General features: G+C 42.9%; 1 protein-coding gene across 1 annotated transcript; it reads right to left on the bottom strand.

The window, feature by feature from the left end:
* Positions 1-20328: 20328 nt before the first annotated feature.
* Positions 20329-65964, bottom strand: oacyl (O-acyltransferase like). Its single transcript, XM_067989922.1, is given in 15 exon segments — positions 20329-20749; positions 21978-22120; positions 31840-32026; positions 34012-34141; positions 41741-41854; positions 43737-43816; positions 46429-46594; positions 49432-49533; positions 52673-52775; positions 54484-54747; positions 59000-59244; positions 59338-59479; positions 61132-61210; positions 61295-61434; positions 65820-65964. Coding segments are annotated over 15 exon segments (2142 nt in total). The 3' UTR covers positions 20329-20647.
* Positions 65965-72089: the final 6125 nt, after the last annotated feature.

Here is a 72089-nt window from a genome sequence, read left to right as displayed (position 1 = left end):
CGAGCTTAAGGTTTCAGTTTCTTTTTTCAGAAACCAATATGAAAGATCATGGCAAATGTAGCAGATCATCACACCAAGTTTTAAAAGAGTAAAAAGGATTAGGTAAATTAGGAAGTGTTGGTCAGATGATGCCAAGCTTAGGCTTCAAAAGCCTGAAGATTGTACGAGGTAGGGAGACTGAGGTTTAGCTTTGCCCTTCCAGTTTGTCAGAAGCCTTCAATTTGATTACTCCACAAAATTATACATGAAGATTCTGCAGATACAAGACAAATGCAAACAATTTGACAAGTACACGGTTTTATTAATGATTTATCCATGCTCTGCAAGATTCACAGAAAATATAACAAAGGAAATATAAATAAAATAACTGTGGAGTACATTAGAACATTCAACTTTACTTAGCAGTAATAATACCATTAGTGAACCATGAATAAAGGCAGCAGAGTCACAGTGCATCAATTCTCGATTATATTGAATATAGGAAATAGTTTTATAGCTTCATTTTCTCACATTGTTCTAACCTTTAGCCTGCTGTCTGCAAGAAAGACAGTGAGTGGAAGATAGAAAAACTCAGGTGGTGTGTAACTTCAAGGTGTTCTCATGCACCTCCAACAGCTTCTCAAGATTGACAATGGCAGGCCAACTTGCCAATCCTGTCTCTGAGTCAATATTACCCTTTTTCAAGCACAATAAATTTTTAGGTGCAGGAAAAACCATTAGACCTAAGTAGCAGGTCCCTTGTTATAGATCACACCACCATTGGAGATCTCTTCTACTGGTCACTTCCTATTTTTATTGAGACTACCATCATCAATACTGCTCAGAACTTCCCTTTCTTATTCTCCTAATCTCCAAATATGTGTTCTTTCTCTTCCCTATACTCTCACTGAGTTGAAATCAAGATCACACCTTCGCCGAATATAACTGATTCTTGTGCAGGATCTCAAAACTGTGAAACTCCTCAACTCAGACAGTCCTCCCTGCCTCCTGCAATCTACAAGCTTTTAAAACTTAAGCTTAACTTCACCTAATCACTACCTCTTGATTTACCTCGACTTCTCTCCTATTATTTTCAGTCTTGGTATTTCTCTGAACTATAGGCCTTTATCCTTCACCTAGTTTCTCAATCTGTATATTACTAAAAATCTTGCATGCGGCACACTTTGTGTCCACAAACCTTACTTCCTGTTGTCATAATTTTTGGTCATGATTTTCTATCAAAATTTACCATTGCAAATTGCTATGTCGATTTTTCCCATTAACTTTTGCTGTATCAGTTGTCACAGTGCAGTTACAGGTTCTGGCCACTAGCTGGGCCATGGAGCGAGATTCCAAAATCTCACCCCCAACTTCATTAATTTCTTGCATAGAAAAACCTTATATTCATCAACTGACCTTGGACAACTCCATGGGCAATTTAATAGTTATAAAAAAAAACTTACATCAAAACATAATTACTCTTTAATCAAGTGATTTTCAATTAGTGTAGTTGATTATCTGCTATTTCAGGTTCTTAGTGAATTTTGAATTCATATAGAATAATTTTTCCCTATTTGGCTGCTTTGCAACTCTTATTGATCAAAAAAATATATTCCATCAAATCTGCAAGCACCAGATTGCAGAATCCTCCCTATAGTGTACAGGAGGTCAATTAATATGCAAAGATGTGATGGAATTTGACTTCTCGATTTTATCACTGTTTATTAATCATCACATCTCTCAAATATCTCACACCTCAAAGACATTATGGGGGTGAAATTCAACTTCAGTGGAAGCGCAAAAGGGGTGGTAGCAGATCGGCTGCCTGTTATACACCCCAGCCCATTTTCCTTTCCTTCAATAGGACTCCGATTTTCCTTTACATTGACTTCAATCGGATGAGCTGTATAACGGACGGCCGATCTGCAACCGCCCATTTTGCAACTGCGCCGAAGTTGAATTTAACCCTATGTGACTCTTTTGAGTTCCATGTACATGTGAATGGTGAAAATGTATGTTTCCGTGTGGGGAATGCATGGGTCTCCCCTGACTCGGCCCAGCATTTGGTGGGAGACTAATAAAGGGAATTCATTTTTCTTTTGAATTAATGAGCCCAGTACTGCAAAACTAGAGTTTATCAACTACAATGACAAAGCATGACTAGTATCTGCTAAGTTTAACCATGCTCAAATATCCAATTGACTAAATGCAAACCATTCACTAGTCAGGAAGGAAAAGTCACTCCAAGTTACAATTGATTCTTGATCAAAAGATAATATACCATAAGCATAATACAACAGAATGATACTAATACCAATATTGGGATGATTTATCCCAAAATAACTGCGTCATGGTACTAACACAGCTACTGTAATGCTGAAAATGATAAACTCTAGTTTTGCAGTACTGGGCTCATTAATTCAAAAGAAAAATGAATTCCCTTTATTAGTCTCCCACCAAATGCTGGGCCTAGTCAGGGGAAACCCATGCGTTCCCCACACGGAAACATACATTTTCACCATTCACATGTACATGGAACTCAAAAGAATTTGGGGAATTTTTGGACAGCTTTAAGAAAATTGCCTCACTCTATATAAAAAATGCTGAGTTCAGTTAGCAAATGCTGACATGCTGACAAAGTTGGGAAAATCCCGCCACTGTTGGCATGGATGTATGTAAAGCTTTCCTTTGCAGTGTCTTCTCTCTCTTCCAATTTTTCTTTATGGTCCTCACCATGTTCCTCCCTACATTGCAACAGTGACTAAACTTCAAAAAGTACTTCATTGTAAAGAAGTTTGGGATGACCTGAGGTCAAGAAAGGCGCTATATAAATGCAAGTTCTTTCCTTCTTTTACTTACCTGCTCATTTTTTTAATCTTATCTTTTTAATGCCGAGGATACGCGGCAAAATGATAATTAACTTGTACCATTTTGGAGATCTGCACTGTGGATCAGGGAGGGTCGGGCTGTACCGACAGCTCTGTGTGGAATCAGTTTACTGTAGATATTTTGATACTAACATTGGGATAGATTTTTGCCTGGTCGGCCAGACAGAAGGTAGATCCGGGAAGGATCTGCTCTTGGGAGGGAAGAGGGACCTGGGTGTGGCAGCAGCCCTGGTTGTTTCTTTGGAGCCCGGAGGAGAACTCTTGTATCACCTGGCTCCACAAAAAGAAATTAAAATTTATCGGGGTTGGGGGGGTCCTCTTTGGTTGGACCACCAGCGAACCCACCTGTGAGTATTCATGGGGGTTGGTGCCTGGGTGACTTGGCATCTGAATCTAGGCCTTTGCATCGAGAAACTATCTGGAACCATTCAATAAGTGTGGATGGAAGAGGGTGGAATGTAACATCTGTTAATATTTCACAAGTCCGCACTGTTTCCCGACCAAAGCCGACGGGATTGAAGTGAGAGTCAGCGGGCGGGAGGGGGAAATTGGGTGGGAAGCCGCTTCTGCCGGGGACCCAAGGGAACGGTCCCCGGCATAAAGTTAGTGCTGGGGGTGGGGGGGGGGGTTCTCTAAAGAGTTGTCAGTGGTGGGAGACAGAGGGAAAGCCGGGGCTGGAGATGCCCAAGGATTCTTTGTGGAGCCCAGAGCACTCTTGCTCTTCCTGGTCCACAAGACATCCTCAATAAATTTTAAAAGAACTTAGTTTGGCCTCGTCTGACCCACCAGGTTTTGCTGTCGGATTTGGCATCATGAGGGCTTCCAGCGATTTCAAGTTAAAATCGCATTTCGGTACCAATGACATCATTGGGTAGTGACTTTCACACTTTAATTAGGCCCCCACCTGCTTCTGGCGGGCGACCTCCACGTTGCCGGAATCTCAGCAGTTCCAATGATGGGGACGGGAACACAATGACTTCCGCCCGGCTGCCATTTTAACACCCACCCATACAGGCTGGGCTAAAATCGGGATTTAGGTTTGTGCCTACCTGAAGAGTCTAGCCGACTCTTTCATGTGTGAACTCTAAGTCATGAGGCATGAAGCCTGAAGCCCAATAACATGATTGCTATGGAAACCAAACTACAGAATGCACTACAGAACTTAAAAAGCATTGATTGTCTCCTGTCAGCCCTGGTCAGGCAATTGATAGTCATGGTAACAAAGGTTCCAAAACCTGCACACTCCCTTGTGTCTGACCACTGCTAAAACATTGGTAACAGCCGGCAGAAAAAAAATTATTGAGCAATACAATAGAGGGTAAATTTTGTTGGGTTCCGTTCCTCACTTGAAAACTCCCTCGATGGGAGCACGGCTAAGAGAATTGAGTGCAGAGGTCAGTGCGCAGATTAATAGTAATCCCAATTTTCTGGTGATTAAAATTAATCAGTGGAAAATTAGGACCTCTGTAAATAATGTGAGCTGACCTCCATGTCCAGTTCTCCGTTCCATGCTTCCATCAAGCAAGGCAGGAAAAGAGCTTCACAAAATTTGTCACAGAAATTGAACTTACTGCTGTAAATGAATCAGCCATACTACAGCAATAGTTACTCCACTGCAGCTTTTAAAATAATTATTTCTCCCTATTTTAGTCTCTTTTTATATGTATATATGGGAAAAGAATATTATTGTTATATATGATTGTATAACAGTAGGGTGCAACTGCAAGGAAAACAGATGTCTCATAAATATGACCCTGGTGGTTTCTGGAGCATGGAAAGTCAGGGAGAAAATGTGCTTGAGTAACAATGGGAAAGATATAGATTTTGCATGGTATAACACGTATTGATTCAGCCAGTGCTGTTTAAGCCTGAACTTGTAATTTTGCATGTATTCCTCCTCTCAATTACAGTTTTTGAAAGTCACAGAAACAAAATAAATGAGAGCAACTTGTACAAAGAGGTTCTTTATATGACTTTTCTATTAAGGGTTCCATAAAAAATGTGTTTATTAAATATGAAAGGCTAAAATCACATACTGCCCTTTTAAAATTATTTGTTCTCAAAACATTGGCAAAGCTCCCATTTATTTCCCATCCTTACTTGGCCTGAGAAAAAGCCTTCTCCTTGAACTACTGTAGTCCTTGTGGTACTCCAACAATGGTGTTAGGTAGGGAGTCAGTTTGGGTATCTCCTGTGCTCAATGTGTGAGCAACAAAGCTCAATGGTCATTTATCTCTCTGGTTCATAATGGGAAGGAAATAATATAAGTGACACAGCCAGCACTTAGTACATGATTCTGGTAACCACGTAGAGTCAGATTGCATTTCCAGGGGATCTGGATATAGCTTTAGTCAGTTCCTTGTGATTACATATTCATAACTGTGTAGCCTATTATATTGAGGCTACACCAGTCATATAGGCCACATTTTTTATGTATTAAACTAGAAAAATCATCTGAAATGAGAACATTTTTACAATCAACCTTTCATTTGACTACTGTAATAAAGTTTGCAACAGTTTTTGCTTTTCAGTGTTTCCTTTTTTTGATGGGGTAGACATCAATTTTGGGTTTTCCCTTTTTCAACTTGTTTTTTCCTCCAGGGCCATTTTTCATTTCCACACAAAAATGATTTGTCTTGTTTAAGACCATTTTAAAAGGGGTGTTGCCGTTACATGGGCTGTTGCCAGGACTTTAAACTAGTAAGACAGGGGGAGGGATCTGGTGAAGATAACATCAGTCTGAAGAAAAAAGAAATAAGAAATAATATTTAAGGTCAGACCAAGATAAGGAATAAAGCCAGGGAGCAAATACAGTTATAGGACATAAGTACAAAATGACTGTTAAAAATAAAGTGAGGTGAACAATTACTAAAAACAAATTAAATTGCCTGTACAGCAATGTGCACAGCATCCAAAACAAAACGGGGGAATTGGAAGCAATAATTCATAGTGAGGAGCCCGATGTGGTAGGGATAACTGAAACATGGCTACATAAGGAACAGGATTGGCAGTTAAATATTGCAGGATATAACCTATTCAGAAAGGATAGGGAAGGAAGAAGGTGGGGGGTGGGGTGGAGTAGCTGTACTAATTAGAGACAACATAATGGCAATAGAAAAAATGAACATAAGTAACATTAAGATAGAAACAGAATCCATATGGATAGAGACATTGAATAAGAAGGGATCAATCACATTAATAGGTTAATTCTATAGACCACCTAATAGTGGAAGGGAAGTGGAGGATAAAATATGTAGACAAATCTATGAAATGAGTAAAGTGCATTGAATAATAATCATTTCAACTAACCCTAAATAAATTGGCAAGAAGAGGTAGGGAAAGGGGTAAAGGGAATGGAGTTTTTACAGTGTGCACAGGATTCCTTTGTTACCCAGTATGTGAGAAGCCCAGCAAGAGAGGAATCACTGCTGGATCTAGTAATGGGAATTAAACCAGAGCAGATAAGAGAAGTAAGTGTAGGGGAACATCGAAGCAATAGCAATCATAACTTAATAAGGTTTAAAATAATGATTGCGAAAGATATAAGTAATACAAAGGCCAAAGTAATAGATTGGAAAAAAGATTTTGAGGGGATCAGAATGGAACTAGGGCAGGTAAACTGGAAAAAAAAATTGACAGACAAAGAGATAGAACAGCAGTGGGAAATATCTAAAACAGTGATCAATAGAGTTCAGGAGAAATATATTCCTCTAAAAGCAAAAATAAACTAGCCAATAATGAAATACCATAGATGAATAAAGAGATAAGGGCACAATTGAAACTAAAGAAAAAGGCATACTCTAAGTGCATAGACAATAAAAGAGAGGATGACAAAAGGGAATACGAAGAGGTTAGGAAAGAAGTTAAAAAACAATTAGGAAAGCAAAGAGGAACAATGAAATTAAATATCAAGGAATATAAAAAGAAATAGTAAAGTATTCTACAGACATATAAATAACAAAATAAAAATCAGAATAAGGATAGGGCCACAAAGGGATGCACAAAATAAACTAATGGCAGAAATATTGAATAGTTACTTTACCTCCGTATTTACCCAGGAGCCTAACAAGGTGGGCATGACATTAGAAGAAGAGATCAAGAAAGACATAAAAACATTAAAGATTGAAAGGGGGGGAGATAATTGATAAACTAATCATGGGAATCAGGGGGAAAACTCTCCAGTGGCTGGAGTCATACCAGCACAAAGGAAGCTGGTAGTGGTTGTTGGAGGCCAATCATCTCAGCCCCAGGACATTGCTGCAGGAGTTCCTCAGGGCAGTGTCCTAGGCCCAACCCATCTTCAGCTGCTTCATCAATAACCTTCCCTCCAACATAAGGTCAGAAATGGGGATGTTCACTGATGATTGCACAGTGTTCAGTTCCATTCGCAACCCCTCAGATAATGAAGCAGTCCGTGCCCTCATGCAGCAAGACCTGGACAACATCCAGGCTTGGGCTGATAAGCGGCAAGTAACATTCGCGCCCGGCAATGACCACCTCCAACAAGAGAGAGTCTAACCACCTCCCTTTGACATTCAACGGCATTACCATCGCCGAATCCCCCCCCATCAACATCCCGGGGATCACCATTGACCAGAAACTTAACTGGATCAGCCACATAAATACTGTGGCTACAAGAGCAGGTCTGAGTATTCTGTGGCGAGTGACTCACCTCCTGACTCCCCAAAGCCTTTCCACCATCTACAAGGCACAAGTCAGGAGTGTACTCTCCACTTGCCTGGATGAGTGCAGCTCCAACAACACTCAAGAAGCTCGACACCATCCAGGACAAAGCAGCCTGCTTGATTGGCACTCCATCCACCACCCTAAACATTCACTCCCTTCACCACCAGAGCACTGTGGCTGCAGTGTGTACCATCTACAGGGTGCACTGCAGTAACTCGCCATGGCTTCTTCGACAGCACCTCCCAAACCCGCAACCTCTACCACCTAAAAGGACAAGGGCAGCAGGCACATGGAAACAACACCACTTGCATGTTCCCCTCCAAGTTACACACCATCCCGACTTGGAAATATATCGCCGTTCCTTCATCGTCACTGGGTCAAAATCCTGGAACTCCCTACATAACAGCACTGTGGGAGAACCTTCACCACACGGACTGCAGTGGTTCAAGAAGGTGGCTCACCACCACCTTCTCAAGGGCAATTAGGGATGGACAATAAATGCTGGCCTTGCCAGCGACGCCCACATCCCATGAACAAATAAAAAAAACTTAGAGAGGATAAAACACCTGGTCTGGATGGATTGTATCCATGAATATTAAAAGAAGTTAGGGAAGAGATAGCAGAAGCACTATTACACATATATATATATATATATATAAATTAATTAGAAACAGGAGTAGTGCCAGAGGACTGGTGGACAACTAATGTTATTCCTATATTTAAAAAAGGAGATAGAACAAGTTCAGGGAACTATGCACCAATTAGCTCAGCATCGGTGGTAAGAAAGATAATGGAATCTTTACTCAAAGACGTAATAGAAAAACATCTAGAGAACAAAAATGTAATAAAGAATAGTCAACATAGATTTCAGAAGGGAAAGTCATGCTTTGACCAACCTTATTAAATTCTTTGAAGAAGTCACAAAAAGAGTAGACAAGGGTAATTTCGTAGATGTAATATATTTGGATTTTCAAAAGGCCTTCGTTAAGGTACCACATTGTAAACTGATGACTAATGTCAGAGCATGCGGCGTCAGTGGACCCATAGTAGAATGGATAGCAAGTTGGCTACAAAACAGAGTAGGGGTTGAGGGTACCTACTGAGACTGGCAAAAGGTGGGATCAGTGTTGGGACCACTGTTGTTCATAATTTACATTAACGATTTGGATTCGGGAATTTGAAGTACAATTTCAAAATTTGCGGACAACACCAAATTGGCGGTATATTTAATATAAAGGAAGAATGCGTCAAAATGCATTAATAAACTTGCAATATAGTCGAGAAATTGGCAAATAAATTTCAATAAAATGTGAGGTGGTGCATTTTGGTCGGAAGAATAAGGAGACTACATACTGCTTGGATAATAAGAGTCTAAATGAGATCGAGGAGCAAAGGAATCTAGGGGTACAGGTACATAAATCACTAAAAGTAGCGATGCAGGTTAATAAGGCCATAAAAAGGCAAATTAAGCACTGGGGTTCATTTCTAAAGAATTGAATAGCAAAGCAGTTATAATAATCTTGTATAGAACTTTGGTTAGATCACACTTGGAGTACTGTGCACAGTTCTGTTCTCCATATTATAGAAAGGGTATAGATGCATTGGAGACGGTGCAAAAAAAATTCACAAGGATGATACCAGAACTGAGAGGATTGGGAAAGGCTGAAGAGGCTGGTGCTCTTCTCTCTGGAAAAGAGAAGACTGAGGGGTGACCTGATAGAGGTCTTTAAGATAATGAAAGGGTTTGATAGGGTAGACATAGAGAAAATGTTTCCACTTGTGGGGGAGTCCAAAACTAGAGGTCATACATATACAAAAGTCATTAGTAAATCCAATAGGGAATTCAGAAGAAACTTCTTTACCCATAGAGTGGTAAGAATGTGGAACACACGACCACAAAGAGTAGTTGTGGCAAATAGCATAGATGCATTTAAGGGAAAGCTAGATAAGCACGAGAGAGAAAGGAATAGAAGGATACGCTCATAGGGTTAGATGAAGCAGGGAGGAAGGAGGCTCGTGTGGAGCATAAACACCAGCATAGACCAGTTGAGCCGAATGCCCTGTTTTTGTGCTGTAGTTTCAATGTAACATTAAGCTGTTTCCTTCTGTATCTTTTTATGACTTATTAATATTAAAAATACCAATGATTTTTGTTACCCCTTTGTCACAGAATGACAGGCTGCCTACAGAGAGATATAAACAAGTGCGAATAGAATATTTCTAACAAAACATTTTTTATATGTGGAACAGAATGTATTAGACTAAGAAGACTTGTCTTACCAGAAAGTAGGAACATATATTGAATTTAAATGAAAAATCTTTGCTTTGCCTGTCAATAGACAAGTAATAACATTGAAAAGGGATGTTGGACAGGGGCTGCAGAAAACTACTGAGCTTAATTCGAATTGCTAACAAAGACACTGACCTTTGAACTGAGGTGACCTGGAGTTCAGTCACTGGTCTGAACTGGCCAGAACCGGTTTGAATTCGTTCCGCTTCTTAGAGGGACAAAGGAGCTGTGATGAGACACCAGGCCTTATTTAGGAAAGGAGTAATGAGGTGATGCTACCTAGCCCCTTGGAACAGAGCCAATCAGGGGATGACACTGACCACTCAAGGAATTTTAAGCCAACCGGAGAAGACAGCATCATTCGAAAAGACAGACTTGGAGTTAAAACTGAAGAATTGCAGGCTTGGTGCCAGAGAGTGAGTGTGTTTTGAGGGAGACTCCGGAGACTAACCATCGTGGAAGTAGGGACCCTACGTCAGGGACATAGAGACGACGTCAGGGACGTAGAGACGACATAGAGAGAGAGAGAGAGAGAAAGAGAATCGCCTGGCCAGCGTTATCTCTCCTTTCCGGGTAATATAATATCCTGTCTATTCTGTGACCACTCAGGGAGTGTTAGTCAGAGAAACCTAGTGGGTGTGCGTTTAAATCCTAATACTCAGGGAGTGTTAGTCAGAGAAACCTAGTGGGTGTGCTTTTAAATCCTAGTTTGAGTATAAAACTGTATAACCTGCTGTAAACTGCATGCCTATATCTAACCAGACATATAAGCGGTATGTACATGATCTAATAACGTTAATAAAGCGAATTGAGAATTGAGAGAGAATTGACTCTTCTCTGTATACTAAGCCAAAACCGTTAACCGGTGACTTCCGGTCAACAGGGATAATGGCTGAACAGTACAATTTTACTGCTTTCATTTGAATAATTAAAATGCATTGCAAAATAACTTATTTTGCATAACATAAATGACACTGGATTTCTGTATTACTTTTTCTCCAATATTTTCTGGAGTATTAATAAGTGCTTATAGTTTCACTGTCCCAGAAATAAATGAAATATACTGGTCATGATTAAAAACATTGGGCAAAACTGATGCAGTTCTGGCATAGGCAACCAGAATTTGGGGCATGTCATGTATGTCAGAGTTATACTCCCTGGGGTAGATACTGACTTTGTGCACTAGTAAAACAGGTTGAATGCCCGTTTTACATCTCTCCTGGTTTTTATTTCAATTGTAGATCTACCCTCTTCTAAAACACATGCTAAATTTCAGTGGAATTGGCTTCTGGCAGAAGATGCACCTACCCTCAAATGGTGCATGTGTGCAAAGAACAGGATAATGAAAGGAAAAGTTGCTGCCCCAGAACTTCCACCATTTACATCAGAATTCTACCTGACTTAAGTCAGTAGAAAAGTGGGGTAAGTTACCTGCATGACTTGTCAAACCAGGAAGTGGTTGAGTTCACAGGCTTTGAATGTCCACAAATGTTATCTAAAATATCAGCTTTAACTGAAGCAATTAGAAAAATCTTTTCTCCTCTGTGCTGCGAAGAAAAGATTCTTCACGCTGCCTTTCAGGCTGTGAAATCTTTCTCTTCCCACACTTCTGTCATGGATCCCTTACCATATTCCTATATATGTCCTAATAATGGAAGCAGAACAGGAGCAGGAGGAAGAGGAAATGACAGAGGCACGCGGCATAAGGCTACACCAAAGGTGAAGAAGACCAACCAGGGGTTAACCTTTTCACCAGAATCTACACATCATGCTGCTCCCTCGATGATGTCTCAGAAGTGGGCTGCATAAGGGGGCAGTGGTTCAGGAAGGAAGCATCAAAGTAATTCTGTCTCCCCTTTCAAACTGACCTCCAAACATCCTCTCATACACAAAACATCTAAGAATTGGCTAACTTCATAACACTGGACTTCATATCACAAAGTACAATGTGCTTATACATTTACAGCAAGTGCTTCTTATCACCACTGTGTCTATCCTAGTGTCTCTCCATGTTATTCTTCAACTTATCCTGGTGGTCTGCTGAGGCGATACCTGAGGACAAGTGCTGCCAGTGGAGCCTGCCAGTGGTATCATGAGCCTCTTAGGACCAAAGTGGCCCTCATCTAAGGAAGTCTCTTCAGCAAGTCCGTGGATCTTGACAACTACATGAGCAGGGATCTGAAGTGGATGGCTAGTAAGGTCATATAAACTGTCACCAGGAGAGAAGATGGCAGATAAAGGCAGATTCTAGCCATGCCATTTGTGCTGGATCCTGGACCTGAGTTCCCACTGATTAATGGAAGGCCGGACCTGATGGCAATAGTTGGATCCCACAGACCCTGAGAGATGTTGTCCCAAAGCTGTCGGAAGCCATTTCCCATCATCCTCTGTAAACAGTCCCCCCAAGTCCTGAAGGCCAGTGGTCAATGCATCCACCTTGTATGCACTAACTGGTCTGGATGTCTCTCTGTCAAGGGGAAAACAGATACAGATGTTTGTGATGTCACCACCCACTCCAGGTAGTGATGTATTGTGTGGACTCCTTCTTGAATATTGGCACTGAAGTTGACATTGGACTCTGCAATGATCCCTGTTCGTCTGCCTCAGTTCCTGTGAGATGGTCCTCAGTGCCTCCACGTGAGTATGATGCTCATCCAATTTCCTTCTTTTTAGAACAGGACCCGAGCGATCTGAATCTGCAAGTTTGAAAGCCAGGGGCTGACTTCTGCGGAGACTTGTTCCAGCTCTCAACAGGCAAGAGTTCTGCTAAGGCCTGCCAAGGGGATACTGGGCAGAAATCCCCAAAACAAGCCCTCTTGATGTGGAGGGGGCGGGGGGGGGGGGGGTGGCGGTTGCAGCTATAGGAGAATGTCCCTCTCTCACTGCACTGGACTTTATCATTGCAGTGAAAACAAGGTTGAATCCCAGCGGAACCAGGTTCCACCCCATTTTCCGGTCCGCCCAAGAGTCCAAACTTGTTAGGATCATAGGACTGACAAAGGATCAGAGTTGAATATAATATTAAATGATATAAGGGAGTTTTCATAGGAACATAGGAATATAGGAACAGGAGTAGGGCATTCAGCCCCTCATGCCTGCTCCGCCATTTGATAAGATCATGGCTGATCTATGATCTAACTCCATATACCTGCCTTTGGCCCATATCCTTTAATACCTTTGGTTGCCAAAAAGCTATCTATCTCACATTTAAATTTAGCAATTGAGCTAGTATCAATTTCCGTTTGCGGAAGAGAGTTCCAAACTTCTACCACCCTTTGTGTGTAGGAATGTTTTCTAATCTTACTCCTGAAAGGTCTGGCTCTAATTTTTAGACTGTGCCCCCTACTCCTAGAATCCCCAACCAGCGGAAATAGTTTCTCTCTATCCACCCTATCTGTTCCCCTTAATATCTTATAAACTTCGATCAGATCACCCCTTAACCTTCCAAAAACTTTAGAGAATGCAACTGCAATTTGTGTAATCCCTCCTCGTGACTTAACCCTTGAAGTCCGGGTATCATTCTAGTAAACCTACGCTGTACTCCCTCCAAGGCCATTATGTCCTTCTGAAGGTGCGGTGCCCAGAACTGCTCACAGTACTCCAGGTGCGGTCTAACCAGGGTTTTGTATAGCTGCAGCATAACTTCTGCTCCCTTGTACTCTAGTCCTCTAGATATAAAGGCCAGCATTCCATTAGCCTTCTTGATTATTTTCTGCACCTGTTCATGACACTTCAATGATCTATGTACCTGAACCCCTAAGTCCCTTTGGACATCCACTGTTTTTAACTTTTTACCATTTAGAAAGTACCCTGTTCTATCCTTTTTTGATCCAAAGTGGATGACCTCACATTTGTCTACATTGAATTCCATTTGCCACAGTTTTGCCCATTCACCTAATCTATCAATATCGCTTTGTAATTTTATGTTTTCATCTACACTGCTTACAATGCCACCAATCTGACCTGAGGAAGGAGGAAGCCTCCAAAAGCTTGTAGATTTCAAATAAAAATCGTTGGACTATAACTTGGTGTTGTAAAATTGTTTACAACCAATCTTTGTGTCATCGGCAAACTTAGATATGAGACTTTCTATGCCTTCATCTAAGTCGTTAATAAATATTGTGAATAATTGAGGCCCCAAGACAGATCCCTGCGGGACTCCACTAGTCACATCCTGCCAATGTGAGTACCACCCATTATCCCTACTCTCTGTTGCCTTTCGCTCAGCCAATTTCCTAACCAAGTCCGTATTTTTCCCTCGATTCCATGAGCTTCTATCTTAGCCAACAGTCTCTTATGTGGGACTTTATCAAATGCCTTCTGGAAGTCCATATAAATAACATCCATTGACATTCCCCTGTCCACTACTTTAGTCACCTCTTCAAAATATTCAATCAGGTTTGTCAGGCACGACCTACCTTTCACAAATCCATGCTGGCTCTCCCTGATTAACTGAAAATTCTCGAGCTGTTCAGTCACCCTATCCTTAATTATAGATTCCAGCATTTTCCCCACAACAGATGTTAGGCTAACTGGTCTATAATTCCCTTGTTTCCCTCTCTCTCCTTTCTTAAAAAGCAGAGTGACATGTGCAATTTTCCAATCTAGAGGGACAGTTCCTGAATCTAGAGAACTTTGAAAGATTATAGTTGGGGCATCTGCAATATGCTCACCTACTTCCTTTAAAACCCTGGGATGGAAACCATCTGATCCTGGGGATTTGTCACTCTTTTCTTCATTACTGTTGTTTTACTTATGTTAATTTTAGTGCCTCCCTGTCCCTGATTCAATATTAGCTTTCTTGGGATTTCTGGCATGCTATCCTCTTTTTCTACTGTAAATACTGACGCAAAGTAATTGTTCAACATGTCCGCCATTTCCCCATTGTCAATGGCAATATCCCCACTTTCAGTTTTTAAGGGGCCAACACTGCTCCTGACCACCCTCTTTTTCCTAATATAACTATAAAAGTTCTTCATTTTGGTTTTGATATCCCTTCCAAGTTTCTTTTCATACTCTCTTTTTGTAGCTCTTACTATCTGTTTTGTGACCCTTTGTTGATCTTTGTATCTTTCCCATTCACCAGGATCTGTGCCATTTTTTGCCTTTTTGTATGCCCTTTCCTTATGTCTTATACTGTCCCTTACCTCTTTAGTTGTCCATGGCTGTTTTTTTGGCAAGTAGAGTTCCTGCCCCTCAGGGGTATAAACCGATTCTATATCACGTTAAATGATCATCAGTCATTTTACCCATTAACAGATTTGCCCAGTTTACTGTGGACAGTCTCTGTCTCATCCCATTGAAGTTGGCCTTACCCAAGTCTAGAATCATAGCAGCTGTTCACTTTTTTCCCTTTCAAACATTACATTGAACTCGATCATGTTATGATCACTATTGGATAGATGTTCACGCAGTTAAGCTGTTAATTAAATCTGGTTCATTACTCATTACTAAATCTAGTATGGCTTGCCCCCTTGTTGCCTCTAGGACATACTGCTGTCGAAAACTATCCTGGACACACTCAAGAAATTCACTACCTTTCTGACAGTTGCTCGTCTGCTTTTCCCAATCTATGTGAAGGTAAAGTCCCCCATTAAGACCACGCTTGTCTAATCTCCGCATTTATACAATCTAGCACTTCAGAGCTGCTGCCAGGGGTCCTATACACAACTCCCACTATAGTCTTAGATCCTTTCCTATTTCTCAATTCAACCCATAACGTCTCTGTTGGCTGCTTACCCCTCATTATTTCCTCCTTTATCATTGAAGTGATTTCATCTCTAATCACGAAGGCTACTCCTCCTCCTCTTCCATTTTCCCTATCTCTCCTGTAGACCTTATAACCTGGTATATTTAGTTCCCAATCTTGACCATCCTGCAGCCATGTCTCAGTAATAGCTATCATGTCATACCCTCCAATTTGAATTTGAACCTGTAGTTCATTTAATTTATTCCTTATGTGCATTTGTCTATAGAACTCTTAGTTGGGCCACACACCCTAGCCTGACCTTCAGCTTTGATGCTGGGTTAATCGCTTTACGCTTTCTAGTTTTCACTTTATCTGTAGTGCCTAAAGTACACTTTCTTTCTGGTGCTCCAAGCTTTGCCCTTTCACTTGTTCTTGAACAACTGTTTGTACTATTTGTATTGTAAATTTCCCCTGGGTCTTCCCCTCTCTTGCTGCTCTCAACTTTACTCCGTTCTGACTCCCTGCTCAGGTCCCCATCCCCCTTCGCTACTTAAGGGGTTCAAGGAGAATGTCACATGACGTTTCTCTTCTTGGAAGTTTCACCTTTAAGAACTTTGATATCACTTCCATAGAACTCCTAGACAGGCTTATGGGGCTCAAAACCAATAAATTCCCAGGGTCGTATGCTACATGCTCAAAGATGCTAACTGAGGCAAGGGACAAAATCTACAAAATGTTGACGGTTATCACGAGGGAGCCATTGAATACAAAGGGGGTCCCGCTAAATTAAAAAAGCGCAATGTGGCACTTACGTAGGAAGAACATAAGAACAGGAGTAGGCCATTCAGCCCCTCAAGCCTGTTCCATCATTTAATTAGATCATGGCTAACCATAAGACTATAAGAGATAGGAGCAGGAGTAGGCCACTTGGCCCTTGGAGCCTGCTCCACCATTTAATGAGGTCATGGCTGATGTGATTTTTACCTCAACTCCACTTTCTCGCCTTTTCCTCATATCCTTTGACTCCCTTGCTGATCAAAAATTTGTCTAACTCAGCCTTGAATTTATTCAATGACTCAGCCTCCACAGCTTTTGGGGGTAAAGAATTCCAAAGATCCACCACCCTCTGGGAGAAGAAATTCCTCCTCATTTCCATCATAAACGGGTGACCCCTTATTCTGAGACTATGCCCTCTCATTTTAGATTCCCCCATGAGGGTTAACATCCTCTCAACATCTACCCTATCGAGTCCCCTCAGAATCTTATATGTTTCAATAAGATCTCCTCTCATTCTTCTAAACTCCAAAGATTATAGGCCCAACCTGTTCAATCTTTCCTCATAAGACAACCCTTCTCTGAACTGCCTCCAATGCAATCTGATCTGTATCATAACTCCATCTACCCACCTTGGTTCCATAACTCTTAATACACTTGCCTAAAAAAAAACTATCAATCTCAGTTTTGAAATTTTCAATTGACATAGTCTTAACAGCTTTTTGGGGGAGATTTGCACTATTGCTTTCTGCTTTCTAACATCACCCCTGAACAGTTTAGCTCTAATTTTAAGATTATGCCCCCTTGTTCTGGACTCTCCCACCAGAGGAAATAATTTCTTTCTATCTACCCTATCAAATCCTTTAATCATCTTAAACACCTCAATTAGATCACCCCATAATCTTTTATATTCAAGGGAATACAAGCCTAGTCTATGCAACCTGTCCTCATAATTTAACCCTTTTAGCCCCGGTATCATTCTGGTGAATCTGCACTGCACCCCCTCCAAGACCAATATATCCCTCCTGAGATGCGGTGATCAGAACTGAATGCAGTACTTCAGATAGGGTCGGTCTAACTGGAGCTCTGTACAGCTGTAACATAACTTCCACCCCTTTGTATTCTAGCCCCCTTGAGATAAAGGCCAACATTCCATTAGTCTTTTTAATTATTTTTTGTACCTGTCCATTGGCTTTTGGTAATATCTGTACTTGGCCCCCTAAATCTCTCTGTTCATCCACAGTTCCTAGCTTCTTATTTTCAAGAAAGGTGATAAAATAAACTCAGAAAACCACAGCCCATGATACATCAGTAACTGATTAAATAACAGAATCAATCATTGGAAACAAAGTTGAGGATCATCTATATAAGATTAACCTGGTAGGTAGCAGCCAACAGAAGGGACACATCTGGTCTGACCAACTTGCTTGCCTTTTTTGAGGATGTGACACCCCAAGTGGATGTTGGAAAGTCCTATGAGGTAATATACCAATGCTTCCAGAAAGTGATTCGGAGTGAGACCCCTGGCCAAATAGTTTCCTTCCCTAGCCCAAGGCAGGTAATTATAGTGCCGTCATAGCAGAGCCAACAGAGGTCAGCCAACTCATCACAGAGAGGGGTTTGAATCTACAGCTCTGATTTTAGGGCAGCAGCAGACAGCAGTCCCGCATGGGAGTCTTCGTTGAAGGGCTAGCAGATTTAACTGCCGGGCCTCAGTTGGAATTCTGCTGGTCAGCTGCTCGCCTGTCTTGGGTGGAAAGCGGTAATCGGTTGGCGGGGTGGGGGGGTGGGGGGACGAAAGTCAGCTGGCATAGAGGCAGCCCGCTGGCACCAAGAGAAGGCTGCCGGCAAGGTAAATCTGAGAGGGTGAGTGTTGCGAGGGTCTCATGGCTGGGGGGGGAGGGGGGTAACCCAGGGCAGCAGTGACCTAGACCTTCCTTATGGAACATTCTTGCTACTCCTAACCCTGCTAAGGAAAATTCATTTTACTTACCGTGGAGATCCTCACTGGCTTCCCGAGAACTTTATCTGGTGGGGCAGCCACGATGGGTTAAAATGCCTTTGGGATCCTATTTACATCATGGGACCTCAATTTGCATTTATTTATAAGGCTCCCACCAGAGTGCTGCAGCAGCCTCATCCGCTGCCAAAACCAGTGGCGTTAAAATGGGGAGCTGGCGGGAGATGGAAGCACTCCATTTTAATTGTGCCCCTGCTCCTTTCCTGTCAGTCGGAGAGAGTTAAAATTCCCCCTCATGACTTTCCTGGCCTGTATGGGTTAGTTCCACACCAGGCAGTTAATTTCCCAACTGAGTTCTCAGTGAAACTCAAACAAATCAGGTAGAGGAATATTTTTCCAAATAAATGTACGCATTGTTAAAATTGTTGAAATGACTGAAATCAGCAATAGGATTGTTCTAAGCCTATGTAACCGTTATCAGAGGTTTCAGTGATTGAGGTGAGACCAAATAGTTGCTTCTGATGCTATATAATTGTATATGCAGAGACTGATGCTGAAAATGTCACCCTGAGGAAAAATTTTATTGCATCAAATGCCATTTCTGATGCAAAAGGTAGCAATACAGTTCTAAAATGGTATACAGGTTCTGTTAGAATTTCTGTGAATTGTCTTCACCATCTGTTGGCAATGATCACTTGACAACTACTGGCATAGAGAGAGGTAAAGAGATTTTCTTCTAGACCTACTCAATAATGTTCCATTCCAGCAAGACTTTCAGTTAAGTAGAAACAGATGTCAAATTTGTAAGGAAACCCTGAACTAGATACAGCAAATCTCATTTATAAGGACATCTATTATGAGAACATTCCGTGTTTGTTTTCCATTTGCCAGTATGTTAGTTTGCCTTGTTATGAGGATGTATATTTATAACTAAATCACTCCAGAGGAAATACCATTGCCTCTCGTGCTTGCAGAGAACTCTGGCTAGGATGACACCATCCTGACCGGATTGTGCTCTGTTGTATAACTTTCTAGATACATTTTCATTCCTAAATGGAACTAAAGTGCATTCTAAAAAGAGTTTTTAGTGCACTAATAGTTATACATAACCATTGAGTTTGTGTTTTGTTCCTGTCTTCACTGATTTGTGGAACATTTCTAAACAATACATCAACCCAATTCATTAATTCCCTATGCATTAAAAACTAGAGATACATAGCAAATATCTGCTGCAATGATGTTACAATGTCTAGAGTACACCGCAGGAAGGATGAGCAACACATGCCTCTCCAGGCAGGATTCAAAGCACTAGACATAGGAATATCATTTAGTTTGTAAAATGGAATAAAGCTTGCCTTTAGTATACTAAGGTTCTCTCATTCTTCTGATCTCACACTAATAATTATATGTGTGTATATATACATATATATAAAAATCAAAAGCAAAGTACTGCAGATGCTGGAAACCTGACATAATGAAAAAAATGCTGAACCATCCTATTACCACCCTCCTTGCCTTGCATGATCATCCCTTTTGTCATTTAATCACTCCTACCTCCACCCTATCACAGACCTTCCCTTTTGTTCTTTCCTCCCCCCCTCCCCGCACCCCCCCCCCCACTTCCCCGGCTCTGTACTTGCTTAAAAACTGTTAAATCTTTAATTTCTTCCAGTTCTGCCAAAAGGTCTTCGACCTGAAACGTTAACTCTGTTTCTTCCTCCACAGATGCTGTCTGACCTGCTGAGTATTTCCAGCATTTTCTGAGTATATAATTTATATATGTTACAGTAAGTTTGACATGATGTGGAATGTTGGCATTTGCTTTGAGTATCAAATCCCCAAAGAACAGCAATCACTTTTTCATTGTCAAAGCTTTCACACCTAAATAATTAAAGTTACATCTTTATTTACTTGTGCTCTCCAAAAAGATGGATTTTAACAGCTTTTGTAATAAGTTTTCATGCAGCAAACTTTAATGAAAAATACCACACAACTATTCATGTAATTAAAAGTTAATCCTGAATATTGTTTAGCATTGCATTATTAAAGGGGTTTAAATGAGTGGCATGCTCCTTAAGAAGAACGGCAGTAGGATAGTATGACTAGAATAGATCAAATACAAACTGTGATTTTAACCTTGTACAGAATGGATTTTGTACACCATATTTTCTTAAACAGTCTCAAATAGCACAGTGGTGTTAAGAACCCCCCTCACTAATGCCACCAAAGAATGAGATGTTCTTTGAACCAGAAGGCCATATTCTTGAGTCTTAAAGATTCAAAATTTCAGTCCACTATGTTCATGAAGACCAAATCAAAATGTTGGATCCTCAGGGGAGGATATATTGAAGGTGTTACTTGAGCTCTCAAGAATTAGATCATCAGAAGTATTTTCTTAATGCTTGAATAGGATTTTCAATGAGCACACATAATGCAAATCCTATAATGTGTGCCAAAACTGTGTGACCTATGAAGAGATAAAACTAGGAAGAGGAACAAAGAGAAAATTAGGATGGTTCATAAATCTCAAATAATAAACACAACTTTTGATATGAAAAGACTTTCTCAGGAAGTTAGTGGCCATGTTATACGATGAACTATCCTTTTTCTTCTTCCAATTGTTTCCCTACTCTCCCAAAGGTGCTAACTCAAGCTGGGGTACTGTTCCATGGGGATCAGCTAGTCTCCAGAACCTTGCCCAAGTGACCAGTCTTCATTTGTGGGGCAAGAGAGTAAGTGTCGGTAAGCTATTTTACTATGAGAGGGTGGATCACAGATAAATCCAATACTGCCCTCACCCAATGTCCACACACCTGTGCACTTTGCAACAGGAGTCATTGGACAGAAAGAAAGAACTTACATTTATATAGCGCTTCTCACAACCTCAGGATGCTCCAAAGTGCTTTACAGCCAATGAAATACTTTTGAAGTGTAGTCACTATTGTAGGAATCATAGCAACACATTTGCGCACCGCAAGGTCCCACAAATAGCAATTAAATAAATGGCCAGATCATCTGTTTTAGGTATTGGTTGAGGGATAAATGTTGGCCAGGACACCAGGAAAACTCCCCTGCTCTTCTTCAAATAGTTTAATAGGATCTTTTACGTCCACCTGGGCCTCGGTTTTAACAGAGTCAGCATCTCCAACAGTGCCGCACTCCCTCAGTACTGCACTGAAGTGTCAGTCTAGATTATGTACTCAAGTCTCTGGAATGGGGCTTGGACCAATGCCCTTCTGACTCAGAGGTCAAAGTGCTACCATTGAGCCTCGGCTGATAGGGATTAAGAATGTGAACCCTGAATAATTTTCCCCTGTGCAGCCCAGGAGTGCTGAGGCCAGTTGCAGCAGCCCTTCCACTAGCTGACTTTGCAAACACTAGGGGAATAAAACCTGGAAGCTTCTTGGTCTTTATGGTTCATTGAGCAGTACACGTGTTTGAACATCGGATGAAGACAGGATCATGGTCAGCTGTGATACCACCAATACTCATTGTTTAGGCTTGCACATAAAGATTGAACACTTGGATGAGGAACTAGAGAGCAGCTAGAACCCAAAAAATTGTAATCCTGCATGAGTCAGTGTTTTGAGGAGAGAAGACAAGAGGACAATTTAAAAAGTAGTGCTCAGAATACTCCAGATGTTTCCCAAGCCCTTGAAAATGCATCAATATTCCCAGAATTAAATAATGGGAAATTGTGGGTTAACTCACCATGTTAATGTCTGTGTAATGAAGGAGTGTCTCCTGTAGCCCATTGTACACATCTATTATAGCAGGATGTATCAGATAACAGGCATAGCTGAGATTGGCTAGTGGGATCCATAACTTGCTGGACAGCAAACTGCTAACAAACCCTAAGGGGAAAATTAATAGAAAATGAAATAAACATTGACTTTGGATTTCAGCCCAGGGTTTCAGTGGATATTAGACCAACAAACACACATACTTTAAAAAAGAATCAAAATGATTTTCATTACTCGTGGGAATACTCATGTACTGTCTTCCAAATTGAAGATAAACTGAATGATGGAAGATGAGACCCAAGTTGAGTCGTTCAGCATATCAACAACAACAACAACCACTTGTATTTATAAAGCACCTTTAACATAGTAAAATGTCCCAAGGCGCTTCACAGGAACATTATCAAACAAAATTTGACACCGAGCCACATAAGAAGATATTAGGACAGGTGACCAAAAGCTTGGTCAATGAGGTAGCTTTTAAGGAGCGTCTTAAAGGAGGAGATCGAGGTAGAGAGGGGGAGAGGTTTAGGGTGGGAATTACAGAGTTTAGGGCCTCGGCAGCTGAAGACATGGCCGCCAATGGTGGAGCGATTAAAATCGGGGATGCGCAAGAGGTCAGAATTGGAGGAGTGCAGAGATTTCGGATGTTTGTAGGGCTGGAAGAGGTTACAGAGATAGGGAGGGGTGAGGCCATGGAGAGATTTGAAAACAAGAGAATTTTAAAATCGAGGCATTGTCAAACCGGGAGCCAATGTAGGTCAGCGAGCACAAGGGCGATGGGTGAATGAGGCTTAGTGCGAGTTAGGATACGGGCAGCAGAGTTTTGGATGAACTCAAGTTTATGGAGCATGGAAGATGGGAGGCCGGCCAGGAGAGCATTGGAATAGGCAAGTCTAGAGGTCCTCCATTTGGCAAGATGAGAGTCCCAAGTTTTTTTTATCACCTCAGATTTTCTTCCTTCCTCTTCTATTGCACTGACACTTACATACACTTTCACAGTGCCAGTAGCCCTCTGCTACCTCACTCAAATAGCTGAGGTAGTGACTGTTGGCATGGGGACAGCACAGCTGAGCCTTACCCTGCCCATATCCAATGTCTACACACACACGTACATTTTTCAGCAGAAGTCACTGGATGGCAGTCAGAAGCAGGAACACTCGCTGATATTTTTTCCCTTCCCATAGTGGAGCCCAGGTTCCTGGCTGACGTCTGTCTTTAACACCGCTGTCTTGGCCAGCCCCAGGGTTCCCCAGGAGAAAGATTGTGGTAGGCCCTAAGAAATCCACTGGCCCCCTGCCCCAGTTCGGCTGACTGCACTTTCAAATTGCAGGGACAATGAGTACCCGCCCAAAGCCGGCAGAATCCTTCTTTAAATAATCAGATCCAATGATGTAATTTATGGACGACTGAAATCTTAAACCCAGATTTGCTCAGGGAAGCAGGATTGCTCCTCTGGGCACCACAGGGAACATTGGGCCTCCTTTGCCCTGGGCTTCCCTACCCCTCCCCCGACCGTGATCCCCTCCTGACTACTTACTTTAGTGCTGGGAAACAGTTCATTCTGGTCACCGCTGTGACCTCCAGCTACCCAATTTTTAACAGCCAGGCAACCACTTTCCACTGATTTCCTACCCGTTTTGGTCAGGAAGTCAGTCAGCTGCATATCAGTGAGGCCTGACCGTTAAAATTGTCTGGGCCTCCCGTTGCCGCTCCCGGAGAGGCTGGCCACTCGCTAGGCTGCGTCCCTACCCGGTAAATAAAATCAACCGTTAAATGTCACACCTAACTGCTTTCTCTTTAATGTAATGAATATCCACCGACTTCCAACTTGTTCCCAAATGGTTCTGTGGCCTATCTCAGGCCTCCTTTCAACTTTTCCAAATATTAAAATCACCAAATTGCCAAATTGGCACATCCAATTATAATTTAAATATTCACTCAGCTTCACATAATTCCATGTTCTGTGGAAGTGCATGAAGGGATGCTTGACCATATTAACTCTTATTAACTCACATAATAGGTTAGCTACAGCACACAGAGAAGCACAATTGTGTAATTACGTTTAAGCCTTGGTATGTTGATAATTAAGTTAGCTGAACAGGTGCTTAGTACAGTCTGGTCTCTCTAGCAGATAAGGGTATTACTGACTACAAGAATATAATGAGAATACAGTTTCTTGAACGGCCATGTGGCCTTGAGACTGACTTCAGTCCTACTGATGACCAGGAAAGAAATGTGGGGAGGAAGGGAATGCTCAGGCCTACGTGCGAAAGTAATAGCAGCTATGGACGTTCGGGGGGCAGGCTCACTACTTGATTGACCACCTACCTGAGCCAATAAAGAATGTATGTGTGTGCCCATATTCTGTAGCAGATGGGCATTCTTATTGAACTGTATAAACATGAGCTGTTTCACTGACTCGAAGAAGATGTATCCTCAATCATTGTCTTGAGGTGCTCTTCCACTTGTATACAAGTCGGAGGTTCAATAAAGTTTCTCCTTGTACTGCTTCTTTGGGTGTTAATGCATTGTATAGTAATAAGTAATATTAAGTTTCTACAGTTCCATCATCAAATGTAACATGACATAGAATCATAGAATTGTTACAGCACAGAAGAAGACCATTCAGGCCATTCAGTCCATCAAGCCTGTGCCGGCTCTTTGTAAGAACGATCTAGTTAGTCCCATTCCCCCACTCTTTCCCCATTGCCCTGCAACCTTTTTCTCTTCAAATATTTATCCAATTCCTTTTTAAAAGCCACAATGGAATCTGCCACCCTTTCAGGCAGTGCATTCCAGATCCTAACTACTCGCTGCATAGAAAAGATTTTCCTCATGTCGCCTTTAGTTCTTTTGCCAATCACCTTAAATCTGTGTCCTCTGGTTCTCGACCCTTCTGCTAATGGGAACTTTATTTACTTTATCTAACCCCGTCATGAACTTAAACACTTCTATCAAATCTCCTCTCAACCTTCTCTGCTCTAAGGAGAATAACCCCAGCTTCTCCAGTCTATCCATTTAACTGAAGTCCCTTATTCCTGGAACCATTCTAGTAAATCTTTTCTGCATCCTCTCTAAGGCCTTCACATCCTTCCTAAAATGTGGTGCCCAAAATTGGACACAATACTCCAGTTGTGCTGAACCAGTATTTTATAAAGGTTCAGCATAACTTCCATATTTTTGTACTCCATGCCTCTATTTATAAAGCCCAGGATCCCGTATGCTTTTTTAACCACTTTCTCAACCTGTCCTGCCACCTTCAAAGAGACCCCCGGGTCTCTCTGTTCCTGCATCCCTTTTAGACTTGTGCCCTTTAGTTTATATTGCCTCTCCTCATTCTTCCTGTCAAAATGTATCACTTCGCACTTCTCGACATAAAATTTCATCTGCCATGTGACCGCCCATTCCACCAGCCTGTCTATATCCTCTTGAAGTCTATTACTATCCTCCTCACTGTTTACTACACTTCCAAGTTTTGTGTCACCTGCAAATTTGGAAATTTTGGCCTGTACACCCAAGTTCAAGTCATTAATATATATCAAAAAAAGCAGTGGTCCTAGTACCGACCCCTGGGGAACACCACTGTATACTTTTCTCCAGTCTGAAAAACAACCATTCACCACTACTCTCTGTTTCCTGTCACTTAGCCAACTTCGTATCCATGCTGCCACTGCCCCTTTTATTCCATGGGCTTCAATTTTGCTGACAAGCCTATTATGTGGCACTTCATCAAATGCCTTTTGGAAGTCCATATACACAACATCAACCGCATTGCCCTCATCAACCCTCTCTGTTTATGTTATGTCACTATGGATTTCTATTAGTACAATTGCCAACCCAATCTCATTTTCCCATGCTTTAGAATATGTATTATATTCAAATCCTGAACCATGGGCCCAATAATAACACACAGGCGGGTTCTGAGCAGGGGGACAAGGGGGGGCGGGGGGAGGAGGAGTGCGGGGGTGGTTTAAGCGGACGCGGAACCTGGAAGAAGTTTTAACGTGTCGGAATATCCGATGTTAACATGGATACCTAATTATCACTTTACTTCCGGGTTTCGGTTCTCCAATGCGTGACAATGGGCACAATGCGCAGCCGCATGGTGCGACCTCAACTCGATTATTTAAAGGGTTAATTTAAAGATGGAATTTGGAGAGCTGGGAGCCGTTGCAGAGACGGCAAACTTATAACATGAACTCAGGACATTCAAGGCTGCACCCCGCTTAACGACCCCTCACTTTATGTACTGCTGGGTGCAGTAAGGAGCAGGAAGGAGGCACTGTTTCCAAGCAACGGCAAAAAAAAACTTGCTGCTGTCACCAAGAAGGTGTGGTTAGAAGTGACTGAGGAGGTCAGCAGCAGGAGTATAGTGTCCTGTATCTGGATCCAGTGCAGGAAGCGGTTTAATGACCTAATCAGATCAGGAAAGGTGAGTACAGTTGCAGATTCACCTACATCCTGTGGTGCACAACAGCCCCCTCACTCTGACTTGTCAAGTGTACTCCATCACTTCACTCCTCACAGCCACTCAAGTTTCAAGAGAACCCATCGTTCACTTCCTATGCACTTCCTCAGGTGCCCATTTATCCATCCACCACCGCCACTCACCCCAATCCTTATGCAATATGATGCTTCTGCCTGACAGACACCCTTGCCGAATGCACTCCATCCATCAGGTGAACACCTGCCTTACAGACACTAATAGGTCTGTTGTTACCCCAGGGCCATCGATTAAAATGGAGAATCATAGTGAGACAGCAGCAAATTTGCAAGGTACTGGCAGACGTGCCACACACATTATCCACAATAGCAGAGAGGATGGCGGAGTCAAGCTCCAACATTTGTGGATGATATCGCAGGCCATTGCGAGGATGTCTTCCATGGATAGAGTGATCTCCTCTGTGGAACTTCAATCGCGGCAATCTGATCGGTCTGTGCAGCTCCTGACCACGGCCGTGCAGGCTTTGGATGCCAACATGTCTGCCTCCTTAAACAGGATGACTGATACCTTAGTTGTGGCCTTACAAAGCATTGCTGATCTGCACTAAGCTGCTCTCCCACAGAGGTGTAGGAGTGATGTGCCGCTGGCCCAGGAGAGGGATGATGGCAAAAGGAGACATGGAAGTGGGAAATCCACTCAAAGCACTCCCCGCCTCACCCGTTTCCCACCCCCCCCTCACCATCAACCAGTGCCCAACATACTGCCTCCTCTCCCAATGGCCGGGTCTGCCCCCACACAGGTGCAGGTGGAACAGTCTTTGGCGGGGAACTCACGGGCTCCAACACCCAGAGGTCATCGGCCAAGAGCATCTCAGCAGTCAGGACAGGGACCTGAGCCTTCCTCTACTGAAGCCACAGGGGTTGCACCACGTAGGACTGGTAGGCAAAAGAAAAGAAAAACATTGTAGTTCACCAAGGGTATGCACATGGGTGTTTATGAAAATGTTATGTTATTAAGTTTCCTTTTGTTATGACCTGACATAAAATATATTAATTTTCACCACTTCTCCATGTTGCCCATTGTTCTGTGCCGAGTGGCAACTCATCTTTTCAGTTGCTTGGTGATGAATGTGAAAATATGAATTGACGGGGACCAATTGGTGCATGTGCAATGGGTGGATGGTTGGTTACACGACTGCTTTGTTTCAGTGGGGGTGGGAGAAAAGGGGGTGGAAGGGGCCGGGGGATGTGATAGTTACTGTGGTCCAGTGTGAGTGACTGGCTGAACCTTCGAGCTATTAGGCATCCCTAGCATAACGAGCAGCAATGTATGCGGCTAGTCTGGCATTGGGTGCCCCATCTTTACCTTCCGCTTACTTGTCCTCCTCATCCTCCCTCTCTTCTCCATTGGAATCCTCATCAGATGACGAGTGATGAGCAGCTTGTTCCTGCTCCACCTTTAGTCCTCGCTGCTGCGTTGTATTGTGCAGAACGCAGCACACAATGATCATCCTAGAGACCGTCACTGGCGAGTACCGAAGGGCACCTCCAGACCTGTCCAGGCACCTGAAGCGCGACTTAAACATGTCGATGGTTTGCTCGATGACACATCTGGTTGTCATGTGGCTGTCGTTGTAGCGATCTTGGGGTTCATTGGTGGGGTTCCTCAGAGGTGTCATCAGCCAGGTTTGAAGGGGGTATCGTTTGTCGCCTAGCAACCACCCCTTAAACGTGGTTCCAGGTACGAACAAGTAAGGGATGTTGGACTGCCGCAGTATGAAAGCATCATGGCAGCTTTCAGGGAGTCTGGCGCAGACCTACATGAACCTTTTCTTGTGGTTGCACACCAGCTGAACATTGATAGAATGAAATCCCATATGGTTGATGAATACTCCTGGTTGATCTGGTGATCCTCGGATTGCCATGTGTGTGCAATCAATAGCACCTTGTACCTGTGGAAAGCCAGCCGGAAGCGCTAATCCAAGTGCCTGCTCATTCTGGCTATTGTCATTGCAGAGGAAGCTTACATACCTCCCAGCTCTGGAAACAATTCATCCATCACCAGCCTTATGCATTTATGTGCAGCCGACTGGGAGACCCTCGATATGTCTCTGTTAGCACCCTGGATGGAGAAAGAGGCAAACAAATTGAGGCCAGTGGTGACTTTCACAGCGACTGGTAACCCATGGTCACCAGGCCCAGCAGCCACCCTTCTAGGAGGCTGCAGATGTCTGCAATCACCTGACTTGACAATCTCAGCCTCTGGAAGCACTGCTCTTCCGAGAGGTCAAGGAAGCTGAGCCTCTGTCTGTCCACCCTGTTAGGTGGGAGTGCCTCCTGCAAACTCAACCCCTCTGTTGTCCACCTGCAGCTCCCATCACAGCACAACCGTGCTGCTGTGGATGGTGATTGTCTTCCTCGCCCGAAGTCCAATCTAAAGCAGCCATAGCACCACCCATTCTGATCTTCTCTGTGTGAACACTCCTAACTTTACCAATACATCTGTCACAACAAGAAAGTGTTTCCTGAGAAAGCAGCTGTGAGCACTCAGCCCTTATTCATATCGGGACACCTGACCTTTAACCATTCCCATGAAGTGCCGCGCAATCTCGCCTCCATTTTACTGCCGAGTTTCCCTGAGTCCTGGAAACCCGTGCTGCAGACGTTAATTTCAAATCGCTGCCAATATCTCATGAGAGGACACTTATTAACATATTTTAACCACAGACCCGCCTCTCAAGAGCGGGTTATGCGGCCGCACCCAAACCCGCCTCCATTAAAACCAGAAGTTGGAGGTCAGGTTTCAAATTTGTGAAATTTTAACCTCCCCTCACCCCCACCACTGTCCCGCCCATCGTGGGGGTTTAAAATTCCCCCCAGTATGTCCTAACTCTAACCGTTTAACATTCCTCCTTCAATGATTTCTTATATGTACAATGCATAAAAAAAGAGATGTGACAATCTCTACAAAGCCTAAGTCTGTCCAAGGCTTGAATACTGCATTTGTATCTGGGGAGACTTTTGTGCCACTTCTCTTGGACAGGATACATGAAAAAGTTTGCCATTTGATAAACAATCCTTCTGTCACCTCCCTCTCTCCCTTGTTCACCTCTACTTTATTTATACTACTATGGCTATTGCTCATCTGAGCTTTCTTTTCTTCTTGGTCCTCAATGTCAAATGTGCCAACTACACATTCTTCCTCCTCCTTCTATCCTCACTGAAGTCTTTGAATTTCCCAGGATCTCAGAGCTGTTGAACTTACTTCCTTCAGTTTTCTCCTTCATTAAAACATTACAGGCTTTTAAAACTTTGGCATCATCATTTCTTAGCTTGCCACATCTTCCCACCTAATCTTTTCAACCTTGGTGTTGTCCCATACTAGGGGCCTTGTCTCTTTGCTTTGATCACATGAAAAAAGTGGCTTGTCCTTTATTTAGTTACAGAGTTACAATTAATTATAGTCCGAGCTCTAATAATCCAGGTAAAGAATTAAGGGCTTGCTGCATATAATTGTTTCTGCGGTACTTGTGTTTGTACATGTGACTAACTACTGGAATGCCCCACCCAGACTATGTAAAGCCAAGTGTGTGCACACCCTGGCGAAGGAGATAAAAAGTTACTAGATGTTTCACGCACAATGATGTACTCACCCTGCAATATAGAGCTATTCTTTGAGTTCACCCGGTTTCTTTTCTTTAACAACTCTAAGGGGCCTAAACAGGATTTGACATTAATAGCTGCAAACATGCTGCAGACATTCGGTAAGATGTTCACAGATACATGGAGTGCTTCAGTCATCACATAGTTTACAGGAGAAATCTGATCATGATAGATACCACATAGGTAGTCATAGCTTAGCATCCATTTAAACAATGGATGTAAAACAGTCTGTTTTTAAAGGTCAGTTGACGAGAACATTTCCTACTGATTCAGATTTTTTTTTACAGAGCATTAAGATCACATTGAGAAAACTATGACTATAACAGCTATAAATAAAATTAATTTGCTTCAAAAATGTTCTTTAACCTTTCCTTGCCCTGCTGATGGCTGTGATTGCACAGCAAATGACTGATAGCCAGAGCTCCCTTGCAGCGAAGAAGAGCATAACTGTCACAGTTCCAACCTCGGTTACTAAATTTTCTGCCCAGTACAAAAATAATCCACATAGACCAAAAAGACCAGGTTTGATCCTTGGCATTAGCTGATCTCAGCCGAGGAGGCAGTAAGATTGATAAGATAGGCCTCAGCACCTCTGGCCTAGGGAAAGGGAAATTCCCCAGGGTTCCCACTTTTGATTTCTATCCAGTAATCCCTGGAAAGCGTGCATATGTGGACATCAGGATCAGCTGCGATACACCCTATGGATGAATAGAATCCTGATACTGTCTACAATCAATTGGGTGAGCACAATGGTCAGGGGGCATAGTCTCAAGATAAGGGGTCTGCCATTTAAGACTGAGCTGAGGAGGAATTTCTTCACTCAGAGGGTTGAGTTTACTCAAGGCTGAGATAGATAGATTTTTGGATTCTAGGGGAGTCAGGGAATATGGGGATCGGGCGGGAAAGTGGCGTTGAGGTTGAAGATCAGCCATGATCTTATTGAATGCGGAGCAGGCTCGAGGGGCCATATGGCCTATTCCTGCTCCTATTTCTTATGTTTCTTATGTTCTTATGTCAGACAGAACCCATGGAGCTAGCTGCAACCTGGAATGGCTTTGGTCTTCCCAGTTTTTAACTGGAGGAAATTGTTGCTCATCCAAGACTGGATGTCAGACAAGCAGCCTTATTTTTAAATCCCTTCATGACCTTGCCCCTTCTTAGTTCTGTAACTTTCCCTCCCCGAACTCTCTGCTCCTCTGACTCTGGCCCCATATTCTGGGATTCCCTCCCTAAATCCCTCTGCTTTTCCAACTCGCACCTTAAAACCCATCTGTTTGATCAAGTTTTTGATCATTCCTTCTAATATGTCCTTCTTTGGCTCAGCATCCATTTTTTTTGGATTACACCTTTTTGAAGCTCCTTGAGACATTTTTCTACGTTAACAACACCATGTAAATGCAAATTGTGGGATGCAGTTTGGAACATTCTCTACACCTGACTACTGTTTGAAAACATTTTCTGTGCCTGAGCCAAACTGTTCCCAACTTTGCCAATCCTACTCTTGAAGCAGTTGTCAGGAGTTGCAACAGAGTAGTTCAGTTTGACTCACTCTTACTCTTCTGGAGTTAAGGCCTTGGCCAGATATCCTGGCTGGGAGCTGGAGTTTGCAGTCCAGGGAATCACAAGAGAAAACCTGAATGCACTTAGTGACTAATCTAGTTTAGGTTTAACAAGTGAAAAATTGCAAGGGCTGTCTGCATTTCACAAATATGAGAGTACTGTACCTGCATATCCTTCTTCACATACAAGTATGATCCAGCCAACTGCAGCAGCCCATGCAGTTCTGTGCAATGCCTGATACAGCACAGGAACAACAGAGTAGGACTCAATGGAATCATCCAAAACATAGCCCAGAGCTATTACTACAGCCATTGTGGTCAGAGAGCACAGCCATCCAGTAAGAACAGAAGTCTAGAAAAGAAAGCATTTTGATGTTATTATTAGGCAGCAACAACAATTTGCATTTAACATAAAAAAATGTCCCAAGGAACTTCAAAGAGGAGCAAAGGAATGGACACTGAGTCTTAATGGGAGAGATTGGACAGGTAGCTGAAGGCTTGGTCAAAAGTAAGGGTTTGAGAAAGCTTATAAAGGCAGGTAGGGAGGTAGGGAGGTAGAGAGGTGGAAGGGTTTAAGGAGGAGTTCAAGATGATTCTGCTACTAATGCAGGAGCAGAGGGAGGAGGCATGCACAGGAGGCCAGAGTCAGAGGACCCATGGGGACATTAAGGCTGGAAAATTTTGCAGAGGCAGAGTGGGTTGAGGTACGGTGGGCAAAGGCCATAAAATGATTTGCAGATGAGCACAAGCGCTTTAAATTCAATACTTTGTGGGACAGGGAGCCAGCTTGGGTCGGAGAGGATGTGGGTAATGACATATGTGGGCGATGAGTTGAACAAAATGGAATTATGAATGGTGGAGATCAGGATTCTACAGGGAATTTCTTGTCTCAGCATGTTGCAATTTTCCTTCAGTAAAGTGAATGGGTGGAAAATTGTGTGTTAGCAAATGCAGAAATGGAATATCTACCCCGAAGAATTTGCACAACTGACTTTGACTTACTGTTATATGGTTATCTCATTTAACCTTCTCTCCCTTCTTGAGCCGAGGTGTTACAATCCCTTAGCACAATTTGCTGATCTAAGGAGGATTGTAAAATTGTGATCAGGGCCTCAGCTATCTCCTCTCTAACTTCCATCAGTAGCCTAGGATGCATGCCATCCTAGCCCAGTGACTTATCCACCTTGATTTTTGTTTTTTTTCCGAAAAATAGGTAGGAATGTATCCATGCAAGGGCAGTCCCATGGAAGTGGACAATGGAGGAAAGGTGATGGAGGAGGATAGCGTGATCGACTGTTGAATGCAAAGTGAAGGTCGAGGAGACAAGGAAAGATAGCATTCCAAAATCATTGTCACAGAGGATATTGTTGGTGTCTTTGGCAGTCTTGATGCTGTGAACACAGTGGAAATTGAAGAGAATTAAACTGGGTGGAGGATGTGCATATAGGGCAGCATATTTGGAGCTGAGTAAAGTTCAAAGGAGCAATGACCATAGCAGTATTGATAAAATAAAGAAAGACTGTGAAAGAGAGGGAGTGAGATTGAAGGGTTGAGGTGAGAGACAGATTGTCTATCCATTGACAAACCTTTTCTTGTAAAATGTTCCATGAATGTAGTTAAAACAAGTGATTTGTTATTCATTGCCTTCATGGCTTTTTATGCAAAATTGTGATATTCAGGCAGCAAACCTGCAGGCTATAAGTGTCGAAATTCAGGGGATTTGCCATAGGATGTCACGTCACATCCTCAATATGATAAATGATGAGAAGGGTGCTGGTAATATTGAGCTAAACACTGAGACTGCAGGCTTCAGAACTGCTAGCCTGCCTGGAATGTATAAATCATATATGATATATATATTACAATATAGATTTAAAATAATTGGCAAAAAAGTCAGGGGGCGATTAGGAGATTTTTTTTTAATCTGCGAGTTGTTATGATCTGGAATGCGCTGCCTGAAAGGGTGGTGGAAGCAGATTTAATAGTAACTTTCAAAAGGGAATTGGTTCTCACTTAAAACGGAAAAATTTGCAGGGCTACATTGAAAGAGCAGGGGGGTGGGACTAATTGGTTAGCTCTTTCAGAGCCGGCACAAGCACAATGGGCCAAATGGACTCCTTTTGTGCTGTGTGATTCTATGATTCTATTCTATTCTAAATTAAAAGCTTTAGAATATATCCATATACAAGTCAACTTTAGGTGATCTGCAATCAAAGAATATCCATAATGCTCTACAAACAAAAACATTTATGACAAGTTGTTACCACTGCAAAACACAACACTGATGTCTATTGTTGACTATTTTTTTAATCTCATTCTCTATCTTAAAATAAGTACCTTGGTTGTCAGCAAAGGTGTTTTTCTGTGATGCATTAAAATGCCCAACATGATTCCAATTAAAAATGGACCATAACGGCAATAAGGCTTTATATAGTATTGTTTGTTGTATGCCCCATGTGAAAACAGCCTGAAAACAAATATAATCCATTGTTTAGTAACAGAAAATGAATTAATACTAAAACAACATTATCTAATAAAATCACAGTGGGAAGGTCCAGACTCAGTCTTCTGTTCAAAAACCCCAACATTTTCATACGTGAGAGACTCCAAAATCAATCCTGTGTCCCCTTGCCATACAATTACAGTTTAGTTTGAAGTAGTTTTCAAGATTTACCCATCCCTAACATTTACTTTCTTATTTACCCTGTGAGATAATCTCTCAGTCACCTCCATTCAAGGCTAAAAAGCTCAAGTTTCTCTAGTTATTCTTCATAACTCAGGCTGATGACACTAAGGATCAGTCTTATAGTTGCATCTATTACCACCACTATGGTGGCAGTAACATATTTTGCTCTTGTCACTGATAGGATGTAGGAGAACAATACTCACCCAACCCTTTGACTGGAATGTATAATTTGATCCAGTTTGCTGCAAAGTGATTCAAGTGCTAACACTACTGAATTCAGATAGGAAGGGGTGAGGACATGAAGGGATTTCAACATGAGGATGAGAATTTTAAAATCAAGGTGTTGATGGACCAGGAGCCAATGTAGGTCAGCGAGCACAGGGGTGATGGGTGAACGAGACTGGCTGCGAGTTAGGATACCTGCAACAGAGTTTTGGGTGAGCTCAAGTATATTGAGGCAGAAGATGGGTGGCCGGCCAGGAGAGCATTGGAATAGTCGAATCTGGAGGTGACAAAGGCATGGATGAGGCTTTCAGTAGCAGATGGACTGAGGCAGGGCAGAGATGGGCAATGTTGTGGAGGTGGAAGTAGGTGGTCTTTGTGATGGAGAGGATATGGGGTCAGAAGCTCAGCTCATGGTCAATTAGGTTGCTGAGGTTGTGGACAGTCTGTTTCATTCTGAGTCAGTGGCCGGGGTGGGGGGTGGAATCAGTAGCAAGGGAACGGAGTCTGTGCCGGAGACCAAAGACAATATCTTTGGTCTTCCCTATGTTTAATTGGAGGAATTTGCAATTCATCAAAAATTGGTTGTTGACGACACAGAGGAAATGGAGGGGTCAAGAGAGGTGATGGTGGTGAGGTAAGCTTGGTGTCATCAGTATACTTATGGAACCTGACGTCATGTCTTCGGATGATGTTACCAAGGGGCAGCAAGGAGATGAGAAATAGGATGGGGCCAAGGATAGATTCATGGGGGACTCCAGAGGTAACGGTGCGGGGGCGGGAAGAGAAGCCATTGCCGGAATTCTCTTGCTACGACTGGATAGGTAATAGCGGAACAAAGTAAGGGCATTCCCACTCAGCTGGACAACGGAGAGGCATTGGAGAAGGATGGTGCAGTTAATGGTGTTTAAAAACTACTGAAATAAAGATGAGGACAGCCACAGTCACAGAGGATGTCACTTTTGACTTTGATTAGGGCCGAAACCTGATCGGAGAGGTTCAAACTTGGACTTGTGGGAAAGATGGCAGACAGATATGAGGCCAATGGACAGCGGCGTTGCCTTCTACTCCACAGCTGCAGATAACGCACAGTGTCTCTTGGAATACAGACGATAGCTGTTGGGAATTGCAGTCAACACAAACTGCACAGTGTCTCCTCTTCATTCCTACAGCTGCCCTGCCAGTTATGTTATGCATATCTATGAATGCTCCTCATCCTCTTTCCATTGCCCCTTCTCTTCTTCATTCAAGAAAAAGAGATCACAAGATATCTATGGATGAGTAAAGCCATTTGGCTCGCCATGAATGAAGTATTGACCCCTCTTTGTGTGAAGAACAATTTCTTGATATCATTCCTATGTTTGAATCTATGTTGTTTTCTCCTATACTAGTGGTCTTCCTTCTGGTTTTTCTCTGCACTGGCCACAGTACATCAGTAGTTCCCTTGTACCTCAGTGACCAGCACTGCACAAGGGAGTCAAGGTGCGGTCTGAGCAGCAGACGGTTCACAACTTCCTCTGACACAAAGGCCTGGACTTTCCTTATGAAAACCACCCACTTCTGGGAGGTGGTCTGGCAAGTGGAGTGGGGCAGGGCCCCTCAGCCCAAACTCCGCACCAGAACTGGCCACCTCGATTTTTGCCATGATTTCCCTCCCAGGATCTCTCTGTGGCCCTGATCTTTCTGCTGGCAGTGCACCCACTGGAATCAAATGAACAGGGAGTGGGGGTGGGGGAGTTGCTAAATTCAAATGCACGGGCAGTAATTGTTACCACTACAGAAGTGACAACAGCTGCTATACCCTCCTCCTAATGTTTGGCCGGTGGCTACATTGATCTCCTGGACGGCGACAGGAACATAGGAATAGGAGGAGGTCATTGAGCCCCTCAAGCCTGTTCCGCCATTCAATTAGATCATGGTTGATCTGTATGTTAGCTTCATTTACCCACTTTGGTTTCATATCCCTTAATACCCTTACCTAACAAAATTCTATCAATTTCAGTTTTGAAATTTTCAATTGACCCCTAGCCTCAACAGCTTTTTGAGGAGAGAGTTCCAGATTTCCACTACCCTTTTTGTGAAGAAGTGCTTTCTGACATCCTAACTCCAATTTTAAGGTTATGCCCCTTTGTTCTGGACTCCCACCGCAGAGGAAATAGTATCTCTCTATCTACCCTATCAAGTCCTTTAATCATCTTAAACACCTCAATTGTTTAAGTCACTCGGTCTGGATGAGAGACAACCCAGGTTGCTGAGGGAAGTAAGGGTGGAAATTGCGGAGGCTCAGACCATAATCTTCCAAACCTCCTTAGATATGGGGGTGGTGCCAGAGGACTGGAGAATTGCAAATGTTACAACCTTGCTCAAGAAAGGGTGTAGGGATAAACCCGGCAACTCGGTTTAACCTCGGTGGTGGTGAGGCTTTTAGAAATGATAATCCGGGACGAAATTAATAGTCACTTGGACAAGTGTGGATTAATTAAGGAAAGCTAGCATGGATTGTTAAAGGCAAATCATGTTTAACTAAATTGATTGAGTTTTTTGATGAGGTAACAGAAAGGGTTGATGAGGACAATGCGGTTGATGTTTTGCATATGGACTTCCAAAAGGCGTTTGATAAAGTGCCACATAATAGGCTTGTCAATAAAATTGAAGCCCATAGAATAAAAGAGGCAGCGGCAGCATGGATCCAAAATTGACTAAGTGAGTAACAGAGAGTAGTGGTGAACGGTTGTTTTTCGGACTGGAGAGTGGTATACAGTGGTGTTCCCCAGGTGTCGATACTAGGACCTTTGCTTTTTTATATATATATATTAATGACTTGGACTTGGGTGTACAAGGCACAATTTCAAAATTTTCAGATGATACAAAGCTCAGAAATGTAGTAAACAGTGAGGAGGATAGTAATAGACTTCAACAGGACATATACAGGTTGGTGGAATGGGCGGACACATGGCAGATGAAATTTAGTGCAGAGAAATGCGAAGTGATACATTTTGGTAGGAAGAATGATGAAAAGCAATATAAACTAAATGGTACAATTCTAAAGGGAGTGCAGGAACAGAGAGACCTGGGGGTATATGTGCACAAATCTTTGGACAGGACAGGTTGAGAAAGCTGTTAAAAAGGCATATGGGATCCTGGGCTTTATAAATAAAGGCATTGAGTACAAAAGCAAGGAAGTTATGATGAACATAAAATACTGGTTCGGCCACAAGTGGAGTATTGTATCCAATTCTGGACACCACACTTTAGGAAGGATGTGAAGGCCTTAGAGGAGGTGCAGAAAAGATTTACTAGATTGGTTCTAGGGATGAGGGACTTCAGTTACGTGAATAGACTAGAGAAGCTGGGGTTGTTCTCCTGACAGCAGAGAAGGTTAAGAGGAGATTTGATAGAAGTGTTCAAAATCATGAAAGATTTAGATAAAGTAAATAAAGAGAAACTGTTTCCATTGGTGGAAGGATCAAGAACCAGACGATACAGATTTAAGGTGATCGGCAAAAGAAGCAATGGCAACATGAGGAAAAACTTTTTTATGCAGTGTGTAGTTATGACCTGGAATGCGCTGCCTGAACGAGTGGTGGAAGCAGATTCAATGGTGGCTTTCAAAAAGGATTTGGACAAACACTTGAAGGGAGAAAATTTGCAGGGCTGCAGGGAAAGAGCAGGGGAATGGGACTAAGTGGATTGCTTTGACAAAGATCCAGCATGGGCTCGATGGGCCGAATGGCCTCCTTCTGTGCTGTAACCAATGATTCTATGAATTCGATCACCCCTTAATCTTATATACTCAAGGGAATTCAAGCCTAGTTTATGCAACCTGTCGTTATGGTTTAAACCTTTTAACCCTGGTACCATTCTGGTGAACCTGCGCTGCACCCCCTCCAAGACCAATATATCCTTCCTGAGGTGCGGTGCCCAGAGATGAATACGGTACTCTAAACAAGGTCTAACCAGAGCTCTGTACAGCTGTAACATAACTTTCACCCCTTTGTATTCCAGCCCTCTTGAGTTAAAGGCCAACATTCCATTAGCCTTTTTAATTATTTTTTGTACCTGTCCGCTTGCTTTTAGTGATTTCTGTTCCTGGACCCCTAAATCTCTCTGCTCACCCACAGTTCCTAGCTTCTCACCATTTAGAAAATACTCTGATCTTTCTTTCTTGGGTCCAAAGTGGATGACCTCACACTTTCCCACATTAAATTCCATCGCCACAGTTTTGCCCATTCACTTAATCTATCAATGTCCCTTTGCAACTTTCTGCTCCCATCTACACTATTTACTGTACCACCTAACTTAGTGTCGTCAGCAAACTTAGATATACAGCTCTCTATTCCTTCATCCAAGTCATTTATAAATATAGTGAAAAGCTGTGGCTCCAGTACAAATCACTGGGGGACACCACTAGTCACATCCTGCCAATTTGAGTACATACCCATTATCCCTAGTCTCTATCTTCTACCTACTAACCAATTCCCTATCTAAGCCAATTCCATATGCTCTCATTTTTGTTATGTGGAGCCTTGTCAAATGCTATCAGCATGATCTGTAAAAACTCCCCTTTGCGGGAAAAGTGAGGCCTTCACATTGAGCAGCCTCCCACCTCGTTTTGACTCTGAAAACACTCCACGCCGAGCCAACCCAGCAATTGACTTGTGGGCCCCTTCAAATATGTGGTCCCATGAATGGGCATTGCTTGATCATGTAGGGTGCTGCAACCATTTCTCTGAGGCTGAATTTGACAAATCTACAGCATTGACTATTTTACATAATTTGAGCTGCAAGGTTGGTTTTGTGAGGCGCATTTCATTCAACGAGAACAGATGAGGATGACATCATTGGAAGTGACGTCACTAGCGGAGCAGTAGATTTTCAGTATGCCCTGAGAGTGACGTCATCGGGTGGCAGGGCACATGTGCAGAAGGACATCACGCGTTGATCGAAAACCAGAAGTACCCACACTGACGCTAATCACTCCCGCCAAACTAAACATACTGGGAGAGAGCTATGGTGACGGATGGGGTATTGTGCGTGGGTCATGGATTGTTTGCAGGTTTATTGGGTGGAAAGTGGAGGAGGGTGGGGGGGGGGTTGTCACCTTTTACATTATTGAAGTCACTTGCCGCGCGTGCTCCGGCTTTCCGAGAAATCAACTCGCTGCTGTTCATGCTCAAGAGCATGATTCACGTCTAACGGGGGGAGGAGGAGAAAGTGATCCATCTCCCCATCTGGACCACATTCACCCTCTCTTTCCCTCCCTGCCCCCAAACACCTGAATCACATTCTCCCCCCTGCCCCCAACCCACCCCTTGCTCTGCTCCCTCTGGGCTCCTGCTTCACCAGACCCTCCCCCCCACCCCGTGCTCCTGCAACTCCCCTTTCTTCTGCTTCTCCCCCTTCTTCTCCCTTCCCCTTCTGCTACTGCTTTGCCCCTCTGCTTCTCCCCTTCCCCCTCTGCTTCTGCTTCTCCCTTCCCCCTCTGCTTCTCCCCCTTCCCCCTCTGCTTCTGCTTCTCCCTTCGCTTCTGCTTCTCCTCTTCCCCTTCTGCTTCTGCTTCTCCTCTTCCCCTGCTACTTCTGCTTCTCCTCCTTCCTCCTCTGCGTCTCCCCTTCCGCCTCTGCTTTCCCTCTTCCCCCTTTGCATCTGCTTCCCCTTCCACCGCTGCTTCCACTCCCCCCCTTTCCCCCGCTGCTTCTGCTTCCCTCCCCCCTTCCGCTGCTCTGCTCTCCATCCCCTCATGGCTATCAGCATCGGCTGCATTTTTGGTGCTCGGTTATCGGCCTCCGGTCCACGCTTTTAGTGAACAGCTGTGAGGGCAGGGGGTGACCTACAATGTGCATGCACGTCAAGATCGACGTCCCGCACATGCGCGTCATCAAAAGAAGAAATACTCAGTCCCTGGCGTTAGTTACAGTGAAGTCTCATAGCTCTTCTTTGAATCACATCCAAGGCTTGAATCTCTCCCTTGCGTCTTTGTGACCAGAACTGTACACAGCAATCAAGATGTGGCTTGACCAGAAAGCTTTAGGCCCTGAATTTTAGCGGGGATCTGCGGAACCCCTGGAGAAATGGCCGTGTTCAGACATTTACGCTGTTTCTCTGGGGGTTCTAGCAATCTGTTGAAGTTATGGCTTGAGATCAGGAGAACCTCTATGATAATTCCAGGCCTTACAGTTTAAGCATGACTTCCTCTCACTTGTACTCTGCTGCTTTGGCTATATATTTACTTTGTTGATAGCTGCTCTGCAGCGGATGAGCATGACGAGCATTGAGTCTACTAAAACCACTAGGTTTTGTTCAACTTCATCTTTAGCTATTTTGACTTCATTATGTAGCCCATTTTTTCTTCCTATGTGAAGTACTTTACACTTTTTCATATTAAATTTAGTCAACCCATTTATCTATTTAGTCTAACTCATTTTGTAGTTCCCAAGCTATGTCCTCAGATTCAGCTATCCCTCTTAGATACCTTTCATTTGCAAATTTGACCAGTTTGCTTTGAGCTTCTGAATCCAAGTTGTTAATATAAAATAAATGAGAAACAATAGTGGTTGTAACACTGCTTACTGGGGTACACTCACTATTTTGTCCTCACCTCAATGTAACTCCTTCCATGGATGTAAATCTCATTCAAAGTGAATCTTCAAAGCATAGAGATATATTCTGAAGCTCTGTGAGATATGATTCACATAAACTGCATGCATAATAAAAGCCCATGGGGTATAAATCATATCCTGCAACTCCTCATAATGTTTGTCCCCGTGTTGAGTATGACTAGAAATTATAGCCTGGAAATTACTGTTGATGATGTCAGTGGACGAATGTTTCATGCACTTGTTTGCCATGCTCCCACTCCGCTGCTGTAACTTCCCCGGAAGAGCGATGGAGCCCCATTTATGCACGTAAATGGCATTTCTGCCGTACTTCCAGTGAAGTTAAGGCAGTGGAGACGTAGCAGTTCTGAGGAACTTTACGGCCATTAACCCAGTTAAAATAAACAGGCTAACACTTCTGTTAAAATAGCGAATGGAGAACTGTCATATGAACACATTAAGCATTTATCTGTTAATATTGATGACGGTAATTTCTAGACTTATACATATTATCCAGAGTTAACTGCCCGAGCTTGTAATAGTAGTCAGATTCAATGCTTACCTGGTATCCAAGTGAAGTCCTATTGGCAGTTTGAAGAACCATGAGATCAAAGCAGTGACAATGAAACAGGCCAACAACAGAAATCCTGCCAGAACAATCATTAGCAGTCTGTTCCTGAACACAGATAGAAAAGTTACTCTGCCTGCTCTTTAAATAAAAAAAAATTCTGCTCATGCTGATGAGCAATGGCAGCGATACTCATTTTCCATCTCGCCTGTCACCATTAAGAATTTATTTCAAGGCCAGGCCACTTGAAGCCTATTCAGATAAATGGAGAGAATTTCCCAAGACTACACCAAATCCTCCTCCCCCTGCTATGTCAACAAGAACCCCAGCCATGTTTCCCAATGGACTCCCCAAGATTTTAATGAGACTCTGGTAACATCATTTGAATGTCCATGCAATTTCTTGGAGCTTGTGATGCAATTTCCCTGAGTCATTACCCACCCATGTAAAATGGGCACCAAGGATTGCTTGGGAACGTGCTGTACGTGGAAGTGCATTTAAAGAGGTCGATAACAAGACTATTTGTTGTATTTTGAGACTAATTTTCCAGCTTTTATTGATTTTTGTTCTTTTTCCCCCTGTCAGCACTTAGCTGCTCAGGAAGTTTTGTGCCAAGTTATTTGCCACAACCACTTTTTTTGCAACATCTACAATATTGCCACAATGGGTTGCCCCGTGGGAATTCTGCTTTACTTACATTTTTTTTTTAGAGGAGCAACAGGTAGATGCCAGGTAGGTAAGACTGCACCAGACTGTGGTAACCTCACACCAATACTGACAGGCAGAGTAGATCTACATGCAGATGCTCCAAATGACCAGGGAGGCAGTGACAGAACCTGTGCCATCTGCTGCAACAAGACCTGCAGCTGACATGCACTGTGGGTCTGGAACTGCCAGTGATAGCAATGGTCACCTCTGCCCTCACATTGTCTGCTCCACCACCTTCCAGGCATGCTTCAGTGCTGCCTAAAAGACTCTGAAAACTTTTAGCGGCAGACTGGGCAGAACTCCCTGGAAAAGCCTGGTAACACCCACAGATAGGCCACCTTGATGTGTGTGAGTGGGGGGAGGGGGGTGCGGTGTTGACGGGTGGCAGAAGATCCACCCATGGATCCCTCTTGGAATTTGAAGGGCAAATGTAAATGGAGCAGGAACCTGACAAAACGAGGTCCTGTCCCAAATTCTTGGTCGCCCTTGGTGGAATTAAGGCTTTCCACCTGTCATGTCCCAGGAATTTCAGGGCCCTGTATTCACATTTATAATGGAAACTGTGTACGTAAATTTGCCATGCTGTAATTGCCATCCCCCACCCCATTATTGGTGGCACTGTAGCATCTTTTTTGCTCTATCAGCCTGTACTACAAATAAACTCTTATGATCCAACCAACTCTACTCCACTGCTTCCAAAATTGCCATAAGCTTTGCTATTCAGCTATAAATAATATAGTATCAAAGGATTGTATAAAAATAATAAAATGGGGACTGAGCTATATTTGTGCACCCTGTTTCATCTAAAGACTACATTTGATCTTGATTCTCTGTGTGCAACAACACAGAAGATCAACTAGTATACATTACAAATATTAGAAAGCTGCCAACATTTTTACCCCCCCCCCCCCCCCAATATATGTGGCCACTTACCTTTAAGTGGCCAGGTCCTTTAATTTTACCCATCACCACAATGGCTCTGTAAGGACAGCTTACATGTGATTTACTGTTTCTCTCTGGCAAGTTCCCAATGCTAGGCTTAAGATGGGCCCGGAGATCACCCACATTAAGTAAATGAAGTGAACCCTGCAAAATCATGTGAGATCAGCACACCAATGATCAAATGGATGCTCATAACACACCAACCTACATACCCGACCAAAAACCCAATCACAAAATCTACCCTAGAATACCAATGCATCGACCACTGAACCACTGGGCATCCAATGTAATTGTTCATTATAACAGCAACAGCATGACACCAGTAAATAATAACGCTTACCGGTACAGCAGAAAGATGAAAAGAGGTGTTGTGATGTAAAACTGGAAGTCATTTGCAAGATACCATGTCCATCCCATGCACTGCAAACACAGAATTTTTTGGTAAGCTATTTCATATTAAATGTAATGCAGTATGTTTCTTTTATTTCTTAGAATATCCTAGCCCAGAAATCCTGCTCCTTTTTGAGGTGGAATTTGAACACTGCAAAGGCGGAGACATCAGAATTTGGGGTGGAACTCGGATCCTCCAGCTTTCCAACCCTTCACAACAGGCACAGCAAATTCCGACAGAGGGGAGGAATGCACTTCTTCTGCCCCTCTCCACATCTTGATAGCAGTTTGATGTGATCTCTGGGTGGGGGTTCCCGGGCAACCCTGGAAATCCCGTCAGATATGCTTCCAATTGACCCATATCTGTGTCTGTGGAAATCAGGTACAGGTGCCATTCCAGGCTGCAAGTGGGCCCCATCAGGAATATAATTCAATTTCAATTGAAGCCAAAGGAGATTGAGGATCACTAAGTTCTGCCAGTGTGGGAAACTCGTTGAAACATTTCACAACCCTTGTGGTCTTTGGGCCGACTAGCCTGTGGTTTCCCCCTCTTGGAGTGGTCCCCTCTCCCCATGTGTTAATGGCCCCTTTTCCAGGTTTTGGAATGAGGTCCTGCGCCGGGCAGAAGTTCTGCTACACAACAGCATCACTGGAATGTCTACTCTCCTCTCCTGAAGACGGTGACTCATGCTGCAGTATGGTTCCATGGGTGACAATCAACCAATGTTAGCTTGCCATTCTTTCTGTGTAAGCCTCCACGGTAATTGTTAATGCACCATTGGCCCTAGAGCAGCATTGCAGTAAAGCCTGATCCCATCCTAATTCAATGCCACACTTTCCAGCAGGGATCACTGGATATTGATCAGGAATAAGAACCATGGTTGATATTCCCTTCCCCCCTTTCCTGCACCACCACTTGAGCTGATATCAGTTATTTTGGCACAGACCAAGAATCAAAACTGAGCAGTAAGGCTTACACCCACAGCATGTGGTGCATTTATCCCTGGTCCAAAAAAGAGTCCTCTACCTGCGATCGGCGACCTCCCCCCAAGCACCGATGTCCTCTCCATGCCACGATCACGGCCAACCTCTCCCCCCGTCCTCCCCCCCCAACCCAAGCACCGATCTCCGGCTTTCCCTCTCCCGTGATGGCCTCTCATCCGCCCCCCCCCGCACAAGCCCCGATCTCCGGCCTTCCCCTCTCCTGCCTCTCTTTTTATGCAAAACTTTTGAAATGAAATCCTAATAACTTTAAATGATTGTGGCCATGTTGACTATAAGGTCAAAGATCCAGCAGCACAAAGCATACATACATTAATTGGACATAACATATTTGTGATGTGATTATCTTCTCTAAGGTAACATAACTAAGGGCAACTTAATTTGAGTATCAGTCAGAGTTGAGATTCAAACTGAAGTCTCTCGTGTAAAATATTATCACACTACCAATGTAGCCACTGCCCTTCCTCCTACATGTCCAATAACCATTCAAACAATGTATTCATGGTACATTTGAATCATTGGCCTCGATATTTACGGGGAGGCAGGGAAGGTGTGGGGGAGCACAGTAGCACTTGGAAAACCCGGCATGGAGAGGACATTGGTGCTTGGGGGGAGGTCGCCGACCGCAGCAGTGGGGGGATAAAGAAGCCGCAGTCAGCAGGAGGGAGGCCAAAGGCTTCCTTGAGGGGCCCGGGGAGCACTCCTGCTCCTCCTGGCCCACAAAGAGTGCTGTAAAAGGCAATTACCTTCTTCAGTCGGCAGCTTCTGCCTCTCTTTTTATGAGGATGTTGCCAGGACTGGAGAATTTTAGCTACGAGGAACGATTGGATAGGCTGGGGTTGTTTTCTTTGGAACAGAGGAGGCTGAGGGGAGATTTAATTGAGGTGTATAAAATTATGAGGGGCCTGGATAGAGTGGATAGGAAGGACCTACTTCCCTTAGCAGAGAGGTCAATAACCAGGGGGCATAGATTTAAAGAAACAGGTAGAAGGATTAGAGGGGAGTTGAGGAGAAATATTTTCACTCAGAGAGTGGTGGGGGTCTGGAACTCACTGCCTGAGAGGATGGTAGAGGCAGAAACCCTCTTCGCATTTAAAGGGTACTTGGATGTGCAATTGAGGTGCCGTAACCTACACAGCTATGGACCAAGAGCAGGAAAATGAGAATAGGTTGGATAGTTCTTTTTTGCCACCACAGACACGATGGGCCGAATGGCCTCCTTCTGTGCCATAAATTTCTATGATTCTTTCACTATCAGGTTTCCTGTGCCATGGGAAACCCGCGCAGCAACTGTTAAATTTAAATCAAGTTCCCAATTGCACTGTCCGATCCTGATTTAAATATGTTAATGAAGCGTCCCGCACTCGTACCCCCCGAAACACACCGCTGTGAAAATGGTGGTTTGGGTCGTGTTCCCTGTTTTGTTCATTTTTAAAGCCCCCCCCCCCCCCCCCACCTCCACCCTCTCCCACCAGTTGTAGGGTCGTTAATATAGAGATCATTATCTTCTCCAATAACTATAGCTGTGGTTCTATTTAGCACCATATGACAGATGAAACACTGGTCATGTAGCTTGCACAATAGTAAAAACGTCAGTGTAAATCATAAACAGCCTGACTTTCTATTAGGAAAAGACTTACACGTTGGTCAATCAAAATGAAGTTGTTGAGAAATAACAGATTTGTCCACCAGGACTTCCTGCATTTATCCAAACGGGACTTTGGATTTTCTCCCAAGGACTTCCAGGGAATAAGCGAATATATCCCAATAAATAAGCACATGGTGTATGCGTAAAGTGGAAGAATTCTGAAAATAAAGCAAAAGAGTGTTGAAGAAATGCTTAACAATTTAGTTTAATTCTGTATGTATATATGTATATATATGGATAGATCCTATAAAATATCCACTATTATTTATTTATTGTAACAGTAAAGCCAGAGAGGAGATGGATAGATAATTGAATCCATCTCTCCTGGTATATCACTGCAAATTTAAGAGCTAGTAATGGTGTATAAAACTTTTGCATATCAATTTCCATTCTGCAATCGGGTACTCAGATACCTAAAATGTCACATCGAAGAATGCAACTCCGAGGGCAGAAGCAGAATACAAAATGACAGTTTACATGGTGTCACACATTACACCTTTTTATCTGACAAAGCATTCCCCTTTGCTTGGAAAATTCAGCAGAGCAACAGGATACGCTGCAAATGCTCCCTTTATGGTTTGGAAGAAAGGAAATCTACCACTTTCACCAATAACCATCCCCACTGCTGCAAAACTACTTCCCTGAGGCAATAGTTTATACCTCAGACCTGACACTGTGTTCACTTCAATTATAAAATCTTCAAGAAGACAACCACAAACGCTACAGCTCCAATAGTCATCTTGATTAATGTTGACAGTTGTACCTTCTCCTGTCATAACCTGTTGTAATGTATTATTATAATTTTTTTAATTAACAACACTAATTTTAGGTTACATTGCTTTTCTTGATCTGACTTACTTAGGGGCACATTTTCTACCATTTGCTAATTTTAGCTAAGGAGTAGACATGAGTAGAAAGTGGTGTTCCTTGTTTTATATTCACTGCTACTTTTTCACTAAAATCAGCAAATGATGGAAAATATAAACCTTAGACTTTAAAGTAAAACCAGTAATTAAGGTTGGTTTTAATGTTGGTTTAATTTTTGAAAGTCCCAGATGTGGAATTAACCAAGATATTTTTTTCTTTCCAAGGTCTGAAGTGCTGGTCACTGCCAAGGTTGAAAAAAGTGAAATAGAAGGCAAAATAAATCAGGAGGTAGCAATTATACTTTGCTTCACTAAATTTAGTGATAAAACCATAGAATGGTAAGAATTCATTAAAGCTTTTAAAAGGGAAGAGGATAGGATTTTGAAAAAGAAAAAAATTAAAAGGGCATGGGGAAACGATAAGGCAATGGGATTTAAGTGGATAACTCTTTCAGGGATCCAGCACAGGCACAATGGGCTGAATGGCCTCCTGCTATGTCATGAAATTCCATGATTCTGTAATAATTTGCAAGATATCTTTCACCTTTTTTTCCTATTTTTTTGTTGTATCGGCCTTCACTCTATCTCTTCTTACTGTGGTGTTACCTTCTGGTCAGTAAGACTTCTGAGGTCTTTTGTGCAATCAGTCGAGGTTTGAAAATATCCTCTAGCATATACCAAGGGGAATATTTCCTTCTACTTTACTGGTGTAATTATATAGGAGCTGTGGGCACTCTTTGCTATCACTACATAATAGTCTCAAACTAAATCTCCAGAGATTCTTTGCTTCTCTGCTCGAATTCTATTGTCAATGGATATGTACTTTAATATCAAGCAGGTATGTGTTGTATACATTCTAAACTGAATAAAACTATTAGCATCTTCATGTGTGAGACCATTAAGAACAAATTATCTTAGACAGCTCATTCTAATTAACACAAGACAAATACAGTTCCAGGATACCCTCTCATCCAGTAAGTCTCCAGCTGAGACAAGCTCTAGGATGTAAACAAGATACCTTCCTCTTCGCAACGGGAGCACGTAGATTTAATCTCGGCATCTATGTGACATACAATAGTTTACACTTATTGTGACAGCTGATCACCCTAATTAAGATGGACATGCCACTGCATTGATTCTGAGGACGACTGGAAGATATGGGAAACCCTCTGGACTCAGAGCACAGAACTTCAGTGTCCTATCTTCGTAGACATGTTCGAACAAAAGCATCTTAATGCCCGAGGCCATCTTGACTTGTTGATGAAGTAATCCATGTGCAGGTATCAGATAGCACAAATAAAAAGAAAAAAATATGGAAATACTGGAAATCTGAAGTTAGAACAGAAAATGCTGCGAATAGACAGCAGGTCAGTCAGCAGTTGTAAAGAGAAAACATCAGAACTAAAAAGTGGAAGACAAGAAAGCCTTTTCATAGGGATGAGAAAAAAGAGAAAGAGACAGGAAGAAACAACAGATACTCCAATCGCAGAGAGAAAGTCAATGGGTTTAGTTAGTCCCCTGCAAACTGCTTCATAGAAAAGAAAGGAAATGTTAGATGATGTAAAAGATCATCTCAGTGAGGCAATGAAAAGACATTGAAAGAATTAAAGAGCATGCAAATAGCTTTGGTGACTAAAAGGCGTGGCAAAGGATCAGACGAGGAAGATGGCCAATAATCAGGAAACTGCCAAGTTTAACAAAAGAGTAGCATAAGAGAGCAGACAAGGTAAGAAGGAAGAAAGAAAGACTTGCACCTTTCAAGATCTCAGGACGTCCCAAAGCTTTACAGCCAATGAAGTATCTTTGAAGTGTAGTCACTGTTGTAATTTAGGAAATGCGGCAGTCAATTTGCATACAGAAAGCTCCCAGAAACAGCAATGAACAAAACAGATAATCTGATTTAGTGATGTTGATTGAGGGATAAATATTGGCCAGGACACCAGGGAGAACTCTCCTGAACTTCTTCGAATAGTGCCACAGGATCTTTTACATCCACCTGAGAGAGCAAACGGGGCCTTGGTTTAATACGGCACCTCCGACAGTGTCAGCCTAGATTCGGTGCCAAAAAAACACATTTTTTTAGTTGCCAAATGACTGCATTTATGATGCAACATTAAACGATACATTACCTTTGTAATCTTTTAATCACATAATCTTTTATAATCTTGAGGGTCAGTCCTTGCTCAGGTTGGACATGCATGTTTAAAAGCGTTCTTGCACTCAGCAAACCGCTGAAAAAGATCACAATACAAATTGACATTTATTAAAGGCATCAAGGGATGTGGGGATAGTGCAGGAAAATAGCGTTGAGATAGAAGATCAGCCATGATCTTGTTGAATGGTGGAGCAGGCTCGAGGGGCCAGATGGCCTACTCCTGCTCCTGTTTCTTATGTTCTTATGTTCACGGTCAGTCTTTTATTAAACCATGCAGAGTTATTCTTGATTAATAAAATGACCAATTCCTAATGATATAGTAACTAATTTAAGAGGCTGTCACAACACTTTGTTTAGTCTTAAATGTAATATAGTTATATATAGGCAATAAATCATGGCCTTTTACATTTTTTTAATGGCCCAGATCTTTGCCGCGTGACTGTAAATCATTCTGACTTTTTAAAGTTTCTGAGCCCTAAAACCCATGGACCTTCCTTCTCACTCACTGCATAAGGCTAAAGGAAGTGAAGTGCAAGGGCCAGGAAATAGGCAAGGGCCCAGATACACCAGGTCGCGGCTTTCTTCGCCAGTCTTCATCTGCGCCAAACAAGATCACCTGGGTCAGAGGATATGTGTCCAGGAGACGGACTCCCAGCCGGAAGTTTCCTCAGCTCCAGCCTGGTGGAAGAGTGGTAGGCTGGGATGCCAGGTGAGAGGGGGCTTGTTGGTCAGTGGAAGTGGGGCCCACCTGGGGACCCAGGCCTGGGACATGACCCCGATCTGAATGTTTTAAAATTGGACAGATTATAAGGGGTTCATGGGCCACATACAGGATGTTTCTTGGAGGAGCCAGCCTCCACCACATTTTACAGTCTTCCCTGTCTGGTGGGTGCTCAAGATGAACCCCAAGTGGTGAGGGCACCCGCTAGTATTATTTAAACAAGGTGACCTGCCCCTGACCCCACATACGTTGGTGGAATCAAGAGCGAAGGTAACCGGCAGGTACATCCCGGCCCTTACACCATTGGGTCTTCCCTGTGGATTTTTGGCCCATCTGTGTGCAGTTTATATCCTCTTTTCTTTCATGTTACACTTTGGCTGAAATTTCATCCCTCTAACCGTCGGGTAGATTTGACTCTTCCCTCTCCACACTCTTCTAAATGTCAGATGCTATGCAAAGAACCTTTGCCTTCTCACAGTGAAAGGGAAATTTTTAAGAGAGACTAGTTGTTTTTGTGACTGGAAGCCTGTGGCCAGTGGGGTACCACAGGGATCGGTGCTGGGTCCCTTGCTGTTTGTGGTCTACATTAATGACTTGGATATGAATGTAAAAGGTATGATCAGTAAGTTCGCTGATGATACAAAAATTGGTAGGGTGGTAAATAGCGAGGAGGATAGCCTCAGTCTGCAGGACGATATAGATGGGTTGGTCAGATGGGCGGAACAGTGGCAAATGGAATTTAACCCGGAAAAGTGCGAGGTGATGCACTTTGGAGGGACTAACAAGGCAAGGGAATACACAATGAATGGGAGGACCCTAGGCAAGACAGAGGGTCAGAGGGATCTTGGTGTGCAAGTTCACAGATCCCTGAAGGCGGCGGAACAGGTAGATAAGGTGGTAAAGAAGGCATATGGGATACTTGCCTTTATTAGCCGAGGCATAGAATATAAGAGCAAGGAGGTTATGATGGAGCTGTATAAAACACTGGTTAGGCCACAGCTGGAGTACTGTGTGCAGTTCTGGTCGCCACACTACAGGAAGGATGTGATCGCTTTGGAGAGGGTGCAGAGGAGATTCACCAGGATGTTACCAGGGCTGGAGCGCTTCAGCTATGAAGAGAGACTGGGAAGATTGGGTTTGTTTTCCTTGGAGCAGAGGAGGCTGAGGGGGGACATGATTGAGGTGTACAAAATTATGAGGGGCACAGATAGGATGGATACTAAGGAGCTTTTTCCCTTCGTTGAGGGTTCTATAACAAGGGGACATAGATTCAAGGTAAAAGGCGGGAGGTTTAGAGGGGATTTGAGAAAGAACTTTTTCACCCAGAGGGTGTTTGGAGTCTGGAACTCACTGCCTGAAAGGGTTGTGGAGGCAGGAACCCTCACAACATTCAAGAAGCATTTGGATGAGCACTTGAAATGCCATAGCATACAAGGCTACGGACCAAATGCTGGAATATGGGATTAGAGTAGACAGGGCTTGATGGCCGGCGCGGACACGATGGGCCGAAGGGCCTCTATCCGTGCTGTATAACTCTATGACTCTAACTCTATGACTCTAGTCCTCGGATCAGTCTTGCGCACTTCCTAGGGGCTGGCTTAGAGCATCAATGGCAGGTTCTTGGACTAGAGTGTGCATCCAGCTTCTTAGCAGTGGTATGTACTCAGAGAGAAAATGCATTCAATTCCCATCACCCTCAAAAAATATATAAATTTGCCAGTCTGAAGCCAAAGCCAGTTTGAATCACCATCAGATTGCCAGAGGGACTAATATATTGCTGCACAATGTCACTAAAATGTCAGGTATCAGACACAACCTCCCAATTTAGAAACAGAATGTATCTGCAGTATATTGTTTTCCAGGGCTGTAAGGAAGCCTATTTCTAATACTGTTTTCGTTGTAGTTGGTTGTTAAGAACATAAGAAATATTGAATGTTGAGAATTTTGTGCTTGTGTCAGAAAATTCTGGGATCATCGCCTATGTCAAATAGCTGCTTATTTCTAGACATCCCAGCACTTTAAAGACCTAGTGTCTCCCTCAACCTTCTAGCCTTTAACAAAAACAAGTTTAGCTCTGTGAATCTCATAACGTAGATCTCTAAATCCCAAAATCATGCTTGTTGCTTTTCTCTGACTGTTCTGCAATCCTTAAATATCCTTTTGAAAATCGTGTACCACAAATTTCACGTAAAGTTCAAAATATGGCCTTACCAGTGATCCATACAAGGTTAAAAGAATTTCTTTCAGCTTGGAGTCAAATGCCTTTGAGGATCCCAATATTCGATTAGCTTTGTTGATAGCATATTGGCAGAAAATGTTTAGTGAACGACCAGTAATCACACCCAAATTATTTTTTCTTTTACAAATCAGTTAATGAACATCTCCTCTTGGTTGCCCGGTGATTGTTTAGTACCCTCTCACCCAAAGACAATGAAAGTTATATCACAGTTTAACTACTGTGTTGCGCATGTTACTCTGAAACTTTTTAACTCACCTAATTAGAAAAAAGGTATCCACTGCCAAATAGAAAGGGCCACCAAGCGAAAAAATATAAAGGACATTGTTTGGGACAGAGACCAACCACTGTGCTGGATTATCTAAAAGAAATGAAAAAAAAACACAAGTGTGATATTTTTAAACTGGAAATGGTAAATGTGTTAAATGTGAAATATTTATGTGCCTTGTAAGCAGAGTGTTTACATAATTTGCATAATATAAAGATAAGAAAGTATGTAATAAGGCCCTTTGATTTGGCATGGCCAGGTAAATTGTGACCTATCAAGGATTCTACCCAACCCACTCAATCTCCTGAGGACAGCAACCTACAGCAAATACAGCTTTCAAGAATATAAATCTCTGGGATATTTTTCGCCAATCCCTAAAGGTATTGAACAAAAACCGGCTTTACAAACCATATTACTAACCACCTCCCCTTGACATTCAGCGATTACCATCGCTGAATCCTCCACCATCAACATCCTGGGAGTCACCATTGACCAGAAACTTAACTGGACCAGCCACATAAATACTGTAGCTACAAGAGCACATCAGAGGCTGGGTATTCTGTGGTGAGTGACTCACCTCCTGACTCCCCAAAGCCTTTCCACCATCTACAAGGCACAAGTCAGGAGTGCGATGGAATACTCTCCACTTGCCTGGATGAGTGCAGCTCCAACAACACTCAAGAAGCTCAACACCATCCAAGACAAAGCAGCCTGCTTGATTGGCACCCCATCCACCACCCTAAACATTCACTCCCTTCACCACCAGTGCACCGTGGCTGTAGTGTGTACCATTTCAAGATGCACTGCAGCAACTCGCCAAGGCTTCTTCGACAGCACCTCCCAAACCCACAACCTCTACCATCTAGAAGGACAAGTGCAGCAAGCACATGGGAACAACACCACTTGCACGTTCCCCTCCAAGCCACACACATCCCGACTTGGAAATATATCGCCGTTACTTCATCGTCGCTGGGTCAAAATCCTGGAAGTCCCTATCTGACAGCACCGTGGGAGAACGTTCGCCACACGGACTGCAGTGGTTCAAGAACACGGCTCACCTCCACCTTCTCAAGGGGAATTAGGGATGGGCAATAAACGTTCATGGGATGCCAGCAAAGCCGACATCCCGTGAACAAATAAAAAAAAGAATTACTCAACTCTGCTAGTTCTATTCCACAGATGAAATATCCCCTGTCCCAGAAGCAAATGAACATCATGGAGCCAATTTTCTGCTTTTGTGCTCAGGGCAACAAGCATGGAAAATAGCACATTAAATGGGCAGAAAATTGGGCCGGCTGCATAATGGGCCACCAGCTATCACACTCGATTATCCAACGTATGCCTGTATACACTGTTCCACATCAGAAGCACAAACGCAGGTAATTATCCCTGATACTCCCTAGAGTGTCTGATAATATGTATCTATCTCTATTTTTATAACATTAAATAGATATTTATCTGAGCTACCTTTAAAGGATTTAATCGAGACAATTAATTGTTTTTCCTGGGAGTCAATTTCAGATATCAGCTAATCAATGGTGAAAAAAGATATTCCCTCTAAGCATGGGATTTGTTAATTTTGTACTTGTGTCCTCGCACTGCCAACACCAATTTCTAGCACTTAAGGATAGCTTGTAAACAGAAGTTACATCCTGACAACACAAGCTTTTTTAATAGAGTTCCATTAACATTTTTCTGGTAAACTTTTCCTTTCATCTAAGTGAATCTTACAAAACAACAAAAAAAAATGGTGAAGAAGACGTATTCATGCACAGATAATGCCTAATATCATCTACTGTACCTAGATTATTGAATAAAATAAAATGGCAGATATGTCCTGAAATTATCCACAGTAAACTCAGGACTCGGATCCCATTTATCACGGAATAGCTTCCCACAGAGTTCTCAGTGCATAACACGGCAGGAACACTTTTTTGTATGGCGAAGGATGTTAGTACCCAATCGAAGAATTCTGCAAGGACCAAACAACATGGAAAAAAATGTTTAAAATAAAACTTTGTACAATTACAGATATCAGCAAATTACTGCAACACTCCAGTTATATCTCTAAAGAGTTATTGTTCCATGCAACTTCTCATTTCTTTTCATCTTGTTTCATTTTCATTTCCATGATACGCTGCTTCCACAAAGGTGTCACTGGTAGATTAATATTAAATGGATTAAATGAAATGGAAAAAGTATGGAACTCCTGGGAAAAGATACATGATAAAGTTTCGAAGAAATGTTGGACTTTCGCGACGTATATCAAATATCTAAGAATGGAGTTAGAAAGAGAAATGTTCTTCAGTTCAACAAAACCTGAATTACAAACATTGACAACTGATGAATACAATAATGTACAAACATTGGGGAACTTGCATACACCGTAGACTGGATTTTTCCGAATTGGGAGCACTTTACTACCAAATGGTCAAAAGAGGTGCAAAGGAGTTGCATGCAATTTTTCTCCATCAGCTTCAAAATAAAGCATAGCTCCAGGAGCAAATTTTGATGTGTATGGGGGACATGCTAGTTATGGGATTGGAAAATTGGATCTAGGTGAAATTTAAAGGAATGAGATAATTAAAAGGAAGTGTCAGAGCAGGGTAGTCAAAAGTCCTTGCTACCTTAGGAAAGGCTCAAAAGACATTTCAACCCAATGACAGACTTTTCCAAGGTTGAAGGAAGAGAGAATTAAGAAGTGACAGGCAAAAATGAAGGGAAAGGAAACCCAAGGTGCAGGCACAATTCTGCAGGCAAGTGATGGGGCAGTCCAGCCTGACTCCTTCTTTGGTAGCTGCCGAAATGGAGGTGGTGCTAAATGAGCTAGCTTGGAGGTAGTGGCTCTGTTTGACATTACATTGAACCATTCACATTGTAGCACATCTGGAAAGAGGCAGAGGCAAGTTTAAGGCCTCAGCTAACTGTTACTGCCACTGCCTTTGCCAGCCTTGTGAATGTTCTTGCAGCAGATGGTACAGCTCTGCACCTGACTCACTATTACCTGGACTCTGTGAAGAGAGTTTGCCACAAGTAGGAATGCCAAAGCCTGCAGATGTAGTTGGTGGCATGTAGGTTAGTGTGTTAAATTAAGCTTTGCTGTCTGCAGATCATTTTGCACACCTTCTTTCATGCAGTACTACTGAAAGCATAACATACATTGATTGGGATGCTTCTGAAGAAACATCTAGCATTAATGTTAGTCAGGCCTTCACATCTCAGGGGAGATTTTACAGGGACTGCACCCAGGATGCACTGGATTGCCTGGGCCGGTGAATAGCGGAAAATCAGGCTGGTCAGAGCACATGGCTGTAAAGGAACCTAATGAATCTTCCGGTGCAGACCCAGGAAAATCTCTCCTATCATATTTGTGATGTTGGTCCTGCTCCCATAGTCCATCTTGAGAACTGGAGCCCCCACAAGCACTAATCTGCCAAAGTGAAGTATATGTGCCTCTGTCTGTGGATGTCGGTGTGAGAGCACCAGCAGGTGGTCACAGAACCTGAGCTACAGCCTCCAAAAACTGAAAAAAGGGATCTGTCATTGGGAAACCCATTGGTGACAGTAATGGAGCTGTAGGAACGCAGGATAACAATTGCCACAAAAGTTTTGTAAAACCAAAATGGCAGCAGATAAAAAGCAAAAATAAATTTAAGGAAGATGTGGAGGAGTTTCCGCTGATTTTCCACTGAAGTCACAGCAGCAGAGTGGGAGAAGCTCCTAAGAAATTTACCCCCATGGCGTAGTAATGCCCTGAAAATACTTAAATGAACTTCTGTATACTTATGAGTCCCTACCAACACTGGACACCCATTATACATATAATAGGAGCAGGAGTGAACCTGCTGCATTCAATGAGATCATGGCTGATCTTCTACCTCAACTCCACTTTCCCATCCTATTCCCATATCCCTTGATTCCCTTAGAGTCCAAAAATCTATCGATTTCAGTTTTGAATATCCTCAACAACTGAGTATCCATAGCCCTCTGGGGTAGAGAATTCCAAAGATTCACAATCCTCTGAGTGAAGAAATTTCTCCTCAACTCAGTCCTAAATGGCCGACCCCTTATCCTGAGACTACGTCCCCCGGTTCTAGCCAGGGGAAATTGCCTCTTAGCATCTACCCTGTCAAGCCCTCTCAGAATCTTATTATGTTTCAATGAAATCACCTCTCATTCTTCTAAATTCCAGAGAATAAAGTCCTATTCTACTCAATCTCTCCTCATAGGACAACCCTCTCATCCCAGAAATCAATCTAGTGAACCTTCATTGCACCCCCTCTAAGGCAAGTATACCCTTCCTCAAATAAGGAGACCAAAACTGTACACAGTACTCCAAATGAGGTCTCACCAAAACCCTATGTAATTGCAGCAAGACTTCCTTACTTTTATACTCCAACCCCCTTGCAATAAAGGTCAACATACCATTTGCTTTCCTAATTGCTTGCTGTACCTGCATGTTAACTTTCTGTAATTCGTGTACAAGGACACCCAAATCCCTCTGAATACCAACTTTTCTTAATCTCTCATCTTTTAAAAAAACATCTGCTTTTCTATTCTTCCTACCAAAGTGGATAATTTCACATTTCCCCACATTATACTCCATCTGCCACCTTCTCACCAAGTCATTTAACCTGTCTATATCCCTTTGCGGCTCTTTGCGTCCTCCTCACAGCTTACTTTCCCACCTAGCTTTGTATCATCAGCAAACTTGGATACATTACACTCGGTCCCTTCATCTAAGTCATTAGCATAGATTGTAAATAGCTGAGGCCCAAGCACTGATTCTTGCGGCACCCAACTAGTTACAACTTGCCAACCCAAAAATTATCCATCTATTCCTACACTACCACAATGGTAAACATATAATTTAGCATCCTGCACACATGAGCAGAAGGAAATTGCACACAGGACATTTCCAGCCGAATTTAAATGTTTTAATAAAATGCCTGTTTGTATCAGACAGGCTCTACCTGCACCTATTTGTCCCACCATTGGAAATGTGTGTATTGCGCAAAGTGGGCAGATATTTGGCCTATCATTTTTCTGCTCAAATTTGCCAGATATAAGTTATAAAATCAGATGAATCCAAGCCTTTAGGATGCAACAGCAGAGCACTCCTGAATATTTTACAGTTTTCTTCTTTCTTTGGCCACAATAGTTATGCCCCAACGGAGGCACCTTTATGTAAATAACCCCTTCCCCATGATTTGGGGACTGGTGGGAGCGAATGGCAGGCAGAAGTCCCATCCCACTGTACTTCTGGCAACAGATAGGCCCATCAGGAATTTGGGGGTTATTGTGTCCAGTTAGAGTGCCCTACTTTATGGAGGGTGTCAAGGCCATGGAATGGATACAGAAGAGATTCACTAAGAAGATGCAGGGATTGAGAGGCTTTAGTTATGAGGAGAGATGAGAGAAACTAGGGCTTTTTTCATTGGAACACAGAAGGCTAACAGGAGATGTGATAGTGTTTAAAATCATGGAGGATTTTGATAAGGTATATGGGGGAGAAGCTATTTCCAATGGTTGGTGAGTTGATACCTAGAGGTCGAAAGTTTAAGATCATCAGCAAAAGAACAAAGAGAGAGGTTAGGAGATTTTTTTTATACAGAGGGTTGTTAGAACATGGAATACCCTACCACCAGAAACAGTGATAGAAACAGGATTCATAATAACTTAAAAATGAATTAGATAAATATTTGAAAAAGAAAATTTTAAAAGGGTACAGGGAAAAGGGCAGGGAAGTGAGACAAAGTGAAAAATGTTGTCAAAATGAGACAAATGATAGTTCTTTCAGAGAGCTGACACAGGTACTGTGGGTCAAATGGCCTCCTTCTGTGCAGTAGAACGATTCAGTGAAGGAGCCTTTAAGGTCTCATTAACTCAATAACATCACATTAAGAATTATACTCCTTGTACTGTAATGTTTTGAAGATTCAGTCATCAGTTTCTGAGGAGATGGTACTTCCTATAGTTTTGCTTGTAATGCTGGCCACACACATAGCAGGTATATTAATGATGTAGAGATTTAAGCAAAGCATAATTAAATATTAAGAACTATTTTTCTAACCAAAGCTCATTATTTTAGCTACTAAAACCATTTGGACTTTACTACATTATGACGTGCGGTGGATTTTCAACTTGCTGCCCTGGTGTAAAACTGACATTACAGATCCATTGCCCATTATAGAAACCACCCGATTTTCATTCCCATTGAAATCAATTATTTGTACCACTATCACTAGAAATAGATTTGCTTTACATTATGATACATTTTTTCAATAAGTTACCAGTAATATTAAATACAAACTTACCTATTCCATTGTTCTTTTCTGTTCTCTCCGTTACATTGTGCTCTGGTGGTTCATGCTTGGATTTTGTGATACTTTCTTGCAATTGCTGACCATTTATTTTATTAAATGAAACTGCCCCATAATGCTTGTGAGCTGGATTTAAATCATCTTTCAGCACGTTACCAGATGATCTGATCCTCCACTCCTTTATTATTATAAATATGGACCCAGCTGTCGTCATGGTAATGAAAAGAGCAACAATAAATCTGTTTTAGAAAAAAGAATGTAAGAAACATTTTCCATGTAAACACAGAAATGTAATGTTAAGTCATAAGATACTGTAGATGTGTAATACGTACATACAAATGCCCACAAAGGCATCAACGTAAGGAATGTTATTTTGGCAGTGGACACTTTTCACTCTGTGTGTAGTGTTGGTCACAAGGGATGATAGTATTGGTGAAGGAGCTATGAAAGATCTGTTGCTGTACTTGAAAATACCTGAAAATAAAAAATAACTAAAGGTACGATATTTAGTACTAGAAATTTCTACTTGACTCTATGAAAGTTAACAAAAGTCCTGATCCAATCCCAACTTGTATTGTTCACATTTGTACTTACAAGCAGGAAAATAGAGAGTAGTAACCCTGGCAGTTTTTGCCAGATTTGTGCATAAATCTGCAAGTTCAGAAGATAGCTTCTGTGATGCCCCAGTTGGTAGCTACAGTGGCTGATGTAAAATGGAACTGCAGACCAATAATGGCCCAGGTTTGATCCCAGGCCTGTGCTGAGTAATCTGATTTCAGCAGGGATGGCAGTAGCATGCTACAATTAACCTCAACACTCCTGGGTCGGCGGGGTGGGGGGGGGGGGGGGGGGAAGGGGAGGATAGACGGATTCTCATTTGTGATTGCTATCCAGTAACCTCTGCCAGAAAGTGTGCATCTCTCACATTTTATGGTGAGTTGCGTTACTCATTATGTCCTTGTGGGGTGTTCCTGGTACATTCTGTCCACCTAGTCATGGGGCCAAACCCCATTTGTCAATTGTGTAATGATCAACTAGTGACTATCCTCTTTGGGTGAGGGGGAGATAGGTGGGGTCTCTTTGGTTTCAACTTAGAAGATTGGAGATGAGTCAACCCTCTGTGACAGACTCAGTAATCCAATACATGGGTTAGGCAGGTCTGACATATTCCAATTCATTAATGGAACCTGGATGGTTAAACTGGTGATTGGGGGCTAGGATTGTTTCCACTCAACTCCAGATAACTCCACAGGCCATTGTCCTAATAAAGAGGGTGATCCTAACTGGACAAGCAGCAGGAAGTTTATCAATCCTCTGTGTTGGTAAATTGCACGATTTCAGCTGGTTCAACTCTAGTATACTCCTGTGCACACTTAGGTGTCCCTAAACCTTGTGTCTATCAACCTGCCACTAAGCTTTCTGGATTTAAGTGGGATGTCTCTGTGCCCAGAGAGAGTGTGCACTCTATCAGGCAAACAGGTACTCTTCTTATGTAGATACCTCAGTTGTTTGGTTTGGAGACTTTTAAGCATGGCAGGCATCCAACTGAAATAAAGAGTGTGTATGTGCAGATTTCAGGTAATTGAGCATGACTGTGATGCCCCTCACAGTATTAGAGGCTAACGGTGCTCACTGCCTAGGCTAACCTGTAAAGGAGGTACCAGAGAGTGGCCAGAGCAAGTGGAGCTATACTCCAATGTGAGCAGCAGCTTCAAGAGAAAATGGAGAAAATTAGAGGTGGAATAAAATAAATTGAAAAAAAAATGAAATGCCAATAATTATGTCAATATACAGATCACAAGGGGACAATCAGCATAGGAATCACTGATGGGATCTTGCTCCATTTGCTTTGATATGAAAACAAACTCTGCTCAGAACTACATTTATTGTAAAATCGCAACAGTTTATGCTGCTTTCAATGCAGCTCTCCAGTTAGCTAGCAGAGAACTATACATTTACAGGACAGAAATGGTCCTGCCTCCTTCTCTCCACAAAGAAGTGTTCCACTGAAGCATTGTATGTTAACCAGGAGCCAAGCTGAGACCTGACAAAACACCTCCATTGAGAGCAGGGGACACTGAATGTTAGACCGTATATAATATATTATAAAATACATTCATTCTTACCAAGCCATTCAAGTCTCATTATATCCTCGTTCTTACAAGAATTGGGCACACAAATGGCAACATTATAGTCAATCTCGCCCTATTCAAAACAAAGAAACTTTATTGCAAGATCAGTTCTACAACACAAATAGCAAATGTATTTGATTAAAAGGCTACAATATACCTGTTGAATTGTCAGTTTACAATATTGTCCATTAAATTTTCCAGAAGGGGCTTGAGCCGAGGTGCATTCACTGTAGGACCCCAATTGATCAATATTTCCATGTAGAATATCGCTGCCTTCTTTTCCAATGGAATCATACACTGAATTTCCCAAGAGATAATTATTTTTACTATACATTGATACATAGATTTTTTTTACATAAACTAATTCAAAAAGTAACAATCAGTCTCAAGGCATATAACATGAATATCATGGATAGGAAGCCACATCTTATTAAAGAAGGACAAATGTGCTGACTGAAGCATCGTAAAACATACAAAAAAATATTTTATACACTGTGTGTGGCCTCGGGAGCAGGGTAATAACACAAGTGAGGTAGCATTTTTCCACAGGTACCATGTGATCAAGTATCACACTACTGCTCATGCTGATCTCCATTCCAACTTCACAATAAAAGCAGCAAAAAAAGCACTTAAAACATAACTACTGCAATTTAGCAGGGAGGTGAAAAAAAAATCGGACTATGTATAAGACACTGGTAGAGCTGTACCTGGAGTATTGTATACAATTCTGGTCACTGTACAACAGCAAGGATATCTGGGCACTGGTAGCAGTACAGAAAAAGTCAGCCAAGTTGATATCTAGCTTAAGACATCTGAGCTATGAGGAAATGTTGAGGAGAACCTGGAATTGGTCACTCTGGAGAAGAGAAGACTCAGGAGAAATAATATTGAAATAAGCAAACTTCATAGGGAAATAGATAAATTGAATGGTTGTACATTTCAATCGGCGTTGACCCGATCTCTCGTTGCAACTTTACCGAAACTTGCTGTTTTCCAGCCAAAGTTACCAGTGATCAGGACAACCCCTGAGGAAATTCAGGGCTCATATTTTATGATTGTCATAAACTTTAGAGCCTGGGGACATGGGCTTAAGTTTAGAAGAGGTCAGGTACAACAGGCAGTTTAGATTTAATTACTTTACGCAGAGGGTGGTGAAGATGTGGAACAGACTGTAAAGGGAAGTTGATGCTGTGGCAAAACTTTAGGGAGAATTGGATAGATATTTGAGTGACTGGGCGATTGGGAAATATTAGTTTTCAGGACCAGCTTAGTCTTTTCTGGTCCTGTATTTCCTACATTCCTGTGTAATGTTACTTTGATGCACATAGTTGTTAGAGGAAGGAAATGAGTGGGCACTAGGTGCTTCCTCCCACAGCGCAATGGAAAGCCAAAGGTTCAGTGATCCATCCCTACCTGCAAAGCTCACTCTCCTGCACCTGCCAACAGCTGTCACAAACAGGTTTTCTGACTCCCTTGGCTAAGAAATGCTATGGTAGCTATTTATCTGGGGTAGACCGCTGGGAGCCTGAAATGTACAATGCATCTCAGGTGCATTGCACTTATCAGAGGGGGAGGTGCCCTTGAATTTCCTGTCTTGGGCCACTTGCATGGCATGGGCATACTCCCAGTCCAAGCCTGCCCCCTGGCTGCACCTTGGGCAATAAAGCAGACCAGGAGCCTACAGCTCAGCTGCAGTCCTGAGAGCACAATACTACGTGTATTCTGCTGTCCGTATCGCACCAAGTCCCGTTCACCACTGACTTACATTGGCTCCCAGTCCGACAATGACTCGATTTAAAAATTCTCAACCTTGTTTTCAAATCCCTCCATGGCATCGCCCCTCCTTATCTCTGTACCCTCCTCCATAGAATCATAGAAAATTTATGGCACAGAAGGAGGCCATTCAGCCCATCATGTCCGTGCTGGCCGAAAATGAGCCACCCAGCCTAATCCCACTTTCCAGCACTTGACCCGTAGCCTTGTAGGTCACGGCACTTCAGGTGCACATCCAGGTACTTTTTAAATGAGTTGAGGGTTTCTGCCTCTACCACACTTTTAGGCAGTGAGCTCCAGATCCCTACCACTGTTTGGGTGAAAAAAAATTTCCTCAGCTCCTTGCTAATCTTTTTAGCAATCATTTTAAATCTATGCCCCCTGCTAGGGGAAATAGGTCCTTCCTATCCACTCTATCTCGGCCTCTCATGATTTTGTACACCTCAATTAAATCACCCCTCAGCCTCCTCTGTTCCAAAGAGAACAACCCCAGCCTACCCAATCTTTCCTCATAGCTAAAATTCTCCAGCCCTGGCAACATCCTCGTAAATCTCCTCTGTACGCTCTCTAGTGCAAATACATGCTTCCTGCAATGTGGTGACCAGAACTGTATTCAGTACTCAAGCTGTGGCCTGACCAGTGTTTTATACAGTTCCAGCATAACCTCCCTGCTCTTATATTCTATGCCTCGGATAATAAAGGAAAGTATCCCGTTTGCCTTCTTAACCATCTTATCTACATGTCCTGCCACCTTCAGGGATCTGTGGACATGCACTCCAAGGTCCCTCACTTCCTCTACATCTTTCAGTATCCTCCCATTTATTGTGTACTCCCTTGCCTTGTTTGCCCTCCCCAAATGCATTACCTCACACTTCTCCAGATTGAAATCCATTTGCCACTTTTCTGCCCACCTGATCAGTCCATTGATATCTTCCTGCAGTCCACAGCTTTCCTCCTCACTATCAACCACACAGCCAATTTTTGTATTATTTGCAAACTTCTTAATCATGCCCCCTATATTTAAATCCAAATCATTAATATATATCACAAAAAGCAAGGGACCTAGTACAGAGCCCTTTGGAACCCCACTGGAAACAGCCTTCCAGCCACAAAAACACCCGTCGACCATTACCCTTTGCTTCCTGCCACTGAGCCAATTTTGGATCCAACTTGCCACTCTCCCTTGGATCCCATGGCCTTGTACTTTTTTGACTAGTCTGCCACGTGAGACCTTGTCAAAAGCCTTATTAAAATCCATGTAGACTACATCAAATGCACCACCCTCATCGACCCTCTTTGTTACCTCCTCAAAAAATCCAATCAAGTTAGTCAGACACGACCTTCCCTTAACAAAACCATGTTGACTGTCCTTGATTACTCCATGCCTTTCTAAGTGACGGTTTATCCTGTCCCTCAGAAATGATTCCAATAATTTGCCCACCACCAAGGTTAGACTGACTGGCTTGTAATTACTTGGTCTATCCCTCGCTCCCTTTTTAAACAATGGTACAACATTAGCAGTCCTCCAATCCTCTGGTAACACGGCTGTATCCAGTGAGGATTGAAAAATGATGGTCAGAGCCTCCGCTATTTCCTCCCTTGCATTTTTTAACAGCCTGGGATACATTTCATCTGGCCCTGGTATTTATCCACTTTCAAAGATGCTAATCCCCTTAATACTTCCTCTCTCACTATGTTTGTCCCATCCAATATCTCACACTCCTCCTCCTTAACTGCAATATCTCCATCGTCTCTCTCTTTTGTGAAGACAGACACAAAGTGTTCATTAAGAACCATAACCACATCTACCGCCTCCACACACAGGTTACCTTTTTAGTCTCTAATAGGCCCTACCCTTTCCTTAGTTATCCTCTTGCTCTTAACGTATTTGTGAAACACCTTTGAGTTTTCCTTGATTTTACTTGCCAATATTTTTTCATGCCCTCTCTTTGCTTTCCTAATTTCCTTTTTAATTTCACCCCTGCACTTTTTATACTCCTCTAGGCTTTCTGTTATATTGAGTTCTCTGTGTCTGATATAAGCTTTCCTTTCCTGCCTTATTTTTCACTGTATGCTCCTTGACATCCAAAGGGTTCTAGATTTGGCAGCCCCACCTTTTTCTTTGTGGGAACATGTTTACTCTGCACCCCTTGAATTTTCCTCTTGAATGCCACCCACTGCTCTGACATTGATTTACCTTCAAGTAGCTGTTTCCAGCCCTACGACCCTCCGAGATCTCTGCGCTTCTCCAATTCTGGCCTCTTGTGCATCCCTGATTTTCATTGCTCCACCATTGGCGGCCGTGCCTTCAGTTGCCTAGACCCTAAGCTCTGGAATTCCCTCCCAAAACCTCTCCGCCTCTCTAACTCTCTCTCCTCCTTTAAGACACTCCTTAAAATCTACCTTTTTGACCAAGCTTTTGGTCACCTGTCCTAATATCTTCTAATGTGGCTCGGTGTCAAATTTTATTTGATAATCGCTCCTATGAAGTGCCTTGGGACATTTTACTCTGACAAAGGCACTATATAAATGCAAGTTGTTGTAGTTGTGCTTCTCCATTCAACCATTCTGGACAACAGTCTAGAAAGTCACAGTCAATATGCCTGGGCTCTCAATTCCTGAAGACCTAGGCCTGTGCCTATTGGGCCCACCCTTTCCTTCTTTTCATTCCGTTCTGTTACTTCCTTCCTTTCTATTTTCCATTTCTTTCACTTTTCATCTTTTACTCCCCTCAATCTTCAATTCACTTTTCTTCTTTTTACCTCCCCTTCACTCTCATGAGATTATATTCCATATAACAGTTTGACATGAAATGTTTAATTTATGCCCCTGTGTTCATGTAATCTTAGCTTTTCTGTTAAACATTACTCAACACTTCACAGGTTAAGCAACACATTTATCGTACTTACTTAATAAGGCGTACTTTTGGGGGTTTTCAGACAGAAGGTCCTCAAGAAATTCATTGCTGTCTTCCAGACATTTAGAGGAGGAATTTCTATCCAAAGTTCTTGATTGGGGCAGGGACAACACAAGCAACATCCAAATCACCAGCATTTTCCCAGTAGTTAAATCTTCCTATTGCTGTCGTTTGAATATATACTTATACACAAGAACATTTGTGATGTCATTTGACCTCAGGTCCTTATACTACCATCAAAATGGCTCATCAAAAGATCTACAATTACACCATGAAAATTAATAGCATGAAATTGGTTATAATCAAGCAAGGATATGAAACAAATTCAAATCTACGTAGCTACTCTCGTGAACAGTTGTTCCATTAACAGATACGCATGTCCACGAGATCAATTTCCCCTCTGAAAGTACAATAATCAAACATCTTTTCAGTTACAGTACTGATGTGTCTCATCATTGTCATGGTCATTACTTGTGAAAGCAGATTTGTCCAGATTAATTCAGTACTTGCTAAAAACTGATTTCCAGTGACCACAGTCCCCAATAACCGGTCAGCATTAAGGGGACAATGGGTCGATGCTCTGAAATAGATTAGTGCAAGGAAATAACTATTGAAAGACAGAAAAGAAAATGATTTGAATGCAGTTGTGTTAAGGAAAAAACTTTCATTTAAATAGCATTTATCAAATCCCCAGAACTTCTCAAAACTCTTCACAACCAATTTATACTTTGGAAGTAGAATGGCTGTTATTATGTAGGCAAACTTGATTGTCTGAGTAATAAGAATTAAAAGTTAGATTTTTTCCTTTGTCCTGATGGCTCAGTAGTAAATGCTCTGCCCGCTGTTGTACTGAGCCGTACATTAAAAACATAGGAACAGGATGGGCCATTTGGCTGATCACACTTGCTGTGCTATTGTATTAGCCATGGCAACATTATTTTTTTAATCCCCTCCCTTTTTCCATATCCCTTAATACTCCAATTGCCCAAGAAGTGTCCATCTTCTCTTTAAACATCTCAATTGATTCCACATCAGTGGCTTTCTGGGACCGTGCTCACAACTTTCTGTGTGAAGAGTTTTTTTTTCTGGGTACAGACCAGGAAGGTCCCAATTTGATCCCTGATCTGTGTTGAGTCAATTGATCTCAGCTAGGGCAACAAACAATAAAGGCACTGGTGATTGCTATCCAGTGATCTCTACTGCAACGTCAGATGAGGACAGTCTCTGGGTGCAATGCACCCCATTAGCGAATAATCTGCTGATACTGTCCAGGCTTAAATTTAAGCAATGTTACCAGGTACCTCCAGGAAAGAAGGGATAAAAGGGAAGAAGACTGAAAGAAAGAAAGAAATTGCATTTTTATAATGCCTTTCATGTTGTCAGGATGTCTCAAAGAGCTCCACATCGAATGAAGTACTTTTGAAATATAGGGCCCGATATTAGGAGGGCAGCGGGTTGGCAGTGAGGGGTCGACTGGACGTGTGGGTAACGCGCCCAGTGAAATCGGGGTGCTCCGCACGCATTCACAGCTTGATTGAAGGTGCTTACCTTTGCTTCCGGGTTTCACGCTGGAAACCTGCGCAGCAGGCGGACTGTGCAGGCGAATCATAGGCTGTCGGCTGGAGGAGCCCTGTTTAAAGGGGCAGTCCTCCACTGACTGATGCTGCAGAAAATAGGCAAAATTATAGCATGGAGCAGCCCAGGGGGAAGGCTGCTCCCAGGTTTAATGATGCCTCACTCCAGGTCTTATTAGATGGGGTGAGGAGGAGGGGGAGGACAGTGATCTTCTCCCCGGCGGGCGGGAGGAAGTGACCTGCGTCTGCCTCCAAGAAGGCCTGGCTCGAGGTGGCAGAGGAGGTCACCTGCACCACCGACATATCGCCCACCTGAATACAGTACAGGAGGTGCTTAAATGACCTAAGTAGGTCAGCCGAAGTGAGTACATTTATTCATTCCCCTACATTCCATCTGCCACATCACCGCCCCCACCCCACATCTCCTTCTGCACTGCCAACACTACTCTATCACATCACCCCTCATACCCATTCAAACCTCATCCTCATCTTACCTGCACTTACTCACCTCGCCAGTACTCATCCCACCGCTATCACTCAACCCAATCCTCATACAATCTCATGGCTCTATCTCATACTCATCCTCTCATGCATCTCTTTCACGGTCAACCTCACTCAACCTGCCACTACCTGTGCTGCGGCCACAGGGCATGCATCACATATGTGCAGTAGGAAGTGTAAGGCAAACATGTTGTGAGCATGAAGGGGATGCACAAGGGTGTTTGAGGGCTTGTCATGGTTTTTACTTATATTTAATTTCTGATCAACTCACATTACGTATTATATCATCACCACGTCTTTGCGAATCTTGTCTGGTTTGTGCAATAATGCCCTTTCCTGAGGATCACTGTGAAGACCAACAACTGATGCCACCCATTGTGTCACTGCAGAGTGGTGTAGGTGTATTTGCAGGGCTCTTTTGTGCAGACGACTGAGAGACGTCGGCGATGTCCCCGGTGGCACCCTGGAAGGATGCGGAGGAGAAGTTGTTGAGGGCAGAGATGACTTTGACAGCGACAGGTAAGAAGATGGTGCTCGGGCCAGCCAGGAGCAGCTCGGCATGAAGGAGGCTGCAGATGTCCACAACTACATGTCGAGTGACTCTGAGCCTCCGTGTGCACTGCTGCTCAGAGAGGTCCAGGAAGCTGAGCCTCGGTCTGTGGACCCTGTGGTGAGGGTAGTGCCCTCTGCGACGCATCTCTCTCTGCGGTTGCCCTCCCTCCTGCTGTGCAGGTGGATGTGTCACAGCACTGTGTTGTGGAGCTCCACATATCAGAGGTGGACGGCATGGCCGGTGAGGCTGGTGATGCTGTTCGCCCTCTGAGGAGGTCATGACTGCAGCTACGGCGGCCCCCATCCGGAAGATGTACGTTTGAGGGGGTCCGCAAGGTAGGTAAATGTGTCTGCACACCGGGGTAAGTGTACAAGTTTGTGAATTTTATTGTTAGGAGGAGGGTGGTGGAGGCCAAACTTTGTCCAAAGTGACAGAGTGACCTCCTGCAATGAGTGAGGGTCACCCCTCCCAACCTGTCAAATGGACCTTTGCAGCTGCCACAGACTGATGGCTGCAACACGTCCATTTGAACTGGGAGTTTTTCCCCCAGTACGGGAAACAGTCCCAGTTGACTTGAAAATCCCACCCCTTCTAAAATATCAGGTCAATCAGGTCTGTAAACAACCTGAAGTACCTACTTAATTACTTTAAGTGGGATCCTGCTGGCTTTAATTGCCGGCGGGAGTCACTCATGCGGGGGCTGCGCGCGCATCTAAGCGCGTCACTGGGGAACCCGGAAGTGGGCGGGTTGGAGCCGGGCTCCGGACCCGCCCCGGGAGCCCCCCCCCACCATGAACACACCCGCTCGGGGGTGCAAAAATCGAGCCCATAGTCACTGTTGTAATGTAGGGAAACTCGGCAGTAAAATTGCATGCCACAAGGCCCCACAAACAGCAATGCGATAAATGACCAGATAATCTGTTTTGGGATGTTGGCTGAGAGATAAATGTTGGCCAAGACACCAGGAGAACTTCCCTTTTCTTCTTCGAATAGTGATGGAGGATCATTTACATCTTCCTGTGAGGGCTGACGGGGTCTATGTTCTACCCCAAATTACAACCCCTCTACTAGAATTTTACTAAAATAAGATGGCACATTAAGGGCCTAATGCTGGCCAGAAGAAAGCCATCCCTCATGAAGCATAGGTGGGAAGACACATCCCAGCTGACATACCCATTTGGCTCTCGCAAAGTCTATGTGCACACATACTCGGGTAGTAGCAGGGGTGCAGGCAGAGATTATTGCTGTACAACTCATCCTCATCCTCTAGTTTCCTGAAGGCTGAGGAATTCTCAAAGGAATGCCAATTCTATGCAGGGAAGCCTGCCTTAACTAGCATATTTTAGCAATGAGACGCGTGCACTCCAGCAGTATAAGCTTCCTGAGTCTCCAGCACAGCTCGATTGGAAAAAAATGGTCAGCGTGCTCCTGCCACTTTTTCAGTGCTTTAACTTGGCCCCAAATTTTCCACACTGCCTGTGCCCAACAAGTACATTCATCAGTGGCACATTGGAATGAAAAATCTCCCGTTATATGCCATTCTTTAACCTGCAATCCACCGTCCATTAGATATTTGGCCAAATATCTTTGCATTATCTGCTAACCTCACCTTGTTACTGGACAGATTCTTCCCCATATTTATTATGAACAGTGTAAATAACAGAAAGCCCAGAACAAACTATTCACTGAACTCTGCTCGTTACTTCTTCCCAAACAATGTGCAATACATTGGCATGAAACGACACACAAGTCTCGTTCATGCGTGCATAGAAAGTTAAACCCCTAGATGTGGCCTTGTAGCTATGCAAATCTAAAATAGAAATGTTCCTGGCAGTGAGTCACGGAACTCAGATGAGGTTTTAGCTCTGTGACTCGATACAAGAAAACACAATTTTTTAAAACAAAAATAGGAATTTGAATGTTACTTTGCAGAACTGGATTGTGTTTTGATTCAGTATTTTACTTTCTTTTGGTGGGGAGACAAGGGTATGAATCCCTCTATTTTTCTCCCCAAGCAATGTACCGCTTGTGGACAAGAGGGCAGGAGTCCAGTCTGCTCCAGGCTCCTGCCAGTGCAGCTTTTGAGGTGGCCACTAGTAGGTGCACAATTATACTCTCCTCTATAGGGACGCAGCTGTTGAAGACCTGCCTACAGCAGAACAGTTGAGATCAGTATTTCATTGTCATGGGGGAACTAGAGCTTGCTTCCCTCACTACAGTTGCATTACTGTGTCAGATTTCAATACTTATTTTAGCCCTATGATTCACTACTCCAACGCATTCTATTCTGGATCATATTGCCCTATAAATTTTGATGTTGTTGATCTACGGTGATCATTCGCATCTAAGTTGGAATGAGAGGCAATTCACACGATTTACAAATATCAAAACATTCAACATGCTTGCTATAGCGATTAATGGGTATCAGATTAATTTCACTTAACTTAAATATGCACAGGTTGGGGACTGGGTGGCTATGGTGAACTGTGCCGCTCATCAGAAGAAAGGTGACCAAAATAAAGATAGTCTGTCTTGTTTTAGCTTGTACAGATTTCTTTGAGTCAGTCACTAATCGATCATTATAAAGTTTGAAAAAAAATAGCTACAGGCAGTCTTGTTTCAAGCTTGACTCGATACACCATGTCACAAGTTCCATACTTTTTCGTTGCCTCCTTGAGATGATTTTGCTATATCAACCAGTTGGCACTTCCTTCCAGCTTTTCATTAAAAAAAACCAATTTGCTGCCTAGTTAACCCTTTAACTCTCTGAAGGAGTTAGCATTCCTAACTCTTAACTCTTACTTGTAATTATCTTCCATCCTCTTCATTTGTCCAGTCATGTTAGGGGGCTCATTTTTCTACAAGTTTCCAGTTCTGATGAACAGTCTACACCCTGTCTTTTATCATAGAATCATAGAATGGTTACAGTACAGAAGGAGGCCATTCAGCCCATCAAGCCAGTGCCTGCACTTTGTAAGAGCAATCCAGTTAGTCCCATTCCCCGCTCTTCCCCGTAGTCCTGCAAATTTTTTCCCTTCAAGTATTTATTCAATTCCTTTTTGAAAGCCATGATTGAATCTGCTTCCACCACCCTTTCAGGCAGTGCATTCCAGATCATAACTGGTGACTGCATAAAATGTTTTTCCTCATGTTGCCTTTGGTTCTATTGCTAATCACCTTAAATCTGTGCCCTCTGGTTCTCGATCCTTCCACCAATGGGAACAGTTTCTCTTTATTTACTTCATCTAAGCCCTTTGTGATTTTGAACACTTCTATCAAATCTCCTCTCAACCTTCTCTGCTCCAAGGAGAACAACCCCAGCTTCTCCAGTCTATCCATGTAACTGAAGTCCCTCATCCCTGGAACCATTCTAGTAAATCTTTTCTGCACCATCTCAAAGGCCTTCACATTCTTCCTAAAGTGCGGTGCCTAGAATTGAACACAATACTCCAGTTGTGGCCAAACCAAATTTTATAAAGGTTCATCATAACATCCTTGCTTCTGTACTCTATGCCTCTATTTATAAAGCCCAGGATCCCATTTGCTTTTTTAACTGCTTTCTCAACCTGTCCTGCCAACTTCAAAGATTTGTGCACATATACCACCAGGTCTCTATGTTCCTGCACCCCTTTTA

This window comes from Heptranchias perlo, chromosome 1 (assembly GCF_035084215.1).
Source record: "Heptranchias perlo isolate sHepPer1 chromosome 1, sHepPer1.hap1, whole genome shotgun sequence".
Taxonomy (NCBI): domain Eukaryota; kingdom Metazoa; phylum Chordata; class Chondrichthyes; order Hexanchiformes; family Hexanchidae; genus Heptranchias; species Heptranchias perlo.
Note: the sequence above shows the minus strand (reverse complement) of the source record. Positions and strands in the feature narration are given on the sequence as shown.